The sequence below is a fragment of the Piliocolobus tephrosceles genome, chromosome 9, assembly GCF_002776525.5.
Source record: "Piliocolobus tephrosceles isolate RC106 chromosome 9, ASM277652v3, whole genome shotgun sequence".
Classification (NCBI taxonomy): Eukaryota; Metazoa; Chordata; class Mammalia; order Primates; family Cercopithecidae; genus Piliocolobus; species Piliocolobus tephrosceles.
In genome coordinates this window covers 89,403,542-89,472,601 of record NC_045442.1, presented here as the reverse complement: position 1 = coordinate 89,472,601, position 69,060 = coordinate 89,403,542, and the positions used below count along the sequence as shown (strand labels likewise).

Here is a 69,060-nt window from a genome sequence, read left to right as displayed (position 1 = left end):
AGACAGAACATTACACATAACATGTAATTGTGTACTTTAAAAATAAAACAGCAGTGCCGCAGCTGTTCAGGTTAAAATATGGGGCATTACCAGGGGACAGGTCCCTTGTGCCCCTTCTTGATCACCTGCACTCACCCTCTCCATAATAGTCATGCTCTGATTTTTGTGATAGTTTTTACTTGCTTTTCTTCATAGTTTTCCCAGTTACGTATCTCCCAACAGACTGTTTTGCCTGGTTTTGAATTTATATACATTATTATTTCATTATATATTCTCTTTCATTCAGTGTTTCTGAGGTTCACTCATGTTATTCTCAGAATTAGTTAATTTTTATTATTGAATAGTATTTCATTGTACTGTAGGGAGGGGGAAAGCTCCTTCCCATCTTCTCAGGGTCCCAGCTGGGCTTGAAGATTAAATTGGCATAGGATAGATTAACAAGAGAAAAGCATATAAATCTATGTAATACAAATTTTATGTGGCGCAGGAGCCCTCATAAAGAAATAAAAAACAAAAGAAGTAGAGTCAGTTACTTAAATACTGAATTGGACAAAGACCAGTAAACTGTGAAAATGTGACTATATTTTGTGGGAGGCTTAAAAAATAGTTATTCTAACAAGGTCTGTACAATATTCTCCTGGTCTCAAACTTCTTGTCATTGAAGATAAAGATGTTTGATGCCTTTCCTTCTAGTATAGTGTCTTTCACACTGGAATCCATCTCCTCTTAAGAAACAGCACGAAGGTCAGTCACCTTTTTGTACCTGCTGTTTTTCATGTGTCTTTAATTTAAATAGTATGCCAGAATGGCATATTTTAACCCCTTCAGTATGAATGTACTACTATACTAAGATACTTCGGTTGTTTCCAGTTTGTTTTTATATTCTCTTGTTGGTAACTCTTTGGGTTCTGTGTAGATTTTTGTGGTTTGCTTTTGCTGTTAACATGAGTGTTGTCGTGAACATCTCTTTTAAGTGTACCAGAATTTCTCCAGGAGTAAAAATGCTGAGCCATCGGTTGTGTGCATGTTTAACTTTCCAAAGTGGACCACCTTCCAGCACTGGGTGAGTTCATCTTGCATCCTTGACAGTACTTAATTTTGTTGGGCTTATTAATTCTTGCCAATTTAGTGGGCTTTAGGCATGAACTGTAGTTACGATTTATCTCTAGTCTTTTTGTTCATTTTTACCAGTTCCTAGGGATTCTTCACGTATTCTGGATACCAGTTCTTGTTGGTTTAATGTTTGCAGATGCCTTCTCCCATCAAGACCAATGTGGTTTGTCTTTTCCCATTTTTGGTGGTATTTTTTGATGAATAAAAAACTAACTTTATTGTGACTATCTTTTTTCTTTATGATTTCTGCTTTTTTCAATAGAATTTATTTTTTAGAGCAATTTTAGGTTCACAGAAAAATTGAACAGAAAGTACGTGGAGTTTCCTTACGTCCCCCTGCCCACACACATGCACAGGTTTTTCCATTATCTACATCTGCCACACACATGCACAGGTTTTTCCATTATCTACATCTGCCACCACAGTGGTACATGTGTTACAACCAGTGAACCCACATTGACACAAAATAATCACCTAAAGTCCATAGTTTACGTTAGGGTTCATTCTTGTACATTCTATGGGTTTAGACAAATGTATGATGACATCCAGTGTTACAGTATGATACAGAACAGTCTCACTGCCCCAAAAATCCTCTAGGCTGACTATTCATCTCTGCTTACCCTCTAACCCCTAGCAACCACTGATGTTTTCACTGTCTCCATAGTTTTGCTTTTTCCGGAATGTCATATAGTTGGAATCATACAGCACTTCTTTGACTTAGTAGTATGCATTTAAGTTTCTTCCATGCCTTTTTATGGCTTGACAGCTCATTTCTTTTTAGTAATGAATAATATTTCATTGGATGTAACCACAGTTTATCCATTTACCTATTGAAGGGCATCTGAGTTGCTTCCAAATTTTGGCAATTATTAATAAAACTGCCATAAACATCCATGTGCAGGTTTTTGTGTGGACATGTTTTCAACCTTTAAACAAATAACAAGGAACACAGTTGCTGAATCATATGGTAAGAGTATGTTTAGCTTATTAGCTTTGTAGAAACCTGCCAAACTGTCTTCCAATGTGGCTGTACCATTTTGCATTCCCACCAGCAATGAATGAGAGTTCCTGTTGCTCCACATCCTCGCCACCATATGGTGTTGTCAGTGTCTCAATTTTGGCCTTTCTAATAGGTGCATAGTAGTATCTCGTTGTTTTACTTTACATTTATCTGATGACATATGATGTGGAGCATCTCTTCATGTCCTTATTTTCCATCTGTATATCTTTTTTTTTTTTTTTTTTTTTTTTTTTTTTTTTTTGAGACGAGGTCTCACACTTGCCCAGGAGGCTAGAGGCTGGAATGCAGTGTCGCTGTCATGGCTCACTGCAGCCTCAACCTCCTGGGCTCAGGCAATCCTCCTGCCTCACCTTCTGAGTAGCTGAGACCACAGGCATGCACCACCTCCCCTGACTAGTTTTTTGTTTTTTTTTTTTAATAGGAACGGGGTCCCCTTCTTTACCCAGGCTGATCTCAAACTCCTGGGCTCAAGCAATGTGTATCTTCTCAAGTGATGTGTATTTTCTTTAGTGAGGAATTGGTTTCTACTTTTCATTGATTTATGACCTCATAATAGGGAAGGATTTCTTTAAAAATACTGTTGTATATTCTCAGTATCTCCCATGTAATTTCGCTTTTCTCAGTTCTTTAACCTAAGTGGAAGAGATTTTTGTGTATGATGTAAGGATGGCATTTCACTTATTTCCAGCACTACGTACTTTACCTGCTGATCTGCAAAACCATTCTTATATCCCATCAGATGTCCCTGTATGCATGAGTCTCATTCTATGCTCTCTTCTGTTCTGTTAGGCTACCACTCTATCACTCACCATTAGCATTGCATGGTATAAGTTATTGTAATTTTATGCTAGTCAATATTTGGGACATGTAGTCCACTCAACTTGTTCTTAAAGATTGTCACGGCTATCACAGGCTTTGTAATTTCATATAAATTTTAGAATATACTTATTAGGTTTCATGAAAATGTATGCATTTGATTAGAATTTCATTGAATCTGTAAGATCACTTTGGGGAGTCTTTATGATACGAAGTCTTCCAATCTATTCTATTTGGCTTTATTGTCTTTCAATTACGTTTTATAATTGTTCACACTGTGGACTTACATGTGCTGTTTTTCAGATTCTTCCTAGTTACTCTGCATTTTTGATACCATTGTACCTTATCTTTTGTGTTACTGGTGTTTAGAAATCATTGATTTTGCATGTTAATTTTTGTGTTCAGAAACTTTGCCAAAAACTTAATTCTAGTAATTAGAATTCTTTTGCATTTTCGTGTTTTACATCATATCATACATATGAATAGTGAGTTTTATTTCCTTTCCATTTTTAGGTCTTTAATTCTTTTTCTTGTCTTCCTATGCTTGGTAGGATTTGTTGTGCAATGCTGATGGAAGTGGTAATAGTGGGCTCCCTGCCCTGTTTCTAATTTCAAGGGCACTGCTTTCAGGGTTTCATCAGTAAGTGTGATGTTTGTTGGAGGTGTTTTCGTAGATAACCCCATCAACTTGAAAAATTTCCCTTCTGTTATTACTTAGTGAGTTTTTATCCACCTAGGTGCATTTATCAGATACTTTTACTACATCTGTTGAGATGTTCATATAATTTTTCCGCTCCTTTAAAGTATTAAATTGATGAATTAATAGATTTTCTCAAGTACTTTTGCATTCTTGGGACGAATTTCAGTCATGATGTGTTATTTTTATTTTACATTGTTTGATTTGGTTTGCTTACATATACACACGTAAGTATTCACATTTACACATCTCATATGTATTCATGTCGGGGGTGTGGGTATGTATATACTTCAGGTATTTTTAATCTATGTTCATGAATGAGATTGCCTATGACTTCCCTTTCTCTTCCTTGTTGGGCATTTTTGTTTATTTGTTGTTTTAATTGACAGGATCTTGCTCTGTCTCCAAGAGCAAGGCTGGAGTGCAGTGGGGGCGATCATGGCTCATTGCAGCCTCAGCCTCCGGGCTTAAGTGATCCCCCTACCTCAGCCTCTCAAGTAGCTGGGACCACAGGCACACACCCCTGCACCTGACTCATTTTTGTTGTTGTTGTTGTTTGTTTGTGTGTAGAGACAGGGTCTTGGTTTGTTGTCCAGGCTGGTCTCAAGCTCCTGATTTCAAGTGATCTTCCCACCTTGACCTCCCAAAGTGCAGAGATTACAGGTGTGAGCCACCATGCCTGGCCCTCGTTAGGCTTTTCTGTTGAGGTTATACTAGCTTATAAACTAAGTTACAAGTGTTCCTTCTTACTCTGTTTCTAAAAAAGTTTTGTAAAACTAGAATTCATTTCTTCCTTGAATATTTGGGACTGCCTAGAAGAACTGCCTGAAAGCCACTTGGGCATGAACTTTTCTATCTGGGAAGATTTTTGATCAGTTGTTCAATTTATTTAGTAATTATATAACTATTCAGACTTTCTATTTTTTGTAGAATAAGCTTTCATTGAGTTATTTTGGGTAAATCATAATTTTCTAGGAATTTATACTGATAAATTTGAAAATTCAGATGAAATCAATATCCTCCTATTATCTCTGTGATATGTATAAGATCTATAGTGAGATCCTTTTTTTCTCATTCCTGATATATTTATGCCTTCTATTTTTTCTTGATCAGCTTTGCCAGGAGTGGGCAGATTTTTTTCAATCCTTTTAAATAACCCTTACCAGCCATGTATGAGAGATCAGTTGCTTTACATCCTCCCCAACACAGTATTTCCAGTGTTTTTAATTTAAACTCTTTAATTATAATTTCTAATGGGTGTGTACAGTTCTTTTCATCTTAGTTTATAATCAGGGAATGATATCAAGTACCTTAGCATATACTTATTGGCCATTTAGATATCTTCTTTTGTGAAATGCCTGTTGAAGTTTTTCTGCCTTTTAAAAAAAAAAAAAAAGTTTGTTTTTTTTTTTTTTTAGTTGATTTGTGGGGGTTAATTCTGAATTCTGAATTTGAGTCCTTTGTCAGATTTGCATATTACACATACCTTCTCCTAGCAATGGCCTCTCTTTCACTATGTTAATGTTATCTGTCAGTAAACAAAAGTTCTTAATTTCAATAAAAACCAATTTTCTTTTATGGCTAGTGATTTTGGTGTCCAATTTAAGAAACCTTTCCTACTCTAGAATTTTTTAAATTCTTTTTTTGACACTTCATTGCATTGCCTTTCATATTTAGGTCTGTGATCCATCTGGAAATCGTTTTGTATATGGGTTGCAGTAAGACTCAAGATCCATCCTTTAGTTTTTCTTTTAGGGAAGGTCTGTGGATAGCAAACGCCATTGAGTTTGTCTGTAAATATCATTATTATCTCTCATTTAATAAATAGTTTTAAAAAGTAGAGAATTCTAAATTGGCCATTATTCGTCTTTTTAACACATTGGAGTTACTACTCCACTGTCTTGGCTTCAGTTATTTCTGCTGTGAATCATCAGCGTAACAGCCATCATCCATTGAAAGCAACCCACTCTCTTCTCTTCTGTTCTGTGTCACTATGATACATCTGTGTGTGGGTTTGTTTTTTTTCTGGTCCTGCTTGAGATTCTTTGGGTTCCTTGGATTGTTACTCTGAAAAATTCTCAGCTCTTTTCTTTTCAAAAATGATTTTTGTCTCATTCTCTCTTTGCTTCTCTAACTCTGATAACATGTTAAAATCGTTGTGCCCTCCATGTCTCAACCTGTTTCTTGTTTTCCAATGCTTTATGTGTTAGATTCTGGTAATTTCTTCAGAATTATGATCAGATTTGGAAAAGAACCAAATAGAGCATCTAGAAATGAAAACTACAATAATTGAATTTTTTAAATACAACAGATGGGTTGAACAAAATTAGACACAGCTAAGGAGATTTTTTTTAAAAACTGGAATATAGGTCAGAATGTTTGTTTCTACTGGATGTTTAGGGGCAGTACAGGTTCAGGGCTAGTTCAAAGAATTCTCAGCTTAAAGTTTGTTGGACCAGTGTTGATTTGTGCTGCAAAATTTTGTGAAGCTCACTGATTCATTGTTATCAATTATCAAGGTAAAATTTCCCTGCCTCCATTCAGTGCTGAGGTTCCAATCAGGGAGCTTTTCCTAGCTCCCTCGGTGGGGTTTGGGTGGAGCGCCTTATTTCAAGCTCACGGCTACACTAAGGGGTGGCTCTTTGAGATGCCAGCTTTATGGGTTGGGGTCTCCTATTTGGTTCTTCATCTTGAGGCAGGCCCTGGACGTTTTTCTCTACCCCTGTGGACTTGAAAACAGAAGTTCATGGTCCTTACCCTCGGGCAAAGCAGGCTCCAGAGCTTCCCTGACTTCTCTGGCTTCCTGCCTTCACTTGGATTTTTAAATTTGGTACAACTTTATCTATCATTTTCAGTGGGCACACACTTCATCTCTCACACTGCCAGAAATGGACAAGTGGTGCAGTTTACTTTCTTACACTCTTCCCTGCACTGTTGCTGAACCACTCAGCCCTGCTGCTGTAGAGTCGTACCTGAGCGTCTGCACCTGAGCATCCTGGTGCTGTGGGGTAGATACTTGTGAGGTGGTCGTCAGCCCCTCACCTTCCTCACAGTATCCTGACTTCCTTGTTGGGAGTAAAGATTGAAATTGTGTTAACATCATCTAAACTGGCCTGCAGATGGATTGTAAGTTTTGCCTCTTGAAGTTTTGAATGCAAATTTGTGGGAATTCTTTCCCATTTATATTTCTGTGCCAGTTGGATTGAACAGTGACTATGGTGAATGCTAACTTGCTTCGTATTGACCAGAACCCCAGGTGTTCCTTTGAGAAGGGAGCCTTTGCTTCACTTTTCCCAAACGGTGCTGTGGCCTTTTGCAGAAGTGCTGCTTGGCGTCCCGAGCACCAGGGCCAGTCCGCAGCAAGCACCGACTGTGCTGACAGTGGACCAGGTGCCTGTTCTGTCTGCCTTTGCTTCTTAGAAGACTTTGCTTCACTTTTCCCAAAAGGTGCTGTGTCCTTTTGCAGAAGTGCTGCTTGGCGTCCCCAGCACCAGGGCCAGTCCACAGACAGCACTGACTGTGCTGACAATGAACCGGGTGCCTGCTCTGTCTGCCACCACAGCCCTGCAAGGGAGATCAAATGAGAACATGGAGGCGATAAGGTGAACAGCTTGTCCAAGCTTCTCCAGCTGGGGGCTGAAGACCAGCGCTCACTCCAGGTTCCCCAGCTCCTTGCTCCCTCCCTGCTGCCTTGTGCCTCCCTGAGTAGCAGGGCCTATGTTCGCGTATGGGCATAGTAGGTGTGTGTCACAAGCAACGTGTGTCACAGAAGTCTCCGTGGCTTAGTACAGATCTTTAGCTTAGATCTGCTACATCTGACACTCTGACATCCATTTGTTCCTGAAACGTGTGTGAAGGGTGACATTCAGCCATCACACAGGGATGTGCTGGTCACAATGCATATAGACTGTCACCCACCGAGTGCTTCTCGGACGTACTGTGCGGCCCAGGACTTGGACTAGGCCCCCACCATGTTGCCAGTTCAGGTGGTGTGTGGAGGGGCCTAAGAATGGACAGTCAAACAGGTTCCCAGGGACCCACGCTTGAGAGCCACTGCCCATGGCAGAGGATGGCCCGCCCAGCTTGAGGTTGTATCCAAGGCCAGGGCAAATTATGCACTCCCCCTTCTTCAGCTGAAGCAGATGAACACCCAAAAATAACTTCACCAGGAAATTAGGGATGCCATTGGATTTAAAGACCTAAAAAATATCATTCACTAAAAGCTCAAGCATCATCTCCATGTCCCCATTTCCTCCACAGACACCTGAGCACCCGTCCTGTACTGCCCACTGCATGGGGTGGCAAGGCCCCAAGGCCCAGCTTCCATCCAACACAGGGGCCCCTGGCTGTCCAAATTCACATCCCAAATTCAGCCCCTGGGTCACACTGGCCACATCCCAGTGGACAGGACCCACATGTGGTTGGCAGCTGCTGTACTGGACAGCACAGATACAGGACGTTCCCTTACTCCAGAAAGGTTTCTGTGGCATGGCGCTCATCTCGTGGGAATGATGACACTCAGCACATAGTGAAAGATGAGCTGAGTTATCCCTGGGGTGCAGTCCCCACCTAGTCTGGGCCTGAGAACTGCGGGAATGGGCAGGTTGGAGGAGCAGATGGGAGTACCAGGTCCTGGTTCTGGGGCCTTAGTTCTTTTTCTTCCATTCTCGAGCTCTCATGTGCCCCCCAAAGAACCCCTCTTCTCTGTTACTCTTGAGTATATATAACTCATGACACCAGAACCTGCTTTCTGCAGGCTGCCCTGCAGGATTGCGTCCAGGGGTTCCCCAACCTCCCCTGCCCCAGAGAGGCCATCTGACTCCTCTGCAGTAACACAGCCCATACAGCCTGGCTTAACGAGGTATCCTAAACTTACATGACCATCTGACCATGCAATACAGCAGCCAGTGACATCTTTTTGGAGCTCACATTGAGGAAAGTAGGACGAAACATGCCTCTTATCGCTTTTTTCGAGTCTTGCCTTATTCAGTGGAAAGCCCATTGTCAGAAAGTGTTGCCAACTGGAGACAAAAGTCCCTTGCCCAGTCCCTCCTGGGAAGGCCACAGCAGGCCTGGCAGCCTCACCCTCCTCCCTGCCCCAGAGGACCCACGTCTCCAGCCAGCAGCAGGGCTGCCCCCTCACCGTACACACATAGCAGGCAAGGGAGGGGAGTGACGTGTTCTTTTATTGAAGCAAGTATGTCCAGTCACACCAAAACTGACATCCTGCATTATGGTACAGCTTCATACTCAGAGTTCATCTTAAATACCAAAACATCAAATCAGGGTATGTATCAAATTGGGAAAATAAAGTAGCAAACATAGACACTGTTTCAAGTAGGTACTAGAACTGATCACCCGTGAAGTGCACGTGGATGTGTACAGAAACCGTTCTAAGGCTGTATTCCAAATATATATTCTCAAGTTTTAAGCCTTTCTCATCTCAAAGACATAAACAAAGCAATATGTACTATCAATATACAATCTGTACTAGCTAGAACCTCAGAAAGTGCAAACACACTGTGACAATACAGTGGAACTATTCCTGCTCCACCCAGGACCAGAGGCATGGGCAGCGGGCCTGGGGCTGCCTCCTCCCCAGGCCCAGCCTCTCCCAGTGTCTTCAGGCTCTCCCAGGAGCTTTGGGAATTGGGACCTGGCCCATCCTCACCCAGGCTTCCCCATTAATCAAGGCTCCTGCAGAAGCCGGGAATGCAGAGAGGGACGAGGGTACGGAATTCCTGCAAGGGAGACGGTCCGCGTGGATAGACCTCACGCTTTCTGAAGGACAGCTGTCCTGCGCCATGGTCAGTAGGGCCCAGGGCTCACACCAGGAAGTCAGACATGGGAAAATGGAGTGTGCTCCTCTAGCTGGGTGTAGAAAACACCTCTCGGTATTGGGCAGTTTTATCTGAATGGGCTCCAGCAGTATGGCCTGGCGAATTTTGTTTCCAACTCCAATTAGGGGCGCTGCCCACCCAGGTGGGAGGAGGGCTGTTGGCTCCCTCCCCTCTGTAGGTAGGTTTCAAGACTAGCTCTAAATGTCACCACCCTGGAGTCAGCCGTGTACTCTTCTTCATCACAGCTCAGTGTGTCTTTCAGTCGCAGCCCAAAGACTGACAACTCCATGCTTCCCTCCCTTATTTTAGATTTCCTGCTTTCTAAAATGTAGTTGAAGAATGATTTGCTGGACACATTGTCACAGAAAATATGCTGCCAGGTGCCCCCTGCCCCTCCCTGACCCCACAAATCCCTGAAAGGAAAATGAAAATGTAAACTTTGGACAGCCTGTACTCAAAGGCTCACTTCCAGAAGTGTGCGGACGTGACCTCCCAGCCACCAGCCCTCCTGAGGGCAGGCGCCCAGATGGAGTGGGACTCACCACAGCCCGAACCACAGAGCAGGAAGACCAGACCCCAGTACCCTCTAAGGCACTAACCCCGACGTCAGAGACACTGGCTGGAAAGGCGTCCGAGCAGGCAGGGCTCACGTTGGTTTTGGTTGGGTTTTTTAAAATATTTTTTTCATAAGATGTTAATAATCAAAAGTAGAAAATAAAAATCTACATTTCATTAGAATAAGATGTTATCATGGATGCCATCTCCCATGATACTCTCCCCTCTCCCTCCCCAAAGCAGGGCCCTGCCCTGTTATTTAAAATAAACAAAAAAAACTTTGTAAGTGCCAAAGGTTGATGCATGAAATAATTACCATTTTTTTTCTCATAAAAGTTATATACAAAACGGACCCCAACCAGTGAGGCCTCCTCATCTCAACCCACATCAGTCGAAATTTAAACCCAGTTAGTGCGCGTGCTTCCTCTGGCGTCGCAGGCTGCATCCGCCTCAGGCTCTGTTCAGGAGGGTGGTCCTAGAGGGGGACAGGGGACAGGCAGCACTCAGGCCCGAGCAGGGCGGCGGGTCTAAGCCATCCTCAGCCTCCCATCAAACATGTCCGGCGGCCCTGCACCAGGGACGCGGCAGTGCCCAGGCCCCCTTTCCAGGAGGGTGACCCTTGTGCCCACCCTGAGTCCTCCCTCTTCCTCACAGACTCCCATGTCCCTGGCACTCTCCTACCTGAGGGTCTTCCAGCTGTCTTTTTCCATGTGGTTCTCAGGACCCTCACTTTCAAAGGAGGCGACGAAGAGAGCTGAGAGACAGGAAAGTCCCTCAGAGCCTGCGTCCCCATGCAGTGTCTGTCTGAACCCAGCTTCCCTTCAAGGGTGCAGCCCAGGACAAGGGGACAGTGACCTCTGGCTGGGCTGAACACAGTTCTCTGCTGTGTGGGGCTCTCAGGCTGCCTGTTGGGGACTCTAGGAAGGTTCCTCGTGTTGCAGCTCCTGCCCTAACCCCATGTGACCCTCTCCAGTGGCCACTGGAAACTGACTCTCCTGTCCTTCTCTTCCATCCATCCCACGACCCACCCTCATGCACACCTCGCCCGTGCGAGCAGAGCCTGCCCTGTGTGGCATGGAGCAGCCAGCAGGCCACCTCCCAGGGCAACCCCAAAGGGCACCGGGCCTGGACAAGGAGTCAGGTGGGGAGGGAGGCATGCTGCATTGGGAGGCAGCCCTCACCTTCCTCGCTGTAGATGGGCGCCGTGAGCAGGTAACTCTGAATCTTCTTGTCCTTCTCGAAGGGACACTCTACCTGTGTCCATGTCATGAACTCATGGATCTGTCTGGAGATCTCCCAAAATTTCTGAAGGGAACAAAACCAACTGATGTTCATCTGTCACCTTAAGCACCAAACACTCGGTCAGGGCGGGGGACGCAGGTTTTGGCCTCAGTCTCCTGCCCACTTCACTGGTCCCAGTGAGATGGGACAGTGGCCCTGCACGCTGACTCTGTGGCCATGGTGGCATGCCCTGCAGCCTCAGAGCCAGCAGGTGTCCCCCAAGGCCACTCTATCTAGCCCTCCACCTGGGCCATCAGGCCGGCAGCAGGGTCTCTGCCTCTCTGTGCAGGGACCCAAAGAAGGCCCTACTGATGACTCCAGCCTGAGGCAGGCACCCCATCCACACCCAGCCCAGTGGCGCCAACCAGAACGTGTCATGATGTCCCTTCTCTGGGACCTTCGGAGGGATCCCTGCTCCTGCCCACCCCTCACCTGTGTGAGGTAGGCATCCGGCAGCCTAGAGCCGCCTACACCTGCCCTGCCACCTATGTCCCACCCTCCCATCCTCACCAGGTGCCTTCAGGCCCACCAGGCAGGCTCTTCACTTCCATCTGGAATTCTCTGCCGCCTCCTCCCTACTCAAGTCCCTTCCTACCTAAACCCCTCCTGACCTCCAATCCCACAGGGGTGGACAGGGCTGTCTCCCTGTTGGGGCCAGGCTGGAACCACGGTCCTGGATAAATACAATTCCCTGTGACTCCAAGCTCTGCAACTAGGCCATCCACCCAGAAGTATAGACGGGTACACCTCAAACCTCGCAGTCAAACAGCACCCCTGACCCACCATAAGGCTTTCGGTCTTGAAGGCCCTTGTGAACCTCAGGCAGTGCTCAGGAAACCCACAGACCCTGACCCAGGACTACTGCCTGGCAGCCCCAGTAGCTCAAGACAGTTTCCACCTGGCCTGCCCTGTGCTGGGACCCCACGGGGCTGAGCTCACCTTGAAGTTAATGTGCCCGTTGGGTAGGTGGTTGGTGTGGATTTTGTGCAAGAAGTAGATGTCCTTAACGAAGAGGTTGAACACAGGGATGACAATCTTCTCACGGCTGCTGTTGGCCATCTGGGACCTCTGCGTGGCCCCCTGCAGGGCTGTGCGGTAGTTGCAGAAGTTGCTAGATGGGTCCATGTGATGCTGTGGGCACAGGGAGGACCTGGTGAGCATCATAGCCCCATGCCCCTCTGACCTGCTCAGGACACCCCTCTGCAGACAGAGAAGGCACCTGGCCCCTGGGCAGCCTGGGAGTTAGCACAGGGGAGGGGACGCCCAAGGTTGCCTGGCTGAGCTCTGGGGCCAGGGCTTCTGAGTTCAGGTCCCGGCGTCCTCTGGAAAGCCATAAAGAAGTGTCATTGCCCTGCCTGCCAGGCCTGAGCCCCTTGCCCTCCTTCCTTTGAGACTTCCCTTTGCTCCTCTACTTAGATCAACATCTCCCAGACCTGATCAGCTCTACAAGACACATGCTTTGCAAAAATGGACTCTGTGATCACACACATCTGAGGAAGGCTGCAGGTGATCCTGTCTGCCGGCCTCTGGGCCATCTAGACAAGCCAGGACCTGGAGACACTGACCAAGGAAAAGGCAGTGTCTTCCAACACAACCCCACTCTTGTCAAATTCTTGCTTAACCGCCTTCCACTCTGGAACTCGCCTTAGGCGATGCCAGGTCCGCCTGAAGTAACCAAGGACACCTTAAGTCCCCACTGCTGGAGGACGAACACGCCAGGCCAACTCAGCCAGCAGGTAGGTGCTGACCCCAGGGAGAGGACAGCAGCTCCCCACCCCCACTGTCAGGGCCCCCTTCGAGCCGTTGCGGGACAAAGTGGGTGCGGCTCACAGCTGTGACAGGGACTCAGGTGCCTACCTCCAAGACATCAAACTTGGCTGTCTTGACCTTGGACCAGGTTTTCTTCAGCCTCGCCACAGGACTGAGGTTCATGCCAGCTGCAGAGGACAGCAGGTAGGGTCAGGGCTGGGGGGCGGGCCACGCAGCAGCCCCACCCTGGGTGCCCAGTCACTCACAGATGATGGCCATCATGGAGTTGAAGTTCCCGATGTTGAAGCACTCCCGGGCCACATCAATGAAAAACTCCAACATGCGGGTCCGGTGTTTCTTCTTCACCACCTGGAAGGTGGCAGGTGACCTCAGCACGGCGCTGCCAGGGGACAGCAGGAGCTGGGGCCACCGGGCAGAGGAACAGAGGGGCAGGGGGGACCTTGGGACTTAGCTTCTGGCCACAGTGGGCTGGTCCAGGTCTATGGCTGTGTCTGGGAGGCCCAGACATGCGCACAGCCTATGCTCAGTCTCCTCAGTCATCAAAGGGAGGGCACCATCTGCCCCAGAGGGCTGTGAGGGCCGGCAAAGCCTCACACAGGCAAGAAAAATGGTGCTGGGCATGGGGAGCACTCTATGGACAGGGTGTCTGTTGTCATTGAAGGAATCGCTGTATGTTGGGATTGGGGGATTGTCAAATGCAACAGGGACTTCGTGCGTTCACTCTTAAAGTTCCATCATCTAACTTCTGGGGCAGGATCAGGGCCTCGCTGGGTGTGGGCATGGCAGCCACCCCACCACGTCTGCCATAGGCACTTACCCGGCACACCTCAGTGGCCACCAGCATGCTCAGGCAGTTGAACCAGTTGTCATAGGCCTCCAGGCTGTAGGTCTTGGTCAGGTCCCCTCGGCACTGGAAAGGACACAGCAGGTCATAGGGGGCCTGGAGGACCCTGGCTGGACAACTCAGTCCCCACAGCTGGCCCTGGTCCCCAGCCGTGGCTCAGCCTACACTGCAGCAGCCTCGATCATGCCTGCCTGCTCCTTGCTGCCCAGTGCAGAGCTGGCAGGCCAGGCTGGTTCCCCGGCCCAAGTCTGTGACCTTTCCCAGCACTCATCATCCATGACCAGCACAGCCATCTAAGGCCTCCTGGAGCAGGTGCTAGGAGGGCCAGTGCCATATCCATCAGGGCTCATGGCCCAGCACTCCAGAGGTGCTCAGGGCATGCTAAGTGAGGTCCACACCCACCCTGCATGGAATGCAAGTGCCAGGCAGACAGGGCTGGCAGGGGTGCCATGGGCCTTGGCCCACTTACCCTGTGGTTGTCCAAGGAGTCCATGTGGCTGACGATCTGCATCAAGTCCTCAGGGTAAATGCTGCTGACCCTGTCCTGGGGTGGAAGACAGCAAAGGGAAAGTGACAAGCCTCCCCTGGAGAAGGGACAGCACTGCATAGGCATGGGCACAGGGAGAGGAGGAGCTGCCCAGGGCATAGGACCTTCACCTCCTCCCAGGACAGTCCTCCATCCTAGGGCCATTGCAGTCCCCACTGCAGGACAATGCTGCTCCAGCTCCTCCCACTGACACTGCTGTGCTCCTGAGAACATGAATGCCAGGCACAGAGGTGCCTGCCACTCACATGGACACACACCTGGCATGAACTGTAGCATTTGGGACTGGCAAGTGGGCTTCCCTGATGGCTCAGTGTGACTAGCAGGGGCCTGCAGTGCTGTGCTGAAAGAGGTACTGTGGTCCCGCAGCCCCCGCCCCCCAGTCAGGGCATGAAGCAGCACTGACCAGCTCAATGTGAGTCAGCTGCTGGGCCAGCACCAGGGGGTCGCAGCATACGCCCAGGATGTCCTTCTGGGCGGCTGGTGGCTTGGTCTTGAGGATGGGCCCCTTGTCTACAGCCGGTAGCCGGAGCTTCTCGCGCAGTTCCTGGAGCTGGCTCCGGGCAGCCAGGGACAGCAACAGGCTCTGCGTCATCTGGGCAATGGCCTTCTTCACTGTGCCATTCTCCTGTGGGGTTGAGGGCAATAAGGGTGCCAGCATGGGCTGGCAGCAAGGCCACCACCACTGTGGGTAGGATCCATCTCACCTCCAGGGATGTGCCTGACCAATGTGAGCCCACAGCTCCTATCTAAACCTCAGCCTTCAGGCCTTCAAGGACAAAGTGGGGCACAGTGTGGGCTCCTCTGAGGACTGCTGGGGAGGGGTCTCAGTGGGCTGTCCTGCTGCAGAACCAGGCCAAGGGCAGAGACAGGCTCAAGGCTGAGCTTTTGGGTCTGAAAAGCATGACTTTTTCAGAGGCGGCCCACTGAGGTGCTTCCTGCAGCAGGAGCGGCCCATAGAACTGTTCAAGGCGTGGGAAAGGCTTCTGCCAAAGCCAGGAGTCTCTGCCCCCTAGGTGGGGGCAGCCTGGGATCCCTGGCTCTCCTGGAGTACTCTGGGTGAATAGGAGCTGCTAAGCATAGGGAATGCTTCTACTGTGGAGGCCCAGTTGGCCCAGGCACCTCCAGTTCTCTCTCCACCAAATGCAAGGGTGAAGACATTTGAAAAATGGGAGGCCTATTTAAAGCCTTACCCCCACCTCCTCTCACTAATCCAGGACAGGCAGAATCTTACAAACTCTCAATAGGCTCCCACTCCAGTGACAAGAACAGCAAGGGCCAGGAGAGGGTCGAGGCAATGATCGCCAGGCCTGCAACTGGGCTGCAATGCAAGGTCCCTGTGTGCAGTATCATGAGCAACCCCGGCCCACTGCTGGCCAGCTGAGCTGTCATCTGGGGGAAGGGAGGTTGAATGGGGCCACCCAGCAACTCTCCTGGGGGAGTAACATGGAAGGGGACCACATACAGAATTATCCCCGAAGCCCCCACCCTCCCAAGGGCAGACCCTGACACACACCCAAGGACCCTGACCAGAGCCCAGGGAGCACTCACCTCGTCGCACTGGGTGACACGGTGTGTGATGGCTTTCAGCTCGGCCATGGCCTTCTCATCCTGGAAGTCATAGGGGAAGGCCTCCGTCCACTCCTTCAGGAGCTGCACGATCTTGGCTGAGAAGGACTTCAGCTTGGCCTGGGGCAGCAGAGGATACAGAGTGAGGCCCCACAGGGCAGAGCAGAGGACAAGATGGCAAATTGGGCAAGCTTCCCACATCCCCGAGCCACACCCCAGGGCCTGTGCTGGGCACAGCCCCCAACTGCGTGCCACCTGCAGTTTGGCCAGACCTGAACCACCACACGACTCCTGTTTGGTTCCTTCTTTCTTCCACTTAAGTTGGCTTTCTTTTTCACTTAAATAAACTTATATTCAAAAAACCTACCCCATCTCTAAGGTGACAAAAAACTAATTCCATTTGCTATAATTAGAAGTCACCCATAAAAACAACACAGTAAAATAACCCAAGCCAAGCCATCCAGTTAGAGGAGAGCTCCCGTCTGCCCCCCGCGTTTGAAAGCAGGGCGACAGCGCTGAAAGGGGTGTGACCCTGAGGAGAGGCGATGCGCCCCCGCGCCCTAGTCCACAGGCACGCACGACCCCACCCAGCACAGGGCCTAGAGCATGGGGACTGGCCCTCTTGGCTGAAACGACTTCGACCCTCTCGGAAGATGCCCGCGCTGCCTCTACCCCCATGGGGGGTACTGTGCCCGATGCTCAGGCGCCGCGCCCCCATCCGCCAATCCCCCAGAACGCACCACGGGCCAAGTCCCTCCTGCGCCCACCAAGACTTTGCGCCAGCCCACACCAGCCCACTCAGACCGCTGGACCCCGCCCCCGGCCCCTGAACCACCCAGTCCGCAGCCCTGCAGCTTTCTTCGCCCACGCCGCACAGCCTCCAAACCACGGGATTACGCCCACGTTGCCGGCTCGGGCCTCCCCCTCCCACCACGCCCCTAACCCAACCCACAGCTCCATCCCAGACCTCACCCCAGCCTGGTGTGGCGCCACGCCCCAACTCAGACCCGCCCCACAGCCCCAGCCAGGCCACGCCCCAACCCTAGCACTGACCCCGCCCCCAGGCCCCACCAGCCCAGCCAGGCCATGCCTAACCCTAGCCCTGACCCTACCCCGAGACCCCACCACCCCAGCCAGGCCACGCCCCAACCCCAGCCATGACCCCACCCCCTGGTACTACCCTGGACCCCACCCTACAACCCCAACTAGGCTACGCCCAACTCTAGCCCTGACCCCGCCCCCCGACTCCACCCGGAACCCCGCCCCATGCCTCCAGCCCCTAGCCTTGACCTCACCTCCCGCCCCCTGCCCCCACCCGTGCCCCAGCCAGGCCCCGGATCACCTTTTCAGGCCCGGCCTCCAGCTGCTGCTTCTGCTCTACACAGATCTGCCCCACACGGGCCAGCAGGTCATGAGGGGGCATAAAGACCCGGGAGCTCAGGAGAAAGGTGAAGATGTACGTCCTCTGAAGGCAGGAGACGGAGAGAGGGCGGAGGGAGGGTGAGGCTTGGCGGAAGCAGGCCCCCTGGGGGCTCACCGCGCTGCTTCACCTGGCCCGGCTGCTTCCCAGGCCCAGCACGGCCCGTCCCGCGGCCATGCCTTCGCCTGCCCGGTTCCCTTCGCCTTGCAGGCCCTTCCTCCTCTTACTGCTACCTCGGCCCTGCCTACCTAGGAGGCACAGCTCGAGCCCCGCCTCCCAGCAGCTCTCCGAGGGCTCCTAGCAGCCTTCCTCCACTGGGATTCTCCCCCTCTCTGCCCCAAGCAACCATAGGGCTAACCCCAGCCTGGGACGTTGGTAGGGCTCCATGGGGCTCGCTGCGCCAGGGTGCAAGCCAGCTGCTTCTTCACATCCTCGTGGGCCGGGCTGGAGGTCAGCGGTGGGGAGGGTGGGGGATGCAGGGAGGTTGGCACAGGAGCGGGGCCTATCGGGAGCAGGGCTGATCCATGGGGCGGGGCCTCATCAGCAGGGCCGAGGCCCCATCAGCAGGGGCGGGGCCTGAGAAGCAATGGTGGTGGGGGTCCCTGCACACTCTGACCAGCTCTGGGCCTAGACCCTGACTGCCAGAGCAGGGCGCCTCCATACCACATCCACATGCCCTCCATCGAGATCCTCATGGGTTGGGTTCTTGGGCCTTTTGTCTAATGAGGGTCAGTGTCTGTGGGAACTTCACTTTGGCTCCTGCTTGTGGACAGGGTAGACTTGCAGGTCAGGGAGACTGCCTGGGACTCCCTAGAGGGACTCTGCCCCACGTAGCTGCTGCAGGCTGGGCTGCCCAGGAGCCTCTGCCCCTACTCCCAGCCCAAATAACCCGGTTTTTCTGCTTCTAGCCAGAAGCAAGCCAGGTTGTATTTGCTGGGAGTACAGGCCTCCTGGAGCAGGACTCAGGGGCCTGGGCTGGCACTGCCCACCGCAGCCCTCCTAGGAGCACCGGGGACTCCTCTAACATCCTGCAAACTTCCCACGCCCTGCCCCAGGCTGTGCAGCATGGGGACTTGGGGGATCAGAGCCAGCACATCTCTCAGGGTCTACCTTCTAAGGAGACAACCAAGATGTGGAGGAAAGGCCCGCCATGGAGCTCTTGGCCAAGGGCAGGGCACCCAAGGGGAGAGCCTGTGCATCTCCAAGGAGGAGCACGGAGACCATGTGCGTGTGTGTGTGTGCATATGTGAGTGTGTTCAGCTACCCATGTGCATGCCGAATGGTGGGGTGGCGGGGGAGGGGTAGATGCTCGGCAGAGGAGCCAATGCCCAACTGGACTCCCCTGCCCCTACCATCCCTCTGTCCTCTCCTGGGAAGCTGGTCAGATCCCAGGGCACAGGGACCACACTGGGTGACTGCCAAGTTGGCTTCTCTGGGGTAGGCCTCTGAGAGGGGCGGCTTCTCCAGCTGCGGCATGAGGCCCATGTCCCACAGACGGTCCTGCCGGGGACTACTTCAGGGCCTTGGGCCTCTCCCCTGGCTCTGCCCTGTGAGCACTCACCAGCCTGTCTGCACTGCCGTCTCCAGCCCCAGGCAAACCCTGACAGGGCTTACGGGACGGACAGAAGGACAGATGGAGGAGGATGAGGAGTGGGCAACAGAAAGGCAAGGCCCCCTCACCCAAAGCCCAGAAGGCAGAGGAAGCCTGGCAGGTGGTGAAGCCAGGCTGACTGCAGCCCCGTTCATTGGAAGCTAGAGGGCAGCATCCCTCCTGCCCACCTCCCTGCAAGCTGTCTGACACCCAGGCTGACAAGCAGGGCAGGGAGGGAGAGGGGGTAGCATGACGTGGGCAGGACTGGCCCTCCCAGAGGGTAAATGCTCAGCTCACAAGAGGGAGCTGGCAGGCCCAGTGCCGCTGCTGCTAAGAGACATCACCCTCCAGGGGGAGGGAAGCCACACTTGACAAGGGAACGCTTTCTCTGTTCCAAGACTGTATCATGTCACCTTGAGGTGAAAAGGGAGGATTAGGGTTGTTGCCTAGGAACAGTCCCCGAGTCAGCCTGAACAGTGCTCTGCTGACAGGGCAGGCCAAGCCGGGCCATCTCCTCTTCATTCTGGACCACCAGGGTTTATGTACAAACCAGCTTCCCAGCTCAGCCCTGGGCTCCAGGACCTGGGCTGGGCGTGCCCTCGCCAGGACCCCAAGTGCTGGCTTTGCCCTTTAAAACTCCTCTTCCTCCTTGGAGGCCCTGCTCAGAACTCAGGGCCTTGCTCAGCCCTTGTGTGTTTCTGCTTCCTGTGTCCCCAGGATCATCTCCTCCTGCCTGGGGCAGCAGCAGGGAAGTCACAGCAGGTTCTCCCAGGCCCCCTGCTAGCTGGGGGTGTATGCAGAGCAGAAGGCAGAGAAGGCCCTGGAGGTGGGCCTGGGCCCTCCACTGCCCTGCCCCTCCTGCAGCCCCGTCCAGCTCTACCACTCTGTGGGGGCCTCCCTCCCCACACCTGACATCTGCTGGAGCCCAGGTCACCCCATTAGTCTCACTCCACAAGACCCCACGTACTCACATCGGGGTAATAATCCACTGTGGGAACAAGGTGCTCCATCAGGGCCTCCAGGGACCCAGAGATGAGGCGTCCATCTTGGAAGATGAGGTCCCCGGAGCCACCACCGGCCCCACCTCCACGCTCCCCCATGCCAGGCTGCACCTGTCCACTACAGCTGGGCCCAAGGATGCTGGAGAAGACAACGGACGTCTGGGGCATAGTTTCCTGGGAGAAAAGAGCAAGGACATGAGGCATCAAAGGCGCCTCCACAGCTCCACAGACCCTCCTCCCAGGCAGCCTGCAGCCTGCATGCATGTGCACAGGGGTGTGTGGCAGGGGCACAGCAGTACTGGCAGAGGGCACCCGCATCCCAGGGCAGGGGCAGGCGGGCTCCTCAGTGGTCCCCCAGCTGCTGCACATCTGATCACTGTGTCTTCAGCTCCCTGTGGGCCAGGCCTCATTCCAGGGCCCTGGACACTCAGAGCCAGCGGAGAAGAGAAACTCTGGAGAAATCGTCCGAGGAGGGACAGGGAGCCCGCGGTGGGCAGTCACGGCCGCCTGGGGTGAGAGGGCTGTGAACAACTGATGGGGCTGGCCACGCAGCTCCCAGGATAAGAAAGGAACACCCTAGGCATGAGGGACAGCGGGTGCTGAGGTCCTGACCCACAGATGTGTGCAGCCAGGAGCTGGGAGGGCAGTCTGAGGACTCGGGGCCGGACACACAGGCTGCATGTGCTGCTTCGTGAGGTGGGAGCCTGGGGCTCTGAGCACAGTAGTCTGACTTGTGGTGGCTGCCGCGTGAACGGTGGGTCTTGCCACAGCCCAGGGAGAGCTTGCTCAGGCAGGTGGTAGCAGGAGTGGTGAGCAGGGCCACTCCACACGGTGAAGGTCTGGGGCCGAGCGGCTGACCAATATGAGGTGGGCGGGGCTGGAGAGAGATCTGGAACTGGCTTTGAGTGAATCTGAGTGCTCCTGGGATGCAGATGTCTGAGCAGCTGGGCCTCCTGGCGGGCTCGGTGCCCACACTGGGACTGTCCTCCATGGCAATGGCCCACTGTGACGGGGCTCAAGGTCTCACCACACCCTGCAGCTGGGAGTTCTTGTGAAGCCTAAGGGGGTCTGAAGCCCTCTGGGCCTGTTTCCCCAGTGCCCCAGACAGCCAACCATGCCTGGGAGGAGCCAAGTGGAGACTGGGCAATGTAGCATTTGCCAGCCTGAGAGCCAGGGGTGGCCTGCCTATGGCCTTGTCTGCACACAGAGCCAACCTCACCCTCCTGGCCCCCAAGGGAAGGCAGCACAGGTGCCAGCAGCTGAGGTCAGGTGGAGGAGCCAGGCCCTCCTGCCATTTTGGTCTTAGTTTCCCCTCTGGGCAGAGCATGTTGCCATGATTACTTCAGTGCCATGACAGGACCATGGGCCCCTGCCCTGTAGGGGCCTTACAAGCAGAGAGCGGACCACCTGCCCACCGCCCGCCCCCCGATACACACACACACAGCACATCCCTGTCCCTGCCACCAGGGAAGAAAGGGCACCCGGCCCAGATGACACTGGTTTTCCCACCAAACGCCTAAAGGTTTCCTTGGAATTCTTAGAAAATCCTTAGCAAGGAGAGCAAGAACGCAACCAAAGGCCCCACAATGAGGCTGGGTGGAATCTCTAGGCCCCAAGGCTCAGTGCTGTCCCCATTCCAGGGCAGGGAGGTCATGGCTCAGACTCACACAATGCTCCCCTCAAACTCAGGCCAGCAGTGGTGCCTCACACAAGTTAGAATGCACATTCTCAGGCCTAGCCCCAGACCTGCTGGTCAGAAACTCGGGGTGGCTGCTTCTGTACTCCAACACACCCTCTACTCCAGCCCAAGAACCACTGATGTGAGCCAATCCTTCATTTTTCAGATGGTGAAACTGAGGCACAGTGGGAAGGAACTCAATTAAGGAAATTCCAGGAGTTCCAAGTCCAGCCTAGGTGTCACCACCTCCAGGAAGCCTTCCTGGGTTTAACCTAGACTGTTGACCCACAAAGCCAGAAGTGGCTGTATCATTCACCTGTGTGTCCTATTGCTGGCCCAGGGTGGCACTCAGTGACCATTTATGCAATGAAGTCATGAAGGTGGGCTCACAGACCTCTTGTTGCCCACAGCTGCTCAGCACTGTCTCAGGCATCTTACCTGAGGCCAATGCACTCTGAGACAACTTCCCCAAGATCACAGTTCTGGGTTCAAAAGGTGACCAGCAGGTGGTAACCTTGGTCAGTTGGGCCTCCTCACCCCAAGCTCTTGGGGTCATCAAAGAGGGCATTTGCCATGCCACTGGCCTCTCCCACTGCAGGCTGCTCTGATCAGGAGGTAGTATGTGGGGGATGCACTCTGACACCCCACAAACTCAGCCCCAGCCGATCCCCCACAGGGCAAGGCCACTCCACGTCCAGCCTTCAGAGAGACCTGCCTCGGGGCCAGGAGGCCTGCCTAGGCGCTGAGGAGCCAGCCTGGGGACCCAGCCCACTGGTCAGCAGCCAGAGAGGGGCTGGGAAGGCCACGTGGGAGCTGGTCACCTTCGAGGGTGGGGGCCTGGAGGAGGAGCACGCAGGGATGTCCCAGGCAAGCAGGGGTTCTGCACATGCTCACAATCCTTTCGGGGAGTCAGCAGAGCCTGAGGGGGGCCGTGTGGAGCCTCACTGACCTGAGAGGTGGGGTGCTCTGGGTTCCTTCTGTCCTGCCTACCTGGAGACCCATCTGGGGACATGGCCCAGTGCTAGGTCTCCTGCATTCAACAGTTTTAAACCAAGACCTTGCAGGTCTGGTGGATGCCCCATGAGCCTCTACCCCCGAAAGCTCAAGCCTAGCAGGGCCCACCCTGCCCAGCCATGGAGCACTTCGAGGAGGGTCTCCAGGGCTCAGTGCCAAGTGGAGAGGCAGGTTCACTACATGGCTTTTCCCGGGCAGGAATCCTGGCCCCGCAGTAGGCCCACTCCTTGTTCCTGGGTGCTTCTGGCCAGCCCTCGACCTTCCCAGCTGTGAAATGGTAATGATGACAGCACTTCCCCTGCGGGGTCCCCTGCCGGCCACCCCCACCCAGCCCTGAGGTCACTTGTTCTTGCACCTGCTTCCTCCTCGCCCCAACAGCAGGGACAGGCACTTCAACATCCAACTGCAAACCTGTGTATCTGAACAGCTGTGTCTACCCCCAGGCGGCCCCTTCCCAGGGAAGAACTGCACACTGGGCCCTTGGCTCCAGTCACAGCAATAGCGATCATGATACAGTGATGGCCAGGGTGCTGAACACTGAAAACGGCAATGCTAGAGTTGAAGAATCCCAGTTACTCCTCCCAATCACCCGCTATGCTCCCAGAGAACCCTTTATTCCCTTATGCAGACGAGGGCTGAGTAACTGCCCCAGGTCACAGCCAGAGGGCAGCAGTGCCAGGATTCACACCGAGCAAGCAGCAGGGGCAGGCAGGGAGCCCAAGTCTGAGCCTGGCTCCACCACCTGTCTTGGCTGTATCAAGATCCTCAAACCCTCGGAGCCTTAATTTGTCTATAAAATGGGCACAGGGAGCACTACTTTAGGGGTTTGCAGGGAGGATCAGAGGAGCCCCTGTGTAAGGTGCTGGGCACCAGGTGCCTCCTCACCCCCAGGAGCTGACTCCCACCAGCATGATTGCTCAGCACCTCTCCAGCCCACACAGGAGGCACTGCTTATTCTAGACACACTGGCCCTTTGTGTCTGGGCACTGTGGAGAGCTCAGGAAGCCCCCCCAGGGCTAGGCAGAGACAGGGCTGTGGCAGGCCAGCTTGCTCAACCAGCATTTGTGGGAACCATCACCTCCACCCCAAGTCCAGCTGGGGCTGGCCTGGACAGAGCAGGCCACCCTGACCCCAGAGAACCAGACCCTGCATGGATGCTCTAAGGCCAGGTGTGGTCCCGGAAGCAGGAGCAGCACCTTCTCCTGAGCCAGAAACTGGTGGAATTGGGCCCAGTGCTCCCCCTTCAGGTAGCTCATCTGCACACTAGAGTTCTAGACCCTTCCCCTACAGCCTCTCAGTTCCAAGTGTGGTCGCTGGACCTGCAGCTACAGCATGACCTGTCGCTTGTCAAAGTGCAGATCTCAAGTTCCAGGCTAGACCTGCTGGGTCACATCTGCTGCTGAGCAAGACACCAGATGAATCATGTGCAGGTGAATGGAAGGCCCGGGAAGCCACCTGTGTGAGAGCCTCAGCCTCCAGGTAAGCTGCACTGGCTAACCCAGGGCAGGGGCCGGGTACAGAGGCTCATGCCTGTAATCCCAGCACTTTGGGAGGCCGAGGTGGGTGGGTCGCTTGAACCCAAGAATTGGAGACAAGCCTGGGTAACACAGAGACCCCTGTCTCTACTAAAATTCAAAAAAAAAAAAAAAATAGCTAGGTGTGGTGGCACATGTCTGTGGTTCCAGCTACTTGGGGAGCTGAGTCAGGAGGATCACTTGAGCCCAGGAGGTTGAGGCTACAGTGAGCCATGATCATACCACTGCACTCCAGCCTGGGCAACAGAACCAGAGCCTGCCTCAATCAATCAATCAATAAACAAACCAGGGCAGGCCCTCGGCTGTAGTACGTGCACACCAGCACCACGTGGCGACTTTTCAAAGACACCGTGCCTGACCCCCACCCCAACAACTCTAATTTAACTGGTCTCGGGGGCAGGAGAGGCACTGGCATCTCCCACAGACTTCCAGGAAGCACGGGGAGCCTCCCTCCTGCCTCAGCTGCTGCTGGCTGCATCAGACCCATCTCGAGGCAGCAGACTCTGTGAAGGGCTCAGGAAGCACCCTCCCCCTTCCCCCGGGATGTAGGCACAGACGGGGCCGGGGCCAGCCAGTGTGCCAGACCAATGTCTGTGGCAACCCTCACCTGGCAGAGCAGCAGCCCCTTGCAGGGAGCTGGGGACAGGCTTGCACCCTACACTAGCCCCTCTGACTCCTTGGAGCAGCAGGCCCTTGCAGGGAGTGGGGGACAGGCTTTCACCCAGCAGTCCCTCTGGCTCCTTGCAGCCCCTCCTCTGTTCAGGCAGGAAGGAAAGCGCCTCCTAATTATAGAGCTAATCAACGCAGAAGAAACGTGCTCACAGCGAGGCGGGGAAGTGACTCACGGTCTCCTGGAGGACGCGCCTCACTCCCTTCTCACCTCCCACGCAGGGCCAGTGGGCACAAGGGCAGTTCAGAGGCCCAGCCTGCTGGTGAGAGGGGGGTCCTCTTCCATCTCGGGAGAGAGCCAGTTTCCATACTTGGCTTTACTGGGCTCTCTGGGAGCAACATTTGAGAAGCGGGTCCTCCCTGTATCTGAGCCCAAGTCGTCCTGGCTGGGCCTTGAGGGTCACACCCTTGCCCTGCACAGCCTCAGCAGCACTGTGGGAGGCCTGGAGTGGAGGCTGCCTGAGAGAGGCTGAACCTAGAGACCCCTTGCCACCTGCCTGCCGGGATGTGCTGCAGCAGGCCAGAGGGGAGGTGGCAGACAACAAGGCACAGGGCTCTCCCAGGCCTCCACTACTCCGCCTGATTGTGGCTGTCCCAGCCTTTTCAGGCTTGACCCAAGGTGCCCCACCTGGCACATGTGTTGCTGTCCCCCAGAGGATGAAGTGACTCATGGGGTCCTGCTGCTGTCCCGCCTTGGTCTGCCACAGGTGATACTATCCTGAGAGGCCCCCGCAGCTGCACCCCGGTCTCTCATGCCCTTGTCTGCAGCCCCGCACACCTGAGTCCGCTCCCGCAGTTGCAGATCCTGGGCCTGGGACTGCAGAGCACACCAGAGAACAGGCTCTGTCCCCACACCTGCGGGAAGCCTCTGGGTGGCCCTGAGCCTGCTTCCTCGGCTGGACACTGGGTGTGGAATGTCTTGTCCCACTTCCCTGCAGGGTTGCAGTGAGGTTCAAGTGAGAGACGGAAGCTAGTGCGGTTGTCTCCAGCTAGTGCCTGGAGCGGAACCAGATATGTGGTTCTGTGCCACCCACATCTAGGCCTTGCCTCAATGGTGCCCAGTGGCCCAGCACTGGGTGCCACTGCTTCTGACCTGTGGCCTCTGACCTAGGCCCTTAGGACCATGGGCACACACGACACCGCCAGCCCTGGGAACGGTTGGGGCTGGGGCAGGTTAACACCTTGTAGGAATCCTCACCCCAGAGGCACTGTTTTTTTTTGTTTGTTTGTTTGTTTTTTTTTTTTTTCTTTTGAGACGGAGTCTTGCTCTGTCGCCCGAGCTGGAGTGCAGTGGCCAGATCTCAGCTCACTGCAAGCTCCGCCTCCCGGGTTTACGCCATTCTCCTGCCTCAGCCTCCGGAGTAGCTGGGACTACAGGCGCCCGCCACCTCGCCCGGCTAGTTTTTTGTATTTTTAGTAGAGACGGGGTTTCACCTTGTTAGCCAGGATGGTCTCGATCTCCTGACCTCGTGATCCGCCCGTCTCGGCCTCCCAAAGTGCCGGGACTACAGGCTTGAGCCACCGCGCCCGGCCCAGAGGCACTGTTTTGAAACACCGAAGTTTCACAGAGCCTCCCCAGAGATGACTGGGACGCCGCCTGATGTTGGAACACATCCCGGCATCTCTCCACTGGCTCCCCGGCCTCCTGCTGCCCGGGACTGTGCTTCCCAATAAAGCGAGCACAGCCAACATTCCCCTGAGCTCTGATCTCAGGTCTAAGATGGGCTCTGAGACCTTGCACACCACCCCGTAGAGTGAGTAGGGTAGAGGAAGGGCTGTCATCTGGTTTCTCAATCCCCTCTGACTCTAGAACAGCCACATGCTGATGGCACCAAAGTGCCAAGAGGGGAGAGGCCAGGAGCCTGCATCCACATGTGGGCCAGGCCTCCCATCGGCGGTCAGCCTGGGGCAGTTCCTCCGTCTGTGTGAGCCTTCGTGGTACTCGCACCTGAACCTCATGGTGGCTGTGGGGAGGGCGGGGGTGGCAGGGAGACACGTGGAGTGTGGCTTCCAGCCTAGCACGAGTGCTCACACGCGGGGCGTGCTTCAGTGCAAGTGAACGCTACTCTCAGGGCTCTGCTCAGCCTGGGTGAGGGACTGCAGGAACACAGCCCTGGTCTCTGGGACCTTTTGCAGTGGGTATGTTCTGGAGCTCGGCCTCAGTACAACTCAGGGGAGAGGCACTTTTAGGGGACATAGCCTAAAACTTTAGCTTCTGAATATTCACAGCTCCCCCCACAACACTCACACAGGTTCACACAGGTGCACACATGCACACACAGATGCACACGCCCCTTCACACCAAGGAATACACTGTGCCAAGCACGGAGCACTGAGAGTGGAGGGCACTATGTTAAGTGGAGCAAGCCAGGTATGGAAAGACTAATGCTGCATGTTCCCACTCAGGTGGGAGCTGAAAACCTTGCTCTCATGGAGGTAGACAGTAGAATAATGGCTACTAGAGGGCAGGAGCAGGAAACAAAGATAGCTTAGGCAACCAGTACAGACTCACGTTTAGATAGAAGAAATAAGTTCTAATATTCCATAACAGACTCAGGTGGCTATAGTTTGCAGCAATGTACTATATACTTCCAAAGAGATAGAAGACTTGAAATGTTCCCAACACATAGAAATGTCGAGATTATGGACACCCCAAATACCCTTCCTTGATCATCACACACCTCGTGCATATAAAAAATACACATACCCCATAACTATGTAAAATACTACATACGAATAAAAGACAAGAATAGCTTGGGGAGAGGAAAAAAGCATAGAAAGCAAGAATGGAAGCGGCTAGACTAAGGGTCCAGGGTGAGAAGAGGGGAGGGGGCAGCTAGGATCTGAGAAACTCCAGCCTTTTAAGAAAGTAAGAGGAGGGACCCTATGCAGCCCCAGTGCCATGAGAGATCCTGGGAGAGAGAGGAAAAGAGGGATGTTTTTGCCAAAGAGTATGAATGACATTCATTTTTGCAGCCTCTTCAAGAGACGTTGGAGAGTTTTTTGTTGTTTCTTTGTTTTGAGACAGAGTTTTGCTCTGTGACCCAAGCTTGGAGTGCAGTGGCACGATTTTGGCTCACTGCAACCTCCACCTCACAGGTTCAAGCGATTCTCCTGCCTCAGCCTCCTGAGTAGCTGGGATTACAGGTGTACACCACCGTGCCCAGCTAATGTTTGTATTTTCAGTAGAGACGGAGTTTCACGATGTTGGCCAGGCTGGTCTTGAACTCCTGGCCAGTCTCAAGTGATCTGCATGCCTCAGTGTCTCAAAGTGCTGGGATTACAGGGTTTAGCCATGGCACCCAGCCTGCTATCCAGTTTTCTAATGTGGCCCATGCCCACCCCCCAGGCAGCACACAGAGAGAGGCCATCTGCCTCTGGCCTCATGTGTGCAAAAGCTGGATGCACTCCTCAGGAGGGGCAGCCACACAGCATGTACACCTTTCCTGAGCTGATGCACAGTCCTTCCCTCCACTCAAACTCCAGCCATGGGCTCTGAGACCTTGCACCCTGCCCTGTCACCCAGGAGCCCCTGAGAGCTGCAGCTATGATGGAGGCCCAGTGGCTCCCAGCCCAAACCTGTGGCCTCACTGCAGCCAGGCCCTGATGTGTGTGTCGTCTTCCTGTGCACCCAATCATGTGTCCAGGCCTGGGCAGCAGCTGGGTCCCTTCCCACTCCCAAGTGTTCTTTCTGTGTCCTGCACTGAGGATGCCCAGCAATGAGGAGACCCAACAGAGCCACGGGAGGCCTGACACCACTGTGGCCTCATAAAAGACCCCCGGGGAAGGGGGACGCAGGGGTCAATGAGTATTGACCCACCCTGCCCCCCTTCAGGGGTGTGTGCACAGAGTACGTCTGTCCAGCTCTCCAAAAGGGACTATGGGAAGAGCATCAGAAGGTGGCCCCATGGGATAACTGGCCATCCTCCAACACCGCCAGCCCCACTACAGCAGAGAGGGGGGACAACAGGGCAGGAGGGGACAAAGTCTCCTGCACAGCCGGACAGGAACAGGGTCAGGCCTCCATTCAATTTCAAAGGGAAGAGCGGTCTAGGGCAGGATTCTAGCACACTGTCGGAATCTAGCACACTGTCGGAATTCTAGGACCCCTTCTGGATCCTGGAGTCTGTAGTTCTGGAAACTTCCAAAGCAGGGATTAGCCTTCACTTGACTAACCTTGCTTTGCTTTAAGTGTGCATCATTAGGAGTTAGAGTGAGCCGTGTGCTGCCATTCCATGACTCATCTTAATGCAATTCTCCCTCATCCAGGGAGGCAGCCCGGAGAGGCCCGTTTTTCAGATGGGAACACTGAGGCTCAGCTCACGGGACCCACGAGGCCCTAATGTGCAGGTCTGCCCAGGTCTGCCCTGCTGTTACTCAGACCTCAGCATTGCCCCTGAGAGCGCCTGGCGGGGGCATGGCCCCCTGAGCATCAAGTGCAGGCTGAAGCCCTGGCCCAGACATGTGGACAAGCACACATTCCCATGACCTTCTGCAGATGATTCTGGGGACCGATGAGCTCTCAGAAGCTCATCTGTGGACCTCAAATTAAGAAACTCAGCTTCCTGGAAAACTGGGACAAAAACAGCCCTCAGGGCCCATCATGCATGAGTCCCAGGGATCTGCCAGGAGGTGGAGGAGGGGCTCGAGCCAGCCCCCTGCCTCTGCCAGCCTTGGCAGGGGGGCTTCTTTCTGAGGCAGCACGTGGGCTTCTATTTTTTACCCTACTCAACAAAAACGGAGACTATTTTTAGCTCAGCAAGCTGCAGGGCATCACAATTAGCAACTGAAAATTACACATCTCGCCTGTCTCCCCTCTCTTGGCTGGCGGAGAAAGCATGCTCCTGGAGGGAGCTGGGGGCAGCCCTGTGCCATGACACTGGTGGGCCTCAGGAGGGGAGGGACCCACGCACCTACCTGGGCTGGGCTGGATGCATGCCATGGACCCAACAGAATGGGCCCTTTGCCCTTCAAGGGATAACCGGCCAGTTCCCCGAAATTATCGGCACTGGGCTGGGGAAGGAGGTGGGTGTTCCCGGAGCCCTATTCTTTGCCCATTCATTCATTCATTCATTCATTCACAAGTGCTAATGATCCCTACTGGAGATACACCAGGGAAAAAAAAACAGGGCTCTCTGGCCCCAGAGAGCACCCCACAGAGCCTGTGTGGTGCCACACATAATGGCCACAGATGGCAACATGATATTATGGGTTAAGAGAGAATCAGTGCTCCAACCGAGGAGAGAGAAGGTCAGGAATATGAGTGGGAAAGCAGTAACCTCTGCCTGGGCTGTGAGGTTGGCCTCCCTGCGGAGGTGAGGCCTCAGCCGACTGGAAGGAGCTTCTGGGAAAGGACTAGCGGAGTGAGTGGACAGAAAGGCTGGCGCCAAGGCCTGGGAGCTTTGGCCCATTAGTTCTCTGGCAAACCCTCCCTGGGGCACCTCCTGGCTGGCTCACTCGCTCAAAAACATGCACTGACTGATGATGTGTGTGTCGGCCCTGCTAAACCTGGACCTGTGATGTGCCAGGGTCAGGGTCCCCAGCAGTGCCAGGCTGCCCCCCAACCTGGCCCGGTCCCCACCCTGCCAGGAGCAGGGGCGCTGGAGCCACCAGCACCCGGGGCACATCCCACTGCCACCACCATTGTCATCGGTACTCAGGGTCTGTGCCTACAGTAGGTGGGCCGCCTGCCCTACTCTGCGAGGGTCTGGGCTCTTCCCACCAGGACATCGGGAATGAGGCTTCCCTCCCCAGGAGGCTCTCCCAGGATGCAGCAGGTGATTCCTGATTCTCTTGGTGGACCATCTTGTGGGGGTCCTCACCTTACATAGCGGGGAGGGCTCAGCAGGGAGTCAGGTGCAATTTGTAAGTGAAGTGCTTGTTTGAGTGTATGGGAGGCAGACACCACGGTTACAAGATTCATCGTGCACATGCACATCTTTTGCTAAACTTTCAATGGGCCCTTTGCCTCAGTGAGGATCTGACCCCCTCCTGGATAGGAGACAGTGCTAGGTAGCCGGCCCAGGGGCTGCCCCCACCTAGAGAAGGCCGTCGGGATGCGGCAGTGGGCCACATCACAGGGAAGAAGCTGCCCGCCTTGAGGAAGGTAGAGGGCTGAATGTGCCCACTTGGCTTGAAGGCTCAGCCACCCTCGGGGAGAAAAGAAAGCGGGGCACTGCTCCTGATGGGATAGGAACCTGCATGGGGTGGCAGAGGAGGGGGAAGGAGGTTAGGGGCCTCCTCCCTTCCACGCAGCACGTAGCAAGGACAGACTTCACCCCATCTCCCTCCCGAGCTCCATCAGCACTGGTCAGATGGCGGAGGCAGCTGCACCTCCTTTGCCCCTCACCTTTCCCATCTTACACGCCCTTCCCCATCCTCTGACCCTGCCAGTCCAGAGCTGAGTTCCCAGACCAGTAAAAAGAGGCCGCTGGGGTCCCACCTACACTGAGAGGCACGGTGGAGGGAGAGAAATGAGGTAGGGGCCACCCTCACCTCCTGGATGTCACTCACCAGCAGGAGAGCCCAAGTGAGGAGAGCCGATGGCCCACAGACCCAGTGGGGCTGCTGCACCCTCAGCTGGCGGAGTGCGCTGGGACCCGGCCCATCCCAGCATGAGGCTGGGGGACCTGTATGGAGCTGAGAGGAGGGGTGCCTGCCCCAGGCAGCTCCCAGCTCTTCCATCCCCCTTTGGCTCCCACTTCTCTATCACCCCTGTCCTGGTGACCTGTGTCCCTCGCTCATGCTCCCTCTTCCCACGCCAGGGCTACGGTGCTCTCTCCAAGCTGGCGCTGCAGTCCCAGGCGCTGGAAGACCCATATCAGCGTCTCCATCCCCACTGCACCTAGGCCCTCCCAGCTCTGTGGAAGAAGGCTGGGTGACCAGCCACAGACCAGCCCCTCCACCACATCCAGGTCCTCCCAGCTCTGTGGAAGAAGGCCAGGTGACCGGCCATTGCCCAACCCCTCTGGACATCATCTATCCACAATGCGCAGGTGAGTGACACCTGCCTGGGAGAGTCTGGGGCTTTGTCTCCACCATTTCTGAGATTCTAGTGCCTGCTAGAGGGACTAAAGCCAGGACTCTAGAAGCCACACCCTGACTCTGCCCAGGTTGGCCCCAGTCCTGCCCTCAACAGCAGGTGGGTCACATCAGAGCCCCTTCCCTCAACCGGGACGCATCCACCTCCTACCCCCTGACCCAGGGCAGGAAGGGATCTCCCCCAACCACCCAGCCAACACTCATATGTCCTCCCCACCCCCAAACCCCAGCTCTCAGCCCGTCCTGACTGAGCTGAAACGTGTCTCCCTTGACTCCAGGGAGCCCTTGTCCCATCTGCTGAGGCCATGCACAGCAGATGGGCAGGGGCCGGCTGCAGGCCCAGGCTGGATCTAGGCATGGGCTGGGTGTCCAGTGGTAAGGGAGTGGGCCCCACTCCAGCTGGGAGCCGGCACCCTCCTCTGTGAGATGCCACCTCCAGCACCTTCTTTCCAGGTGACCGTGAGCACTAAGTGAAGCCACGAAGCTCAGGACAGGCTCAATGCCTGGTGGGCTCTGATGGCATCGGCACTGCAGAGCACTAGCGGCCCTATAGGTTATCCAGCTGCCTCCCTAGACACACAGCTCTTGGGAGCTGGTGCCGCCCCCTCCCTCATCCCACTTCTGAGTCCTTCTCACCTCCCATGCAAGGGACAGCCAGTGCACCTGCTGCAGACAGCAACAAGTGAGGAGAAGCTGCCTCCTGCTTCTAGGCAGGTGGACCCATTGACCTGGTTGCACTGTCCTGTCCCAGGCATGGGGGACTCAGAGCTGGCTCTGGTCTAGGGGTGGGTGGCGTCGGGGGTGACACTCCCCTGCAAGTCACCTCTCCAGTCCTCACCCTCCTCTCTCTCAACCCCTGTGGCCTCTGCAGCAGCACAGTCCTTGGGAGCACATGCTGGTCCCATTCCTGCAGCAGGGCAGGGAGCTCCCTACAGCACCTGCCTCTCCATCCTCCAGGCCAGGCAGGCATCAGAGGGCAGGGGCCACACTGTTTCACATAAGCCAAACTTCAAGTGCTGCGAAGAAGGGCTGGATTTACCTTGGTGAACCTTCCAGGCTGGCCAGGGCAGTCCCGGGACCTGGCCGAGGGCTGCAGGCCGGACTCCAACAAGGAGGCGGCTGCCATGGGAACCAGCACGACAGCGCCTCGCAAGGGCGCCCGCTCCAGAGGCCTGGCCACAGGCGCGACGCAGATGATTAAAGCTTTGTTACAGACACATGATTCATTTTTTCCTTCTGAATTCCCTTCTATTACCCAATACAATTTGAATTGACTGAAGGAATCTGGCTGTCTCCTCTTCACACTCCTCAGATTCTGCCCAGTCTGGGTTTCTGCCTCTCCCTTTTCCCTTTCTGTCTAGTCAGCTTCTTCTGGGCCTGCTCAGGGCACAGAATGTCATTGTCCACCAAGAACCATTCCATTCTTGAGACTCAGTAGGCCCACGGATGCAGCAGGTGGGACTTCAGAGAACCCCTGCCCTTTCCCGGCAGGCGCTGGCAGCCTGGCTTCCCACTCCGGCTGCCTGGGGGTCCCTGTACCCCCTCCCCTTGGCCTCGCTCCCTCTTGGGGCGATACCATCAGATTCTGCAGGGGTAACAAGAGCCTCCTGCAGATGGGTGGGCAGCCCTGGGCCTCCCAGGGGCAGAGCTGGGCACAGGCTTGGATGGGGTCATGTGCAAACTCAGGCAACCTTGGTGGCCAGTTCTGTCCTTTCCAGGGAGACCCTCAGGGTGCCATGGAGGAGGGGGCTGGGAAGCAGCGTGCAGATTCCACCCCAAGTGAAATCAGCCCTCTGGGGTCCCTGTCCTAGATGGGTTGTCCACTGACGATGGCAAGACAGAGTAGGGTGTCCTGCTGCTCATCAGTTCTGGGCAGTGGCCAGGGCACCTGCCGGCTCCAGTAGGAAGGCACCAGCAACCTGTCCTGCCCAGGCCCACCGGGGCACACTGCCCACATCCAGCCAGCCCTGGGGTCAGCCCCAAAGCAGCAGCCCATGACCAAGAGAGAGGGACAGTGAGCGGGTGGGGTCAGGGCTGAGGGCCTCCAGAGGCGGGAAGGGATGGAGAGCCGCGCAGGCCACACACAGACCTGTTCCAGGTGAGCCACAGCCTCTGCCCTCTACAGCCACCTAGGGTGCTGGGATATAGAATAAAAACCATATGGTTCTTTTAAATGATAACTAATTAGGCTGAGCAAAGGTCTTTCCTTTGTGTTTCAAAACAAAGAAAAATCCATTTCCCTCACTTAAATTGTCATCCTCCTGGCAGATGACTGTGGGAGCAGGGAGCTCTCTCTGGACCAGTCATGGGGGTAGGGGCAGGGGCACCCAGCTCCCTGCTGGGTCACAGAGCCATGGGGATGCTCAGCCCAGCAGCCTCTGGGAAACAGCACCCAGACACACGTCCTGACTGCCACCCCCATGCTGTGGACACAGGCAGCTCTCCTGTCACACGCTGTGTGTCTGTCCCCTGGCCCTGGGGGCTGGTAACCAGTGGTTAGACACTGGCCAGACCAGTACACAGGAATGTGTAATAATGTGTTGTGGTCCTTAGGGTCTCAAAATAAACGGCCAGGCACGGTGGCTCACACTTGTAATCCTGGCACTTTAGGAAGCCGAGGTGGGAGGATTGCTTGAGCCCAGGAATTCAAGACCAGCCTGGGCAACACAGGGAGATCCCTGTCTCTACAAAAAAATTAACCAAGGGCAGTGGCATGCACCTGTAGTCCCAGCTACTCAGGAGGCTGAGGTAGGGGGATTGCTTGAGCCCAGGAGGTAAAGGATGCAGTGTGCCAAGATCGTACCACTGCACCCCTGGGTGACAGAGCCTGGGCAACAGAGCAAGACCCTATCTCACCAGGTGTGGTGGCTCACTCCTGTAATCCCAACACGATGGGAGGCCGAGGCAGGTAGATCACTTGAGGTCAGGAGTTTGAGACCAGCCTAACCAACATGGTGAAACCCCATCTCTATTAAAAGTACAAAAAATTAGCCAGGCGTGGTGGTGCATGCCTGTAATCTCAGCTACTCCAGAGGCTGAGGCATGAGAATTGCTTGAACCCGGGAGGTGGAGGTTGCAGTGAGCTGAGATCACACCACTGCACTCCAGCCTAGATGACACAACAAGACTCTGTCTTAAAAAAAAAAAAGAAAAGAAAAAGAAAAGGAGTACTTATGACAAGCAACTCAGCTTAGAGTGAAGTTACTGAGCCCTCAGAGTGCAGAGTGACAAGCACAGGTGTGGTGGACTGCATGATCAGGTGGTATCTGCTGTGGCCAGGCACCCCTTTGCCAGACCCAACAAGAAAATGATACCAAAAGCCAAAAGGCAGCTGAAGATGATGGCCAGGGACACTCCTGCAGAGGGCCATAAATACAAAGAAGCTGCTCATGACCAACTCCTTTCCGGGGAGACCCTCAGGGTGCTATAGAGGAGGGGGCTGGGAAGCAGTGTGCAGCCCTGCGGAAGCACTGCCCTTGAGAACTCTGAGGCCTCTTTTCCTTTGGAGGCCACCAGATGCCCTGCTGGGAGAAGAGTAGAGATCCCATCCCTCCACCCGGGGGTCTACGCTCCCTCTGCTCTGAGGGAACATGGACCTCGGGCAGTCAACAGCTGGTCTCCCCCTCCCCTGACACCGTGGTTCACTCCCGCCTCTCTTATGACTGCCTGGGTGTGTGGAATATATTTGCATGATTGTTGGTGTGTGAAAGCGTCCCAATAAACCGTGAATTTGTAAGCATTTAATTGGCTACTGAGTCATCCTGAAACCTCCCTGCATCAGTTAGCGCCACTAGGCTGATTCGAACCTGAGCCAGACACAGCCACCTCCACGCCTCCCCAGGGTGGCTCTCCTGCTGCTCCCCCTTCTCCAGATGAAGGAACAGAGGCCCAAAGGGCCTCAGTCACCAGCGCCAGTCTGGGAAACTGAGATTGGAGGAGCTGGGATTGGAACCCTGTCTGACGCGCCACCCAGGGCAACCAGCGCAGAGCTTGAGGGGAGGGAGAATGGTGTGACACGGTGACAGCAGGGGGAGCCAGCCAGGCCTGTGGGATGGACAGGGCCTGATCCAGGAGGAGCTGCCCTTGCTGCATTTGCGAGCTAGGCTGCAAGCACCGGGCAGCGAGGTGGGATGGGGGAAATCAGGCCGGGGTCCAAGGGGCCTGTGCTGGATTCCAGCCCCCACAAAACTGCCCACAAGCCTCACCACTAATGAGTGCCATGGGCAGAGGGCCTCCCACCTGCTGGGCCCTGTGACACCTTCTGGGGGCTTCTGAGGCCCTGCTCTCCACTTCCCAGATGAGATACAGGTGTGGGGCTGAGGACAGGGCAGAGCTGGAAGCAGCCCAGGCCTCCTGCCTGCAAGTTGGCCCTTCCTGTCCGTGTGGCCCAGGCACAGGGAGGGGCCAGGATACTGTGATTTATAAGAAGACATACAGTCATGCGTCCATTCGCGACGGGGATACCTCCTGAGAAATGCATCTTAGGCGATTTCGTCATTGTGCAAACCCCACAGAGTGACTTAACACAGACCAGGATGGCACAGCCCACTACACACCCAGGCTCCGTGGTACAGCCTATTGCTCCTGGGCTCCCAACCTGCATAGTGTGTGACCACACTGAATACTGGAGGCAAATGTAACACAATGGTAAGGATTTCTACAGCTAAACATAGAAAAGGCCCAGTGACAATATTGTATTATGAATCTCAGGGGACCACTATGTGGTGCATGACGCTGTCTTTTTTCCCAGCACACTCTCCTAACACTAAAGTGGTAAGTGTGTGCTGTGTGCTGATGGACTCCTGGACAGCCTGGCTGGGGGCTGGTTGTCAGGGCAACCAACCATGTGATGAGGACTTTCACTCCCACCCCAGCTCTAGGGAGGAGAGAGAGGCTGAAGGTTGGGTCCATCACCAACAGCCAATGATGCAGTCAGTCACGCCCACGTAACGAGACCTCCACAAAATCCCAAAAGGAGCGGGTTCGGAGCTTCTGGATAGGTGAGCAGGTGGAGGGCCCTGGGGTGCAGTGCCTGGGAGGATGCGGAAGCTCCACGCTCCTTCTCACATTCCTTGCCCTGAGCATCCCTTCCTCTGACTGTTCATCTGTGACCACTGTAAAAACCTGTATAGTAAGTGGGTAAATGGAAGCAAGTGCTTCCCTGAATTATGTGAGCCGCTCTAGTAAATTAATTGAATCTGAGAAGTGAGTCCTGGGAGGGCTGATTTGCTGGGTAGGTCAGAAGCATAGGCCACAACCTGACACTTGCAAATGGTATCTGAAGTCGAGGGAGGGGGGCAGCCTTGTGGGACCAAGTTCTCAACCTGTGGGATCTGACTCTGCCTCCAATATTGTCCATACTGAATTACAGGGCACCCAGCTGCTGTCTTAATGTTAGAGAATCTGGTGTCAGAACATTGTGCTGAATGGCTGAGAGTGGAGAGTAAGAAAAACACTTTATGGTTTTTTTTTTCTCTAACCCTATTAGAGGCAAACTCCCAAGAACACAAAGCTATGCCCAGGAAATACAGTGAGCACCTCTTCATGCTGGATTCACAACCAGAAATTGCCCAGCAAGTGGTAGATGCCCAAGGGATGAAAATACTGCAGTTCACGCTCTCTGGATAGGGGACCAAGATATGTGAAAAACTGTGTCTAGAAACAGAAAGGCACATTCTACTGTCCAGAGTCTCTACCACATGGTCATATGTTATATCACTAATGAAACCCCATAAAGTCCCCAAACAGAAGTGTGCAGGTGAGAGAATGACATGAGCACAATGTACTATAGTTGGATATTAATACATAACTGATAAGCCAAAAAAAAAAAATACCCACTTCATAAAAAATTCCCTAAATCATGCCTGTGTTAAAGATTCAAGCTCCAATTAGAGATGTCAGAAAAATAACCTTTATAGGAAACTCTGGTTGGAATTTGATATGGCCAAAGCTGTACTCAGAGAAAAGACCATAGATTTCGATAACATACTGAAGTAAACACTAAGCACTTGACTCAAAAAACTTAAAAAAGAGCTTCTCAACAAAATAGCGAAACAAACTGGAAGAGGAAACTGCTAAAAGGCAAATTAGATGACTTAATCAAAAAATAAAGTAGAACTCCTTATAAACTTCAAGAGCTGATTCTTTGAAAACACAGATTTCAAGGATAACCCTCTTGCAATTCTAATCAACAAAAGGAAAGAAGAAAGGGAGGGAGGGCCAGGCACCCTGGATCATGCCTGTAATCCCAGGACTTTGGGGGGCTCTTGTGACACCCTGTCTCTATTTCTTTAAAAAAATACATAAAAATTTATTTAAAAAAAGAAAGAGAAGGAGAGAAGAAGGAAGAAAGGAAGGACATGAAAAATACATTGGGCATGAAAAAAGGAAATCTAACTCCAGATACGTAGAAGAAAGTTTACAACAAACAACTACCTAAATCTGTGGTAAATGATCTGCAAGAACTTTGAATGGTTATATTATCTAGAAAATATAAGTAACCAAAAATAGACTAAAAATGTTTAGAACCCAAAAAGACCAATAACCATAGTACAAATTAAGTTGACAGCCAACTAAGCCTCTAGAAAAAATAAAAGCAAGCCCTGGCTGAAATAGTTTCTAAAATGAATTATTTCAAGTCTTTGAGGATAAGATAATTTTATATGATATATAAACTATTTCAGCTACACAATTCATATTGAAAAGGCTTCCTATTCATTTTATAAAGCTAAAATAGCATGATTTATAAACGTGACAAATGTCTCCTAGTAGAAAAATATGCATAAATTCTTACTTCTGAAAATAGTGAAAAATACCCTCAGTAACATAGCAACACATCAGTAAAATGAACTCAGCAGCATTTTTAAGCACAATAGAGCCTGACCCAGTGGGCTTTATTCCACGAACAAGAGGATGATTTAGCTCATAAGAGTTAATAAGTCAACACATTAATAAGTCCAAGGAGGAAAGGCATTTGATGATTTTGGTAGATATAGGAAAGCCTTTGATGAAACTGAATATCCATTCGTGGTGTGCACTCTTGGCAATTAATGTAGGATTCCAGCATACTGTCCATGATGACAAATACCTATTGGAAATATAGGACCGATTTCAGACTTAGTAACACATGAACGGCCTCCTCATTAAATGAAGATCAAGCCAAGGACAACTGCTATTATTTAATGTTGCACCTTTTAGAAAACACAGTAAGATAAGAACACTAAAGATACATTAGACATAAAGAAGTTGGCTGTTCCTTATGTGCAAGTAATATAATTAATTTCTTGGGTTTTCCGGGAAGCCAAACTAAAAATCTGTTCAAACTAGTAAGACATCAATAATCAATTACCTAACATAAACTTTTAAAAAATCAATAGCTTACCTATCTACCTCCCCTGGGCATAGGTTTCTGCACATAAGTCTGTGTGGAGCTGGTATGGAGATGCCCACACCGGTGGCAGTAGGGGGAGGTGTGCCTGTGTGTCTCCGTATGTGTCTGTGTGTCTCTGTGTTAGTGTGTCTCTGTTTCTGTGTGTGTGTGCCTGCATGTGTCTATGTGTCTGTGTCTCTGTATGTGTCTGTGTGTGTGCGTGTCTTTGTGTCTCTGTGTCTGTATGTGTCTCTGTGTGTGTGCGTGTCTGTGGGGGGGGTCTGTTGAGGGGGGGTCTCTGTGTCTGTTTCTCTCTGTGTGTCTGTATCTTTGTGTATGTGTGTCTTTGTCTCTGTGTCTGTGTCTGTGTGTGTGCCTGCATGTGTCTGTGTGTTTGTGTGTCTCTGTGTCTGTGTGTCTTTGTGTGTGGGTGTCTGTGTGTGGGTGTCTGTGTGTGGGTGGGTGTCTGTGTGTGGGTGTGTGTGTGTTCAGGAATCTCTCAGCTCTCTAAGCTCCATCGCCATCACCCAGAACACGATGTCCACAGTGGGCCTGCTCTGCCAACCAGCTCAGCTACCCTAAAGCCACTTTTCGTGGTCACCCACCCAAAACACCCCACACCACTGCCCCCTCAGGCTGGGCACTCTAGAAACATGCCAGTCCCTATTTTAAGGACATCTGTTGTATGTGGCCCCAGGGATGCCCCCAGGGAAGTCATACTCAGATGCCCCCAGGGAAGTCATACTCAACTTGGGCCAGAGTTGAAGGCTGAGCCTCCTCACCCACAGGGAGGGGGAGGGAGAAGAGTGCGGCACTCACGCACACTCACCGGCCCAAGGCGGGGCAGGGGTGGCTGGCGGCAGTCACAGTGACATTTGGGAAATGCCAGGGGCTGGGTTCTGGCCCAGAAGACGGGTGTGGGTGGTGACATGGCGGGGGTGGGGTTATTCCCCAAGCCTGAGACCGCAAGACACCAGCTTTGCCAACAAAACTCCACTGGGCCAGTGGTGCCAGGGGCCGCAGGGCCAGGCCCAGCCAGCAGCAGGGGCCAGAAGAAGAAACAGGAGGCCGGGTTCAGTGGCTCATGGCTGTAATCCCGGCACTTTGGGAGGCCAAGGCGGGCAGGTCATCTGAGGTCAGGAGTTCGAGACCAGCCTGACCAACATGGAGAAACCCCATCTCTACTAAAAATACAAAATTAGCCAGGCGTGGTGGCACATGCCTGTAATCCCAGCTATTCGGGGGGCTGAGGCAGGAGAATCATTTGAACCTGGGAGGTGGAGGTTGCGGTGAGATCATGTCATTGCACTCCAGCCTAGGCAACAGGAGCGAAACTCTGTCTCAAGAAAAGAAAAGAAAAAAAGAAACAGAGAAGCTGGTGGGGGCGTCTTGGCTGCCATCCTCCTCCAAGACCCACATCATCCACAGACTCCCACCTGACTGTCCCCGGGTTCCCTCAGGAGCCCCCAGGCCTCGTGTCCCATCAGCTTCTGAACTCCCCTTGTCCTGGAACCCACAGGGACCCAGGCAGCCGAGAAGCTGCACAGTGGAGCCCTCATGGCCCAGGAGCCAGCTCTGACTCCTGACCTCCTGGCTGACCTCAGGCAAGACACAGCCCCTCTGGACCTCAGTTTCCCCAGATATAAAGCAAGAAGTAGAGAGCCTATACGGGCCACTTCCTGCCCTCATCTTTGTTCCTTCCTTCCTTCCTCCTTCCTTCCAGAACTTGTTCAGTCAAGTCAGCATCCCTTGAGGCCCTTGTGGTCTATGCCACACATTCAGAACGGAACAGCCCATGGACCTTAGTGTCTGTGGGGAAACAGACACAACTCCATGGCATGGCATGATCTCTTCAGGACTGGGGGTCCATGCTGGGTGTCAGGGAGGCACAGGGGTGGGGAACTAACTCTGTAGGGAGTAGTCACGAGGGCTTCATGGAGGAGGTGATTCTGAGATCAGCTTCCAAGGATAACCAGGGGTTTTCCAGTGGGTTACGGGGGAAAAGGGAGGTTGATATGATAGTTTGGTCTCCTTCCTCTGGTCATTCACCAGCAGTTCCCTGGAGGGCGAGGCCCAAAAGCCCAAAGGTGTGGGGGATGCAGGCAGCTTCCCCTGCACTAAGTCAATTCTCATGCATCCCACCAAAGCCAGTGTGATACTCTCTCCCCCAGGCAGTCCTTCCTGACTGCCCGCCCCTCCCCCTCCAACAGATGGCACTGCTGTGGCCCACGCATCTGTGAGTGTGTGACCCTGGGTTGTGCTGTCCCCAGTGCCCCCTGTATCCTGGCCAGGCCTGGACTCCCAACACACAGAGGGGGCGGGCTAACATAAGAGGCCATGGGGCTCTGCTCTCCTTCCCCTGGCCTATACCCCGCTGAGGGCTAAAGTCCTTATCCCACCTCTCCTGGAGGAGCTGAAAGAAGGTGGCTCAAGTTAGCAGGTCCAGCAAGATGGGCTTTGGGCCTGGGCAGGCTGGGGCCCAGGGCTGTACTGTCCTGAGCCAGCAGATGCAGGTGTGGGCAGTGTGGCCAGGAGGCAGGGCAGCAAGGAGCCTGCAGGGTGGAGCAAGCCAGGCTCTGCATGAGCACATGCAGCCTAGATCTCTCCCTGGACTCTAGACTGCCCACACCCCTGCCACGCAACACCTCCGGGGTTGGAGGTGTTGAACTGTCCCCGCTCCCACCTGCTGCACCTGCCATCTTGCCCACCTCTAAGGGCAACACCCTCCTTCCTGCGCCAGCCTGACTCTTTCCCACCTCAATGAAAACAGCCTACCCAGCACGACCTCCAGGTTTTGCCTTCAGAATACCCCGAGAATCAGTCCTTCCCTTCTCCTCCTCCTCTGCCATCTCCCAAGGCTGGGACTCTCATCTGTCCCCGGACCACTGGGGTGGGACCTTGCTAGCTTCACCCCTCCCAGCAGCAGCGAGCAGTGCCATGGTAGCCCCATGGGGAGCACACCCTGCTCTGCTACCTCCCACTGCAGCCCAGTCACCCCGCTGGCTCTCCCAGCCATGCCACCTCGCTGACCTCACGGTCCCACCTCCTCACGGGCTCTGTTCCTGATGCCCCAGTCTCCAATCTGGCCCCAACATGCAGGCAGCTTCCACTTCAAATTTCTGTCCTGGCCTTTTCCTAGTATGCACCCCACATAGCTCCCTCCCTCCCCTCCTTCAGCAGGTCCTGTGCACATAGCTCCTCTAGCCACCGTACAGCCCCCTCTTCACTGGTGGTCAGCACGCTGGGCGCCAAGTGTGTCAGACCCCTGGTTGCTGCGGGAGCAGGACTGTCCTTGCAGGTCCGAATGAAACTGGGTGGGGCCGTGGGGTCCACCTGTTTCACAGCAGTGACTGGAGTACTGGGCTGGGGTATTTAAATGCCAGTGCAGGGCCCTCCCCCCTCCCCTACCATGTGATGCCGTCGGCCTGGGTCCCTGAATGAGGGTGGCCTAGACCAGGGCTGACACCAGTGAGTAGAAACTGCACCGTGTTGTTGTGAGCGGAGGGACTTGGGGCTGCTCTGTTGCTGCAGAATGACCTGAACTACCTTCACCGCTGAACTCCTCATAGGCCCTGCGGGCTCTCCTACATTGCTTCTTCTCTAACCCTCAGCACCAGGTGGCACTCCACCCATTTTACCTACCCATTGTGTTTGTTTCTTTCCTGTGTGGGCACCGTGACGACAACACCCTCCTTCCTGTGGTGTTTGGTTCCCTGCTGAACCGCAGTGTGTACACACAGCAGAGGCCCAATAAATTCGTGCTAAGTGAAGGAAGGAAGGGACAGATGAGTCCTGCATCTTTCACGTGGCCAGGGCTGGCCAGGGCTGGCCGGGGCTCAGCTCCATGCTGTAGGCGCTCAGAACCCAGGGGGCTGCCACACCCGAATCACACCGCCTTGCGCCTCTGGGAGTGGGTCTCCATCAACAGCGTGAGAAATGCCTGTGCTCCACGCTCAGATCCTCTCCGGGGCCAGTTCTCCACCTGCGCCCCACAGCGCCCTCGCCCTGGAGCGCACACTCCTCAAAGCCCCACGCTGGGCTCCATTCTCCGTAAACGCACAGGCGCGCGTGGGGCTCACAAGGCACAGGCACGGCCGCCTCCCTCCCACGTGCCATGAATAAGCGCGCCCGCGCTTCCTCAGCCCTCCCCCGCCACCACTTCGCACAGACCACACACCGTGGACCACCCCTCGCCCGGCACATCCTTCTTGGAGCAACAGGTGGTTCTGCGCCCCTCAAGTAGTCCGGACTCTTGCACACCCGAAAGTGCCCGTCCCGGGCAGACCCCTCCGGTGCCTGCTGGGGCGCCTGTCCCCACCCCCCCAGGCTCACAGGAGAGGCTGTGCTCTCAGCGTCCGCGGGCCGCGCAGCGAAGGGCAGGGCAGAAGAAGGGGCAGGCTGGGCGCCGTCCACCTGGCAGCAGGTGCTCCAGCGGGGACGCACAGAGGGAGGCGCGTGGGTCCTCAGGACGGGCTCCTTCCCGCGCGAGTCGAGATGCAGGGGACCATCGCACCCCTCCCGAGCCCGATAACGCAAGAACCCTGCCCCGCGGTCCCGCCGCAGCCCTACCTGGTGCTCCAGGAACATTTTGGCCGCCGCGTCCAGCGAGCGGCGGTTCCTCTGCCCGCCAGTCGAGCAAGCGCCCACTCCTGCGCCAGCCCCTGCCGCTGGGCGCCTCCGCTGGAGGGGTGGGACCCGGGACGCGGGGAACCGAGGGGCTGGGCTGGGGACCGCGGGGTCCGGGCGGCGCAGAGGGTCCGGGAGGCCAGCCAGGAACGTGGGGCGGGGCCGAGGCTAGGAGCATGGCGCAGAGGTGGTGCAGGGACCTGGGGCGGCCTGGAGTGCTGTCAGGGGGCGCCGCCTGGGCTGGGCGCTTGCCTGGCACTAAGTGTGGGGGCGTCGTAGGTGCCGGGGTGTGGGGCTGGGCGGGGCGTCCGGGGTCGGCCGTGCCGGGGGTCGGTGCTAGCGCGCGGAGCTGGCGAATGGGCGCAGCGTGGGTCGGCGCTCGGCTCCGGGAGGGGACGCCTCTCACCCAGCCCCGGCCTCACCTGATCGTAGACATCCACTACGGAACTACAGCAGGTGCTCCGCCAGCGTTCGGCTTGAATGCCTCCCCTGACGGGGAGCTCACTCCACACATCTCTGGCCTGAGACGGGCGTCGCACAGAACTCCCTGTCCTTCCATTTCCTTGGAACGCGGGGGACACGGCAGCTGCTTTTGTGGGAGAACTGATCTGAGCCGTGGTGAGGGGTGGGCCAGGCACATGGCACAGTGAGGCGCCTCCCGCCCCCAGAGCCCCAGCCTCAGAAGGAATCTGTCAGGTGACGGGGCTCCCCCTCCGCGAGTCCCTGTGGTGGACCCCACTCCCTCAGAGGATGTGGACGGGAAAGATTCGCGGAACCGAAGAGCGCCCTCTCCTGGGGTCTGGATTGGAGCATCCAGCACCTGAGCTGGGTGAGAGACCCATTGGCTCTGGGGGAGTCCGAGCTGGGTGGCGGGGCGGCCGCTAGGGAGGAGCGGGGTATGCTCAGGTTGAACCTCACAGAGAGGCTCTGACAACCCCGGAGAGCTCGCAAGCCACGGGCTGATGGACAATCGTGACCCTGACGACATCCGGCCAACCCGGGACGCCCATACCCTTACCCCACCTCCACCCCACGGCTCTTGCCCAGGCCTTGCCAGAGGCCCTCTGCCTCCCAGCTTATTTGCCTGCTCACTTACTAGCAGCAAGAGTACCTACTAGGTTGTCTCTGTCTTGGGAAAGTAGGGGCTGTGCTGGGTCCTTTCACTGGCCTCCCTCAAGCCAGCTCAAAGGCCTGGAGACAGGAGTTCTTCTCCCAGAGCACTGCCCTCTCACCCGCTCTTCTCTACCAGTGAGTGTTGGCCTGGCCTGAAACCGCTTCCCACTGCTCAGAGCATGCACTATACATTACTGCGTGGTACACAGTGCCTCTGGGTGGGCAGTGTGGGGAGTACGAGGCAACCAGGCAGAAATGGCATAGTGGCCCTCCAGCTTTCACAATGTCCTCCCCCACTTTTGCTTCTGTATCTTGTTTCAGGCCAGCCAGAAGATGCAAAGCTCATGGTGACCTTGGCAGGTGGACAGGTGGCATCAGGATGGTCTGGGCCTGCAGGGCCACCCTGTCCCTTCAGGTGGCTTCATGGAGAGCACCAAGAAGGTGAAGCCTGGTGTCTTGCTCCTGGGGAAGCCTTCCAGGCACCTGCCCCTGCCTTCCTCAGCCCTGTACCATGGCCCTGCAGAACATCTCAGCCCTGGGGTGACCCCAGTGTTGTCTCAGGAAGTCTGTGTGACCAGTTGGCCCTGCTGCCGCCTGACTCCAGAGAGAGCATCATCCCCTCTGCCTCCCTGAATGTGACACTCTAGAGGAGGTAGTGGATGGGTGGGCAGTCCCACAAGCCTTCTTATGCAGTCACAAGGTCACTTCCCATTGTGCTCATCCCAGATTGCACCAGTGTCACCCAAGGACCTTGATAAGGCAGACATTTCCCCAGGAGGAATGGGGCCCTTGCCCCCGTCTCTGGCTGACACAGATGGTGCTATCTCCTCTACCCACCAGTGTGACCTCAGCATTCATGTGTGACCTGACCCACATCCTTCCTGGTGCCTGAGGATGCGAGGAGGCTGCTGTGCTGGGGCTGAGCCCTGCCAGGCGTCCTGCTTATATCCCTGCAGCTGGGACTGAGGCTGTCCTGCAGGGAGGGCCGGTGGGGCCCGAGGCAGAATCCCACTGCCACTTCAGAAAGCAGAGAAAAAGCCAGGTGTGGTGGGGCCAGTGGCCATCTGCTGGGGCTTCAGGGAGACCAGACACACAGGAAGAGGCACTTTCTCCAGATGCCTCCTCTAGGGGCAGGGCACAAGGCCTGGAACAGGGCTGCCTCTGACCAGAGCAACAGATGCTGCTCTGAGGATGGCGAAGCCTAGAGCAGGCAAGATATCAAGGTTCTGAGTTGAGGGTCTCAGGACAGGAGGCTGGACTCCCATTGATACGATTTGGGTGTGTGTCCCCACCCAAATCTCATGTTCAGTTGTAATCTCCAGTGTTGGAGGTGGGGCCTGGTGGGAGGCGATTGGATCATGGGGGCGGAGTTCTCATGAATGGGTTAGCACCATCCCCTCAGCTCAGCACTGTTCTCCTGTTAGTGAGTGAGTTCTGAAGGGATCCGACTGTTTGAAATCGTGGGGCACCTCCCCCTTCTCTCACTTGCTCCTGCCATGTCAGACCTGCCTGCTCCCACTCTGTCTTCCACCATGAGTGAAAGCTCCCTGAAGCCTTCCCAGAAGCAAATGCTGCCACGATTCCTATACAGTTTGCAGAGCCGTGATCCAATTAAAGCTCTTTTCTTTATAAATTACCCAGTCTCCGGCCTTTTTTTTTTTTTTTTTTTGGAGATGGAGTCTCCCTCTATCGCCCAGGCTGCAGTGCAGTGACATGAGCTCAGCTCACTACAACTTCCACCTTCTGGGTTTAAGCGATTCTCTTGCCTCGGCCTCCTGAGTAGCTGGGATTACAGGCGCACACCACCATGCCCGGCTAATTTTTGTATTTTTAGTAGAGACGGGGTTTCACCATGTTGGCCAGGCTGGTCTCAAACTCCTGACCCAAGTGATCTGCCCACCTTAGCTTCCCAAAGTGCTGAGATTACAGGCATGAGCCACCGTGCCTGACCAAGGCCCTTCTTTATAGCAGTGTGAGAACAGACTACTACGCTCACAAAGGCTCCCTCTCAGAGTCTACCCTTGCTGTCTCCACACAGCAGCCAGAGGAGATCTCTTATAACCTGAGTCAGAAGCTCCATGACTCCCACCTCAATCTCAGTGAAGGCGGAGTCCTAACGAATAGCCCCATCAGGGACCTCAGCGCTCCCTGCTCAGCCTTGACATGCCCTGCCCACCCTCGCCTGAGTGGAATGTGCTCTGCAGTGTCTGTGCCCCCCACCCCGACAGGCCACCTTCCCACTAACACAGCTGCAATGCCACCCTCTGCCACAGCAGGTTCCCGCCATGGAACGGTTTTCCTCAAGGTTACTGGATCCAGCAGAGCCTTTCCACCTCCTGGTTCATTCGTCTGATCTCCTGAGAATGCAACCTCCATGAGGGCAGGATCTTTGTTTTGCTCACTGCTACATCCCAGTGACTGTAACATGTCTGTGCACAGAGGCACTCAGAACCTGTGTGTGTGCACGTGTGTGTATGTGTGTAGACAGATATAGAGACACAGGTGTGGATACGGATTTGGTCGTATATATCCAGCACAGGACTCGTATTGAAAATATATAAAGAACTCACGTAAATCAAAAAAGTCAGAAGACTCAATATTTTACAAATGGGCAAAAGACTTGAAGACGTATTTCACTGAAAGAAGGCTATCCAAGGGGTGATAGGCCTAAGAGAGCACCCAGCTCCATGACTCATCTGGGGAGGGCACTAAACTGCAGTGTGGCACCCTGCACACCCGGCAGCACGGCTACTATCAGAAGCCAGAAAATGCCACGTGCTGACAAGATGGCACAACCCAAACTCTCAGCTGCTGGCGGCACGGCAGGGTCAGCTGGTGCAGCCAGGCAGGAAAACAGCCCAATCACGCCTATGAACACCGACCACACCAGGACCAGAAATTCCATCCTGGATGGAGGCTGGGCAGAAACACTAGAGACTCACACCAAAGGACACACACAGGAGTGTCTGCAGCAGCCCTACTCACAAGGGCTTCCAACTGAAAATGACCCAAGCATCCTCCACAGGAGACTGGGTTTCCACCAAGCTGCGGCATGTGTCACTCAATGGAACGCTCCAGGCCGAGGATAACCCGCCCAGACAACCACAGGCAAGGGCAGGGAGTCAAGGACACCATGCACAAAGAGCGTCTAAGGTTGGCCCCACACGGAGCCAGCTCAGGGCCAGGGAGGGCACCCCAGGGGTCTGGGGTGCTGCCCGGGGGCAGGGGCTGAAAGGGGCTGGATCTGAGTGTCCCCGCGGAGTCACCCTATGAAAAATCACTAAGTGTACACTGTGGCTCTGGCTCAGGCATGTTTCTGTGTGTGTTACACTTCAATCGCATGAAAAAAACTGAAGGAGAGAAAAATAAGAGAGAACATCTGGGCCGGGACAGGCAGAAGCTGTCGGCACCTCAGGGCCTATCTAGGTCAGCTGTGGCCACACCTAAGGGAAGAAGGGATGTGGAGGAAGGGGCCTAAGCCTCCCTCCGCTCATCCCCCCAAGAACAAAGGCAGAGTTGGGGCAAATCCTGCTCCCTCTTCTAAAAGGCACAGCCTACAGGGTCAAGCAATGGCAAGTGAGAGGCGTCCACTGGTTTTGGAGGATGGAAGGTGGCCTGAGGCAGGTGACAGACCTTGCAGAACAGAGAAGCAGGAGCCCAGTGCTCCACGGGGGCTGACGAGGACCACGCCGGTGCTGCAGAGGCCCTGATGAGGCTCAGCCCACGGGGCCTTGGGTTCCAGGAAGAGGGTCAAGGGACAAAAAGGCTCTAGCCCCCGACCCTGCCCTGCTGGTGCCACCTCATTACCGGACCACACATTGTCCAAGAGCTTCAGGTCCAAACCCTGAGGGTGATGGCGCATACCTCTCTATCCTCTCCAGGACATGAAGTGGGGCCCATGATGCCAATTCACAAGGGTGCTGGCAAAACATGAAGCAAAATGAAGCAAGCCCTCAGTGACCTCCAGAGGCTCCTCAGACAGCCCCTGCCTCCAGTGGGGTTTGAGGGCTCGCGCTCTCCCCAGGCTCAGGCCTGATGTCTGCCAGACTCAAGCCTCCTGCACACACAGCTACAGTCTGCAGAAAGGCCTCTCCAGGCTCCTCCAAGGCTGGTCAGCACCCCTGGGCAGAGGCCACTGATGGCCCCAGCTGAACCCTCACCCAAGCAGACCCACAGGCTCCAGGGAAGGTTGTCTGGCAGCCAGCCCTGTCCCTTGGGTCAGTGGGGAACCCCTAAGCCTTCTGGAATTTCCCTCAGGCCATACCATTAGTGCTCCCTTTTGGAGAATAATGTTCCATGTACTGAAACACTCATGGCTTTAGGCAGAAGGTGTGAAGGAGCGGGTGAATGGGAGTCAGCTGAGCTTTCTGCTGTGCAAGGCAGCATCCTTCCAGGCACCAGCATACCTGGGCAGGAGCCCATTGGCCACAGTGTCAGGCATACCTCTCCCCAGTCGTCTGAGTCAGAGCCTCCACCCTCACACATGGGCACCTTTGAGAAGCACATCAAGGTACCATAGTGGATTTAGCCCTTCCACATCCTCTTCTGCCTCCTGGGGTCCATGAGTCTTTCCTGAGGCTCTTCCTAGGGTCCTGTATCCATGTGCCTTGGCCACTCCTCCTCAGCCACACAGAGCATCCAGGGTTTCAGCAACGCAGGAGTGTGGGAAAGGCAGGAATGCCAGGCTGGGAGGCTTCCTCCAGATGGGGCTCTCAAGCCTGACCACACTGCCCAGGAGCTTGCTAAAAAGGCAGTGCACAGGCGCCGTCCTCAGAGATCCTTCCTGCCCCCACTGGTGTGTGGAACTCAGTGCTCAGGGAGGTGGCAGCAGTCAGAACTCAGCTTGGGACGCAGGGCCTCTGGTCCAGGGGGAGGGAGCCCACCACACTGAGAGCCAGCCTGCCATATGCACAGGGGACAGTGGAGAACGCATCCAGGGATCGGAGGGACACAATGCATGGGGTGGGGACACAGCATCATGCCCAGCACAGTGGGACCCAACAAGGGAGGAGGCTGCAGCCACGCAGGCAGGACGGGTGAGGGCCCGGGAAGTCACTTCCCCAAGATGAAGCAGGTCATGACCAACAGGGACCCCTCCCGTCACAAGGCTCTGGATACCCACCCCATCATATGAGCAGAGACCTGCACAAAGTGAGACAGAAAATACCCCTGACACCCCAATGAGAAAGACAGAAGAGGGACAGCACATGGAAATAGGGCAGGCCCAGCCAGGAGCAAACTACTTCATGGTGACAAAAAGCTTGCAAGTTAAAGCCTTGAGTCATCACTTGGCACCTGTGAAATCTGCAAAACTAGTGTTAAAGGTAATACAGAGTGTGAGCTTAAGTGTCAGGGAAAAGCCAGGGTCACTGGCAGGAAAAGGAGAGAAATGGACAGCAGGTATCCCCAAGCACCTCCCCGGAGCAAAGACATGGCAGCAGGCATCGTCTAGGGCACCGTGCATCCACGTGTGTTTGTGTGACCTTGTGTGCGCACGTGTTCATGTGCTTGAGTGTACATGTGTATCTTAGGAGGTGTGCGTATGCACATGTGTGCTTTGTGCATGTGTGCAACAGGCATGGGTGTGTGTGTACCTAGTTGCATGTGTGCATTACGAGTGTACACGCCTGTGCATGTGTGCATGTCTGCACCTGCGCCTATAAAACAAACAAGCATCCACACACCAAAAGTCTAATCAGGGTGCCTCCCTCCACTGGCCGGCATACACCCTCTCTCCATCTCTCCTGCTCTCCCTCCTCCTCTTCTCTCCATTTAGCCTTGTCAAGTGCTTCCCAAGTTCTCTCCAATTACCATGAATGGCTTCATGATAGCATAACACAGTGCATGCTCATCTTCTAAAACCAGGACATGAGGCATCCCTGCTCCCACTAAGACTGCACAAAGTTAAGGCTGGAGCAGCAGTGGCCCACTCAGGGCTTGCCCCTCCCTCGGAGCCCTTCACAGGCTCCTGGAGAAGGGAGAGTCAGAGGAGACCCTGCCTGAGAGCTCACACCTGAGATCCCTTGGTGTGTGGGGAACAAAGCGGGGATGCTTAGGACCACAGTGGGGTCTGAAGGCCAGCCTGGCCTTGTGGGAGGGTCTCGGGGCCAGCCTAACCTTGTGAGGGTCTTAAGACCTGGCTGGCCTTGTAGGAGGTCTTAGGACCAGCCTGGCCTTGTGGGGAGTCTCAGGACCAGTCTAACATTGTAGGGTGTCTCAGGACCAGTCTGGCCTTATAGAGGGTCTTGGGACCAGGCTAACCTTGCAGGGGATCTTGTGACCAGCCTGGCCTTACTGGGGGTCTCATGACCAGCCTAGTCTTGTAGAGGATCTCAGGGCCAGTGTGGCCTTCTGAGGGGGTCTCAGGGCCAGCCTGGCTTATGGGAACTAGAGGCACCAGGCAAGGAGAGGCTTCTGTCTCCCTGGGCCCTTGGTTTCCACCTATCCTTGGCCAGCACCCTTACTCCTCCCCAACCCCGGAGGTTCCTAGTCTGTTCTCCTGCTTCACCTGCCCTCCAATGGAGCCTCCGGCCATCATGGGCCCAGGCCCCGGAGCTGATCCCTGACCCCACTGTTGTGCCCCTAACTCCCACTCTCCCCCTCCTCCCCTCCCTTCTACTCTCTGCCTCCATTTCCCCTCAGCCTCTGCCCTCTCCAGACCACAAACACAGTCTTCCTGACCCCGACTCCTCCTGAGCTGCCTCCCAACCTCTCTTTTCTTCTCACCTACATTTCTAGAAAGAGTTGCTGCATCTGCTACTTCCCAGCCAATTCCGCCCCCTCCCTCCAGTCCCTGCTGTGTTCATCGGAGGCACCAGGCTAATGCAGGGCATGGGTTCCAACCAAGCCCAGGCCTGAACGCACTCACGCCAGGATGCCTCGCTGGCTCCGCTCTCCCCAAACTCGGCTGCTACTCCTCAGGGACCCCATGACACCCAGCCCCATAGAAGTCCCAGGGACCCTCCCAGCATGGCCCCAGCACCTAGACCACAGAGCTTCTCTGCCTGAATGTCCCAGGACCGCCATGGATGCCTCCTCTCCCACAGGGAATAGAGCCCTGTCCTGCAGACACTCAGGCACAGACACACGGAGACCCAGCCATTGTATCTGTGGGCGGGGATCTGGGCTCAGCACAGCCCCTGACCTGCCCATCAGGGGAGTGTGCCGCACAGGCCAAGGTTGCCGGGCCTGACGCAGGTGTGCCTGACACCCGCCTTCAGGAGGATCAGCCATCACAGATTGAGACCTGCCTTCAGGAGGTTTAGCCATCGCAGAGTGCGACTCGCCCTCAGGAGGGTTAGCCACTGCAGACTGAGGTCTGCCTTCAGGAGTGTTACAGTGCAGATTGAAACCTGTCTTCAGGGGGGTTAGCCATGCAAAGTCAGAACTGCCTTCAGCAGGGTTAGCCATTGCAGATTGTGTGGCTTCCTACCCTTGAGCTGCTCAGTGTACTTCACCGAACTGCAGTACTTTGGATAGCTCTACTACTACCGTTTTTGACCGTTTACTTATATTTTATTTAAGTTTAGTGGAGAAAGCCTAGGTTCCTCTTCCAGTCTCCTCGTTCACTGCCCCAGCCCCATGTCCACATACACTCCTGCAACTCTGCAAAGACACCAGGGTGCTGTGAGGGTCCCGTGGGTTTCCCCAGCTCCTCTTTTGGCAGGTTCCTATAACATGTTGTAGGGCAGGGGAGAGGCTGTCCGTGATGGGCAGGGCCCCGACTGCCATTCGGGCAAGTGGGGATACTGGGGGACCCTGAAAGATCAGAGTGAGGCTGGTCAGGCTGGTAGGGCATGTGGGCAGCAATGCATCTCAGGGAGTCCTGCCCCCTCCTCCCTGGGGAGGGCCCACAGCTGCCATCCCCACGAGCCAGAGAGGATGACACTCTAGGCTGGTGGAAAGGGACCTGATATGAAATGGAAATGAGGCAACCCACGAATACACAAGTCCGCACGTGCTTCTGTGCATGTGTCTATTCCTAGAGCAGACACAAATGTTCCAGAAGTTTCTTTCTTAGTCATTCCCAGAATCACAGGCTCTCGAAGAAGGAGTATTATTCATTCTAATCGGTGGTACTTGGAATGATGCCCCTGTAGTTTCTTCCCTTGCCCCAGACACCTGCAGCTCCCTGGACAGAGCCCCTCAGTTCCTGGAAACTCCACATGTTCTGTAGCAGCTGCAGGATATTCCGCTGGGTAGGTGGGCTGCCACACATGTAAGAGGTCCTGTAGCAAAAGACACCGAGGTGTTTTACAGTCTTTGGCAACTAAAAACACTAACACTCCTGCAACAGGCATTCTTGACTTGATGAAAAGATTTTATTCAAACGTGTGATCATATATAAAAGATGAACTTCTAACACTTGATGTGCTGGGTCAAAGGTTATAAGCATGGTAAGTTTAAAGAGACATCACAGAAGTGCTTTCAGTAGAGTATGGCCAGGTAGTGAAAATGGTGGAGGAAGGACCTCTAAAAACCCTCTCTTCCATAAAAGCGACAAGAAAACCAGCAAAAAACAAAAAGGTCACAATCTACTTTTTTAGAACTTTCAAAATTAAGCAAAAGCTTGCAGAAATCTTAGGAGGATTTATTCAAAAAACAACCGAATCTCAGTAAGAGCTGCAAACTTTGTAGCACTTGAACTTGCCCTAGTCCCACCCCTGACTCTGTATCCCAAGTGCCTTGAAAAGTAAGACCCCACATTCATTATGAAAACCACTAGCACAGCAGCCCCTGGTGGGAGAAAAGCAATGGAACTCTTTAAGGCTTCATTCTCAGAAACTGTCATTATTTGACCTGTCCAGTAGTTCCCATGGAGACCCCACTTACAAGGATGTCTGTATTTGACCTGACTCAGAGGTCTCAAGCACAAAAACCATATCCCCAAGGTTCACTGTCAAAAACAATTACTGGTATTTAATTTCACAGATGCCTGAAGCAGTAGATAACAGTGAAGTCAGCAATAGACTAACCAGAAAGCTTAAAAGGAAAGTTCAGTAATGACCTGATCATAGGGGTTTTGAAAAACTGCAGTGCATTCCTGAGAATGTAGAAGGTCAAGTGCATGCTCAGGGCTGTGCACATGCTCAGAAAAGTACTTGGGAAACCCTAAGCACTCACTTCTGGCTCACTTCAAGGCTCTGTGCAAGCAGGAAGAGAAGACTAAAGCAGAGTTATCAACTGCTTAGCTGAGAGCTGAAAGCATACCCAAGTACACAGAGCCCCTTAGCGAAGACTGTGAACTTACTGGCTCCAGGCACTTAAGAAAATTTCTTTCCAATCGTTATTTGACCACTAAGATAACTGAGCAGAGATTTCAGTGCCATGCACAAAAGAATACAGGCTTTGCAGAAGTAATCCAGAGATGTCACAAAACAAATAACCATTACTACAATAAACAGCAGCAGCAGCAAACCCCAAAAAGTGGGGAGAATCTGATTTCCAGACTTGACTTACTAAACAAAAACTTTCAATCAGCTACTTTAAGTATATTTTTTAAAGACTGAAGGAAATGATGTTTAAAGAACTAAAGGAAAGTATGGAAGCAATATATCAAACAGAAAATATCAATAAAGGAATACAAATTATAAAAAAGAACCAAGCAGAAATTCTGGTGTTAAAAACTAAGTAAATGAAATGAAACATGAGCAAAAGGGGCTCAACAACAGGTTTGAACAGAGAGAAGAAAGAATCAGTGACATGAAAAAACATCCATTGAAATTATCCAGTCTGAGGCACAGAAAGAAAAAAGAAAGGAACAAATAAATAGAGCCACAGACACCGTAATGGACACTGTCATATGTATAAGAAGAGTCTCAGAAAAAGAGGAGAGTGAGAAATAAGGCAGAAAAAAAATTAGAAGCAATAATGGCTAAAACTTTCTAAATTAGATGAAAATATCATCTCCATATCCTAAAAGTTCAACAAACTCCAGGTAGATTTCTTATCAGAAACCATGAAGGGCAGAAAGCAGTTGGGATGACATGTTCAAAATACTGAAAGAAAAGAGGTGTGAACCATGAATTCTTTATGCAGCAAAACTGTCATTCAAATATGAAAGGGAAATTACCTGACAAATAAAATAGAGAACTCATCAGTAGGAGACCTGCCTTATAAGAACTACTAAAGAGAGTCCTTCAGTCTGAAACAATAGGACAATAAACAGCAACTTGAAATCATGTGAAAAAATAAAGAGGACCAGTAAAGATAACTTTACTAGTTTTATATTTATTGCTATATATTAGTAAATACAAAAGACAGCATAAACACATTTTTATGCACTTAACTCTATTTTTCTACTATTTGAATTAAAAGACAACTGGTCTATGACCATACTACCCTGAATGTGCCTGAATTAAAAGACAACTGCATGAAACAATAATTTTAAATATAGACTGATAAGCACACAAGGTATTTGTAAATTTTATGACAATAACAGCACAAAGGAGAGGAGAGGAGCAAAGTTTTTGCATACTGTTGCAATTAAGTTCGTATTAATCTGAACATTGATATGTACATATAACATATACGTAGCTATATGTTAAGATGTTAATTATAACCCTACAGGCAACAGGTAAGAATATAACTCAAAAATATATAATAAAGGAAAAGATAGAAATTAAAATGGTATACTAGATAATATCTAAATATCTAACACAAAAGAAGAAAATAATGAAGGAATAGAGGAACAAAAATAGCATAAGACATAAAAAACAAATAGCAAATCCTACCTTATCAGTATTTACGTTAAATGTAAAAGAATTAAACACTCCAGTTAAGAGTCAGAGATTATCAGCATTAAAAAAACATGATCCAACTATATGACTTTCTAAAACAGACCCACTTTAGAGAGAAGAACACAAATAAGTTGAAAGTGAAAATATGGCTGGGCATGGTGGCTCACGCCTGTAATCCCAGCACTTTGGGAGCCTGAGGTGGGCGGATCATGAGGTCAGCAGATCGAGACCATCCTGGCTAACACAGTGAAACTCCATCTCTATTAAAAATATAAAAAAATTAGCCAGGCATGGTGACGGGCGCCTGTAGTCCCAGCTACTCGAGAGGCTGAGGCAGGAGAATGGTGTGAACCCAGGAGGTAGAGCTTGCAGTGAGCCGAGGTTGTGCCACTGCACTCCAGCACTCCAGCCTGGGTGACAGAGCAAGACTCCATCTCAAAAAAAAAAAAAAGAAAGAAAGAAAGTGAAAATATGAAAAAAGACATTCCATGCAAAAAGTAATCAAAAGAGAACCAGAATGGCTATACTAACTTTAGAGAAAATAGACTTTAGGACAAAAATTGTTACTAGAGACAAAGAAGGATATTTACAATGATTAAAGGGCTAATTAATCAACAAGATATAACAATTACAAACAAATATGTGCCTAACAACAGAGCCCCAAGATTCAAGAAGCAAAAGCTGATAGAATTGAAGGAAGAAATAAGACAATTCAACAAAAATAGTTGGGGAATTCAATAGCCCCACTTTCAATAATGAACAAAAACACTAGACCATAGATCAGTTAAAAAAAAAAAATCAAAAGACTTGAACAACACCATAAGCCAACTAGACCTAACAGACATCGGCAGAACACTCCACTTAACAACAGCAGAACTACATACTCTTCTCAAGTGCACAGGAAATATTCTCCAGAATAGACCTTATGTTAGGCCATAAAGCAAATCTCAATAAATTTAAAAGGACTGACATTATACAAAGTATGTTCTGTGACCACAATAAAATAACAGAAGTCAATAGCAAAAAGAATCTGGGAAATTTACAAATATGTGGAAATTACATAACATATTCTTAAACAACCAATGGAAAAAGAAGAAACCACAAGGGAATTCTCAAATTTACTTAAGTAAAAATACTATGAAATAAATGGACATGAAAACATAACATGCCAAAACTTATGGAATGCAGCAAAAGCAGTGCTGAGATAAAAAATATATAAAACTATAAATGTCTATATTAAAAAACAGAAAGTTCTCAAATCAATAACCCAATATTCCACCTTGAGAAACTAGGAAAAGAGAAGCAAATTAAAATCAAAAATAACAGAAGAAAATACTATAGAGTGGAAGTAAATGAAATAAAGAGTAAAAAAATTTTGAGAGAATGAATGAAAAATCAAAAACTGGTTCTTTGAAAAATAAAATTGACAAACCTCTAACTACAATGAACAAGAAAAAAATAGAGAGAAGACTCAAATTAGTAAAATCAGAGAGGATATTACCACCAGCTTTACAGACATAAAAAGCACTATAAGGGAATACTATGAACAGCTGTTTGCCAAGAAATTAGATAAACTAGATGAAAGGGGAAAATTCCTAGAGAAACACAAACTCTCAGACTGAAACTTAGGTCAGAATAAACCTATAACTAGATATTGAATACTAATCAATACTAATCAAAAAACTAATCAATACTAATCAAAATACTAATCAAATACTAATCAAAAAACTTCTCACCCACAAAGAAAAGCCCAGGGCCAAAGTCACTGGTGAATTCTGCCAAACATTTAAAGAAGAATTAACACCAATCCCTTACAATTTCCTTCAAAAAATAGAATACAGAGCACTAACCAACTCATTCCATGAGGTCACTATTTGCCTTCATACTCAAACCAGGAAACAAAATCACAAGGAAAAAAACTATAAATCAATAAAAACCATCTATAAATATAGATGTAAAATTCCTCAACAAAATATTAGCAAATCAGATCCAACAGCATATTTTGTAAGTATTCATCATGACTAAGCTGTAAGTATTCAAGGAATGTAAGGTTATATCAACATGCAAAACTCAATGTAATATACCATATCAATAGACCACATAATCACAATAGATGCGGAAAAATCATTTAATAAAATCCAACATCCTTTGAAGATTTAAAAAAATGCTCAACAAACTAGCAATTGAGGGGAACTTCATCAATTCAATAAAGAAGGGTATCTGTGAAAAATCCAGAACATTATACTTTTTTTTTTTTTTTTTTTTTTGAGACAGAGTCTTGCTCTGTCGCCCGGGCTGGAGTGCAGTGGCCGGATCTCAGCTCACTGCAAGCTCCGCCTCCCGGGTTTACGCCATTCTCCTGCCTCAGCCTCCCAAGTAGCTGGGACTACGGGCGCCCGCCACCTCGTCCGGCTAGTTTTTTTGTATTTTTTAGTAGAGACGGGGTTTCACCGTGTTAGCCAGGATGGTCTCGATCTTCTGACTTCGTGATCCGCCTGTCTCAGCCTCCCAAAGCAGAACATCATACTTAATTGTAGAAGATCAAAAGCTTTCCTTCTAAGATCAAAAACAAAGCAAATATATCTGCTCCTGCCACTTCTATTTAACATTGCTCTGGAGGTTCTGGCCTGGGCAATTGGATAATGAAAATATATAAAAAGACACCCATATTGAAAAGAAGAAGTAAGACTATCTCTATTTGCAGATGATCTCATATATAGGAAGTCCTAAGGAATACACACAGACACACAGACGCACTATTAGAACTAATAAATAAATTTAGCAAGGCTATAGGATACAAGATCAACATATGAAAATCAATTGTAATTCTATATGGTAGTAATGAACAATCTGAAAATAAAATTAAGAAAACAATTTAATTCGTAACAGCATCAAAGAGAATAAAATAATTATAAATTTAACAAAAGTATAAGACTTGTACACTAAAAACTACAAAACATTGTTGGGAGAAATTAATGTAGACTTAAATAAGTGGAAAGACATCCCATGTTCATGGATTCTAAGACAATATTCTTCAGATGGCAATACTCCCCAAACTGACCTACAGATTCAATGCAATCCCTATCAAAATTCTAGCTGGCTTTTTTTGTTGTTGTTTTACAAACTGACAAGCTGTTCCTAAAATTCGTGTGAAAATGAAAGGGACCTGGAACAACCAGAACAGTCTTAAAAAGAAGTACAAAGTTGGAGGACTCAAATTTCCTGACTTCAAAACTTACTACAAAGCTACAGTAACTAGATGTGTGGTAATGGCATAACAACAGACCTATAAATCAACAGAATAAAGGTGACAGTACAGAAATAAACGCACACCTCCACGGTCACTCAATTTTTATCCAGAGTGTCATAATAATCTAATGGGGAAAGAATACTCTCTTCAACAAATAGTGCTGGAACAACCAGAGAGTCTCACACAAAGGAACACATTTGGACTTGTACCTCATACCATATACGAAAATTAATTCCAGTGGATCAAACAAATAAATGCAAGACCTAAAACTATAAAACTCTTAGAAGAAAACAGGTATAAATCTTTGTGACCGTGGATTAGGCAACAGTTTCTTAAATATGACACCAAAAGCACGTGCAGTAAAATTTAAAAAGAGATAAATTGGACTTGATCCATTGAAAAACGTGTGCTTCAAAGGACACTATCAAGAAGAAATGGAAAACACTACCCTCGGAATGGGAGAAAATATTTGCATACCAAATATGTTATAGCGTCTAGTATCCAGAATATATGAAGAACTCTTACAATTCAATGATAAAAAGATAACCCAATTAAAAATGGGCAAAGGCCCTCACAGATATTTCTCTAAAGAAGATGTACAAATGGCCAATAGGCACATTAAAATTATTAGTTATTAGGGAAATGCAAATCAAAACCACACCAAGACACTACCTAACACCTACTGGGGTGGATATAATAGAAAAGACAGTAATAACAAGTGGTACTGAGGATGCTGAGAAACTGAAACTCTCATACTTTGCTGGTAAGGATGTAAAATTGTGCAATCCATTCAGAAAATGATCTGGTATAGTTGCTTAAATTGTTAAACAGAGTTACCATAGGACCCAGCAATTCCACTCTTTGTATTCCACAAAATATTTAAAAACCTCTTTCCACTCAAAAACTTGTACACAAATGTTCGCAGCAGCATTCTTCATATTACCCACAAAGTGGAAACAACCCAAATATCCATTAACTAATGAGTGTGGTTTATCCACAGGATAGAATATTACACAGCAATAGAAGGAATGAAATACCAACATGCTACAACATTGAAGAACTTGAGAACAGTATGCTAAGAGAAGGAAATCAGACAAAAAACGCCATGTTGCATGATTCCACTTATTCAAATATCCAGAATAGGCAAATGTGTAGAGTCATAAAATAGATTAGTGCTTACCAGAGGCTGGTGGGTTGGGGAAGGGGCAGTTTGGGGGATAATTAAAAAGTTCTGGGCTGGGCGCCTGTAACCCCAGCACTTTGGGAGGTCTAGGCAGGCAGATCACCTGAGGTCAGGAGTTCAAGGCCAGTCTGGCCAACATGGTGAAACCCCGTCTCTACTTTAGTAAACTACAAAAAAATTAGCCAGCCGCGGTGGCGCATGCCTATAATCCCAGCACTTTGGTAGGCTGAGGTAGGAGGATCACTTGAGCGCAGGAGTTTGAGACCAGCCTGAGCAATATAGTAAGACCCCCAGTTCTATTTATTAAAAATATGATAATTAAATTAAATTAAATTTAAAAAAAAACAAAATGTGACCGAGTGCGGTAGCTCATGCCTGTAATCCCAGCACTTTGGGAGGCTGAAGTAGGTGGATCACTTGAGGTCAGGAGTTCGAGACCAGCCTGACCAACATGGTGAAATCCCGTCTCTACTAAAGATACAAAAATTAGCTGGGCATGGTGGCACATGCCTGTAATCCCAGCTACTCGGGAGGCTGAGCCCAGAGACTCGTTTGAACCTGGTTGACAGAGGTTGCACAGAGCCGAGATTGCACTACTACTGCACTCCAGCCTGGGCAACAGAGTGAGACTCGGTCTGAAAAAAAACAAAAGAGTTCTGGAATTAGAGATGATGGTTCCATTTGTGGATACACTAAAACCCACTAAATTGTGCACTTTAAAAGGGTAAAATTTATGTTATGTGAATTATATATTTCAATTTCCTAGAAGAAAAGATGACGATGGCCAACATCCCACTACCAGGACAGCACTCAATGCCCCTCACAAGCACCACAATCTAACAGGTGAGAATGGTCTCACTGCAGGCTTAATTTGTATTTTGTTAATTATGAGTGACAGTGAGCTAATAAGGCATTTTTTTCTTGAATGGTGTGTTTGGGGTTTCCCCTTTATTCAACTAGTCTGTAGATTTTTTTCTTATTCATTTCTCTTTGGCCTGAGTATAAGGCTAGGTAATGGTATTCATTCATCCAATAACTATATCTTGAGGGCTCAGGGTTGCCTCACTCCATTCTAGGCAGTGGGATATGGTCATAAACACGACCCACAGAGTCCTGGGCCTCATGAGGCATAAATGGTCAAGGGGAGACACAAATACTAAACAGGGAAACACATACCAGCTGGCAACAAGCGCTGTGGCAAAAACTAGAGCAGGTGGGGAGAGCCAGGAGTGGATGAGGGCGGGGCTCTGTTGGTGATAACATGGGCCAGCTGGAGAAGGCTCCTCAGATGCAGTGACTTCTCACCCGCATGAAGCAATCCACGCAGGGAAGAACTGACGCCAGAGGAAACAGACACTCCAGGCAACAGAAGAAAGCATAAAAAGCAGTTGTGAGGGAGAGAAACCTGGGCAGCTGTGTCCATCTGAGGAGCAGGACGCCACAGCTAAGAATCAACCAGACTCTAAGAACAGTAGCCAAGACCTGCAGCCATCCCCTCACTGCCCCACACCTATGCCATCACCAGCTCCCACCTGCTGATATGCTACCCACTTCCCACGTCTGACCATCTGTCTGTCCATCCTCCCTGGTAAGCCCTCATCCAAGGGGCCATCCGCTCTCCAATGCGGGGTTGTAGGGCCCCTACTCTACCCCAGCTAACCATGCTCTCCTGAGTCAGGGTCCTGGGGGAAAGGGGGTTCTGTTGGCCTCAGCTGCTGAAAGCACTTCCGCGGCTCCAAGAAGGAAGACAGTGCTTGTGATTTGGCCAGCAAGGCCCAACCTCACTCTCCCTCCCCATTGCTGTCGGCTGACTCTGCTCCCCTAGGCACACAGCGGCACAGGGTCCTGCCCAGGTCAGCTGACATCACTGCCAAGATGGGACTGAAATGTCAGTGTCTGCACATAGCTCAGACCAGCAGGGCGTCCTGGCCCCTGGCTGGCCCTGGGGCTTCCTGTTCCCCTTACCTGCCAACCAGGGCCAGCTCTGTGTCCCTCGGAAGAAGCCAACTGGGAAGACCCGTGGGCAGGAGGGGCTAGGCCCCAGAGCGTCCCCCGATCCTCAGAGTCCAAAACAGAGAATGCTCCTGCCCCCACCACCGGCCCCCACACCAGGAAGCTGCTACAGCCACCAGGGTCTGACGCTGCCTAATCAGGGAAGGTGCTCCTGCAGGGACTTTCACGTGTGTTTAATGTATATTTAAAAGCAAGATTATTCAGTGCCCTCCTTCGGGGAAAGTCCCCTGGGGAGGGCACAGTGCTCACAGCAGGGTCCAGCGGCCAAGGCAAGCACGCCACCTCTGAGTCTCCCAACGAGGGAGCTGGCAAAAGTCCTTCACCTTTCTGAACTTCAGTTTCCTCTTCTAGAAAATGTGGTGAATGACATGCGCCTGAAGGACCAGTGCAGCTCCCTGCGGGGCACCTCCTCCGGCACTGTGTACCCTTGGCCAAGGCACAGTCTCTCGGCTACGGAGGAGCACTGCCTGGGAGCCAGCTGCCCAGACACTGGTTTCACTACATCTGGGAAGAGGAGGGCCGCCTGGAATGGGGGAATGAGGAGAGCCCCTGTCATGGACACACCTGAGCAGCTATGATGGTTTCCCTGTTGGGGGACGCAAAAACCACCTCCCAGGTCCACGTGCCATCACCAGCCATAGGACACAGTCTAGCTGACTGTGTGAGTTCTAGCTGACTCAGGACAGTGCCAATTTCGCCTATTGCTTGACATAAGTCACTCTCAGAAAGTGCCCCACCCCACCCAAGACTGCTAGAAACACATTCCTGGGCTCCGCCCCCAGGCCGACAGAATCAGAGTCTGGGGGTGTGGTTCTGAGGTTGGAATCGTCTGCCAGCTCAGTGGGAGACCCCGGCACACAGCCAGTGTGGGGTGTGCCGAAGGGGTGGGGGGGGTCAGGCACCCTAGGGGGTCCCTTCCACGCTCCATTCCACAGAGTCTCCTTGCTTACATCTGCCCCTCACCTAGCCCCAAGGTCAGGTCAAATGTCAAAAGCACATGAGGGGCATCGTGGCTCCGCTGTTTTCCCACCTGTCACCTGGTCAATGGCGGCTTCCCAGCTGAAAGGGGCAGAGAGGGCTGGAGGCTTGGGGGTGGTGGTCCTGGGGATCAAGGCTCAATGGACTCAGGCACCGACCGGTGGCCCTGCTGAAGCCAGAGTCGCCTGGGTGGAGATGGGGACGTGCAGGCAGGAGCTGCCCGGGGCCAGGCAGAGGCTCCAGCAGTGAGCCTCACAGCTGAAGGGAATGTGTGAGGAGGCGCCTGGCCTCGCTCTAGGGAGCGCCTCTGAGGCTGCAGGGCATGGAAGGCAGTGCCTATCCCCTGATGGAGGCCGGGAAGGTGCCAGAAACCCAGAAATCCAACAGGAAGGGCTGCAGGAAGAGGCCTGCTCTGCTTGCTGGGCCCTGATGGCACTCTTCTGCAACCCAACTTCTGAGACTCAGTTTACCTTCCTGCGGCAGTCCCAACATGCAGCACTGATCAGCCAGCAGCAGCCGCCTGGGGCCCTCACGAGAAGCACCCCGTGGGTTCGGCACTAGGTTCCTAATATCCCCCCAACATGAGGACTGCGTGCTTCTCATCTGCACCCCGCTGCTGCCTGAAGCATCTTGTGGGGCCCCTCACCATCCTGGGATTTGCCCTTCAGCTGGAACCCCCTAGGAGGCACAAAGGCTGGAGCAGGAACAGTGTGGCTTCCAGAACACACCCAAGCATGCCCAGGAAAGAAAAAGACACTCAGATTGATTTACTGCTTCTGCTTTGCCACTGAGCACAAAGTGTCAGTGTGTGTAACGGACGCGGGCCACTGTGAAAATTGAGATGTCAGCCCAGAGCCCACAGCCACACCACCTCACCTCCAGACGCAGTCACGGGTGGCACAGTACTGTTAATTGCGAGCCCCGAGCAGACTGCAAAACATGCTTGTTGAGCGCTAGCTGGGGAGCTCGCACTGTCCGGACAGTCAGGAATCCGCACTCTCTGGCTCATGGGACACCTCGGCTTCTGCCTCCCTGTGCACAGCCACCCCTCCAGGACTATGAGGGGGACCAGGTACTGCTGGACAAGGACCGGGCCTTCATCTGGCCCTCACAAGTACCAGTTCTCTCCTTGCTGTTGTCAGGTTCGGAGGGGACAGGTGAAGGTGCTGTGCCACAGGGAGTCTTCCCAACAAGACGGAACCCTGGTGATGCGGAAGCAGGCAGACAGAGAGGCCCTGCTGGCTGGTAGCGGCACCCTGAGTATACACAGGGTGGTGTCGAGCTCCCACCTGGCCCAGGCCACGGGGAGTGTTGTCAGAAGGTGAGGACACAGAGGGCACCTGTTGCCACTGATGCTGGGATGACCAAGGGCAGTGCCTGGGGCAGGCCCCCAGAAGCAGAGGGGGCTTGGGGCCATAGAGGGCTGACCCAGGCACTCCTGTGTGCACACGGCACTGCCACCCACCCATATGGGTGTGTATACACAGGCACACTCCATATCATGGACACATCTTTAGTCAGAAGACTAAACCATGGTCAGAAGACCACCAGGCAGGCCACTGAGCAGGGTGACCCTCCAGTGGGGCACGGCAGCCCAGGCACACAGCCAGAGGCAGGGAGGGTGGATGGGAGGCCTCCGTCTGCCACCAGGCAGGGCTCAGATCCCACATCTGCCATCTGCTACCTGCTGTGAGTCCTGAGTCCTGCTGTGTAGTCAGTGGTTCTGCCTTCCAACTCCAAGTGCCTGGCCAGGCCCTTGACTCCTGCTCAGCCATGGACTCCCAGGAAGGGAGGGGACCTGACTGTGAGGCAGGCACAGTGCACTTTCTTTTTGGAAGGTCTGATTTCCCCTCACCTGTCCCAAGCTCAGGGGCCTTTAGCAGAGGCAGAGGACCCTGTTTCAGTGTTGGGCTGCCAAACTCACCTGACTGCCACTGGCAACAGAGCCCCTCTGCAGAGGCTTGCAGGCTCCCTCTCCTGCACGCCCAGTGATTGGCTGGCAGGGGGAGGCAGGACCCGAGAGAGGCCCCTGTGCCTCCTGCTCAGCCTCAACACACACCCACTGGGATCAACCGCTCCCCTGCGCCCTGGCACTCATCATCCATACCCCACTGGAACCCACAACCTGCTGCCAACAACCCCAGCTCTCCTCACAGAGCACCACACCCCACGGCTTCAGGACCACCAAGTTCAAAGCAGCCCATCATGGGCAGACCCCCATGGTCTCTTCTGTCCATGCCCCAGACAGAGGGGTTGTGCACACCCAACCCAGGGAGGGCCCACAGGCAGGGGTGCCCCCAAACACTCCGACGCCCGCCATAGCAAGGCCACCTGCAGGAGGGGCCCAGCCAGGTCCAGCCTCCCTGACACCCCCCCCACACTCCCCACCACCCCATCCTGATGTGTTCAGTGGGTGCCGCAACCTCCAAACTGTCCCGTGTGTGGATTTGGGGTCCTTGTAGCTCCCCAGACTGTAAACCCCTGGGGAGGGCTGTCTTGCTCACCTCATGTGTGGGATTAGGCTCTCAAGAGTGGGTATGACCCCCAAAGATGCCCACACCCTGATCTCCGGAACCCGGGAATGTTCCCTTATTCCGCAAAAGGGACTCTGTAGGTGTAATTAGGCAGAGGCTCTTGAGGCTGCTGAGAGATTCTCCTGGGTGGGTCCAGTGTATTCACAAGTCCTTAAAGTTGAAGAATCTTTCCCCGCTACGGTCAGAGAAAGTGTGACGACGAGGCAGGGTCAGGGAGATGGTGGCGTGAGGAGACCCAACACCTGTGGCTGGCTCGGAGATGTGGGGAGCCTCACATAAGGCCCAGAGGGAGGCTCTAGGGGCCCTCAGGGACCAACAGCCCACAGGGGACAGAGACCTCATGGAATGAGATTCTGCCTGGAGCCTCCAAAGAGGCAGGCCAGCCAGTGCCTTGACCTCGGTCCCTGAGACCCGACCCAACCTCTGACCTACTGGCCAAGATAAGCAGCATGTGGTGTTGAAGCAGCACAGCTAACCCCCACCTCCAGGCCTGGTCTACTCTTGCAGGCCCCGGAACTGACACCTTCACACCCAGGTCACAGCGCACTGACACGGGCCTCTGGGCCTCAGCTGCAGGCAGAAGGCTGGGTGGGGCTGGGTGGGGGCTGGGAGTTCATAAGGCTGTGTTCCCTGAGCAAGTGTCTGTGGTCACAGGCAAGGATGGAAACCACTGCTGTAGCTCAGAGGTAAAACAGGTCTCTGTGGGGTGAGCTCCAAGCAGGGGTCCAAGCAGGGGCTCCCCCTAGGGTCCCCAGAATCTGCGACTAAAGGGAGGGAACAAAAGAGACAGTCCCTTTATGGCACACAAGCAATGACACCAGTGACTCCATTGGGTCTGACATTGGGACCTCCTTGTGTAGCTGGTGGCCCCAGGGCCCGCTGGAGAGCCCTCTATCCCTACACTCCTGACATACTCAGCTGGGAAACTGGGGACTTTCCTCCCGGGCAGAGGCTCCCCATTCCCAGGCATCTGGAGAGGAAACCGGAAAGTGTGAGGTTTCCAGCACCTCCAGGAAGCCCCAGCCACCACCTGGTAGTGACCTGGCAGAGTTCAGCCCCACCCAGCCCCACCCCTCTGGCTGGTGTCAGACTTGGCTGCAGTGGGAATGCCCAGCAAGAAGGAGAGCAGGATCCAGGAAATCTCCCAAAGTCACTACGCTGCATGGCCCCACCCAGGCCCCGGCGCCCTCCAGGCCCCTCACACCACCTGGGCCAAGCTGCCCGCCTAGGCTGCCCACTCAGCATCGCTCCTTTCTGCCCGGCCCACTGCCATCTGGGCCTGGACAGTGGAGCAGGCTGAGGTGAGAGAGCTGACCACCGTCCTGACCCATCCCCAGGGCTGCACCCTCGTCCAAAGGCTGCGGACAGTTGCCCCCACCTCCTCTTAGGCTGCAAGCTCTGGGGGCAGGCACACTCCTCACTCCTTGTCTCACAGCCCTGCCCAGAGCCTGCACCTGGAGTAGGACAGGAACATCACAGCTCTGCCGTGTACCCTCTGCAGCCACCACTCTGAGGAGGTGAGGAGTGCCACTGGCATTTCACAGCAGCACAGACTGAGGCCAGAGACTGTAATTGTCTGTCCAAGGACACAGGACACTGGTCAGGGCCAGAATTAAAACCAAAACCCAGACTCCCATGTCAGGGGAACCCTGGAGCAAGGGATGGGGGTGCTGGGGTGGGAGTAGGCACGAGTGTTGGCTCAGGACCACCAGGTGGTGGGTGTGTGGCCCTTCCTGGACACCCGTCACCCTTGGCTTCTCTGGGCTGGCTCCTGGCCCTGTCTGCCCACTGGTACCCCACTCCCTGAGAGGAGGACCAATCTAGAGTGGGGGCACAGTGTGGTGTGGGCTTCTCCAACACCCTCCTTCCTTTCTGGTTGCCAAACAACGTTAAAGCTGCGCACCTGTGATCAGGGAGACCATCTTGGCTTGACTGCTCTCTCCTGCCCCCTAGAGCTGCCACAGTGTTTAGACAGAGGCTGTCCCCAGCCTAGGGGGAGCACTCTGCAGGAGGAGGCCCCCGGGGACCCAGAGTGAACTGACTTCAAGGAGCCCATGCTAACGACTATCCTGGTCACACTGTGCCCCACATGCCACAGGTGGAGTGAGGATGCTGAGGGGCCCTGGAGCCAAGACAAGGCAGGCCAGGCAGGGGCAGGTGCGGTAGGTGCTGCTGGAGGCCCCCCGGGACACACAGCAGCCTGCATCCAGGCAGCCAGTGGAGAGCTTGGTTCTTGATCTGGCTGCAACTGGCTGTGTCCTCCCTGGATCATGTGCTCAGGGATGGGACGAGGGCTGAGGGGCTTGTCACAGGCAAAAGAACGGGAATAGGAACCTCAAGGAAAGAAAGGGCTGGTGGGCTGGGGGGTGGGGGGGGTGGGGCGTGGGGAATCAACAGCCAAGGGAGGTGGGTGAAGAAAGTGAGATGCAGCAGGTCAAAGAGGCAGACCAGAGTGCCTCTCTCCGGGGTCCCTGCCCATGTCATAATGCATGGGCTACCCCTCTCAGCTTCCAGGGCACTGCACACTCAGTGCGACTCTGGACCTCAGTCCCTTCCCCCACCCAGTCTCCCGTCCTTGGTTCTCTCCACATTGGGGCTGAGGATGTGTTTGGTGTGGACCAGCGCACACCACGGCCACGCAGCAGTGCCCCCACTGGCACCATCTGCACACTGACACAGATGAGTTGTGAAGGTGGCATGAAACCCCAGGCCTGTGTCCCCCGGCTTTCTTGCCATTGCCTGGTTACTGGCATGAGTCCATCTTGGGGCCCAGCTGGACCAAGACGCGGTTTCTCTACGACCAGAAACCCCCTTCCTCCTTTCAGAGTTTTGCTTGAACCTGGCCTTCCCAGGGTGGCTGCTTTCACTGCTCCCTCCTGGCACCTCTCCCTCCTTCCTAGGAGCCGAGTCATTAGGCTCGTTTCTGCTTATTTTCAGGTTGTGTCTGCACCCCCAGGGTCTGGGCCACGCCTGGCGTGCATGGCCTGCAGCGGGTGGGACTGTGATCTGACATATCTCTCCAGGTCAACTTTCCGCTCTCCAATGCTTCTGCCTGAGTCCATCTCTCAGGTGGAGGTGAGGATGAGTGGCACCTTGCAGAGTCCCTCACATGGCTCCAGAGGTCACAGCAAGGGGGAGGAGCCACGAGGCCTGGGTCCACACCCTGGACTGGCCACTCCTTGGTTATCAGCACCGGCAGGATTCTTGACCCCTCCAAGCCTCGCTGACACACTGGTGACAATTTGCATGCCCGCCC

The 69,060-nt window shown here is 53.0% G+C and overlaps 1 protein-coding gene and 1 long non-coding RNA gene across 7 annotated transcripts; one reads left to right on the top strand and one right to left on the bottom strand.

Annotated features, from left to right (window-relative positions):
- Positions 1-8,814: 8,814 nt before the first annotated feature.
- Positions 8,815-45,306, bottom strand: RASGEF1A (RasGEF domain family member 1A). 5 transcript variants are annotated; one of them, XM_031936206.1, is made up of 15 exons: positions 45,110-45,306; positions 43,938-44,583; positions 43,011-43,129; positions 20,033-20,236; positions 17,393-17,515; positions 16,033-16,170; positions 14,888-15,109; positions 14,407-14,481; positions 13,911-14,003; positions 13,339-13,441; positions 13,181-13,260; positions 12,263-12,454; positions 11,224-11,347; positions 10,724-10,796; positions 8,815-10,517 (listed from the first exon to the last, which is right to left on the bottom strand). In XM_031936206.1, exons 2-15 carry the CDS (start codon positions 44,170-44,172, stop codon positions 10,493-10,495), a joined length of 1,806 nt encoding a protein of 601 aa, XP_031792066.1. In that variant the 5' UTR covers positions 44,173-44,583; positions 45,110-45,306; the 3' UTR covers positions 8,815-10,492. The 5 variants fall into 5 exon arrangements, with proteins under 5 accessions (XP_031792066.1, XP_023054306.1, XP_023054304.1 ...); XM_023198538.2 differs by having other exon boundaries at positions 44,417-44,583; XM_023198536.2 differs by lacking the exon at positions 45,110-45,306 and having other exon boundaries at positions 43,938-44,915.
- LOC111531314 lies at positions 43,125-46,743 on the top strand. 2 transcript variants are annotated; one of them, XR_002728225.2, is made up of 2 exons: positions 43,125-43,588; positions 45,429-46,743. It is a non-coding gene; the product is annotated as an uncharacterized LOC111531314 (long non-coding RNA). The 2 variants fall into 2 exon arrangements; XR_002728222.2 differs by having other exon boundaries at positions 43,132-43,791.
- Positions 46,744-69,060: the final 22,317 nt, after the last annotated feature.

What these genes read in the sequence shown, in the direction of transcription:
- RASGEF1A (XM_031936206.1), bottom strand. Translation starts at nt 44,172, where the DNA reads ATGCTCCTAGCCTCGGCCCCGCCCCACGTTCCTGGCTGGCCTCCCGGA. An exon ending in TGGAGGCCGGGCCTGAAAAG is followed by an intron (nt 16,171 to 17,392) that starts GTGATCCGGGGC and finishes CTGCTGCCCCAG; the next exon opens with GCCAAGCTGAAGTCCTTCTC. An exon ending in CCAAGTTTGATGTCTTGGAG is followed by an intron (nt 12,455 to 13,180) that starts GTAGGCACCTGA and finishes CTGTGCCCACAG; the next exon opens with CATCACATGGACCCATCTAG.